The 72,089-nt window shown below is 35.8% G+C and overlaps 5 protein-coding genes across 5 annotated transcripts in view; all 5 read left to right on the top strand.

Moving 5' to 3' along the window:
• Positions 1-21,884: 21,884 nt before the first annotated feature.
• On the top strand, positions 21,885-22,814 carry LOC129503080 (olfactory receptor 4A47-like). The gene has a single exon (XM_055315011.1). The coding sequence runs from the start codon at positions 21,885-21,887 to the stop codon at positions 22,812-22,814; it is 930 nt and encodes a 309-aa protein (XP_055170986.1).
• An 11,465-nt stretch (positions 22,815-34,279) lies between these two features.
• On the top strand, positions 34,280-35,203 carry LOC129503048 (olfactory receptor 4A15-like). Its single transcript, XM_055314933.1, has one exon. The coding sequence runs from the start codon at positions 34,286-34,288 to the stop codon at positions 35,201-35,203; it is 918 nt and encodes a 305-aa protein (XP_055170908.1). The 5' UTR covers positions 34,280-34,285.
• Positions 35,204-48,226: 13,023 nt separating this feature from the next.
• Positions 48,227-49,177, top strand: LOC129503151 (olfactory receptor 4A5-like). The gene has a single exon (XM_055315127.1). It carries the CDS (start codon positions 48,230-48,232, stop codon positions 49,175-49,177), a length of 948 nt encoding a protein of 315 aa, XP_055171102.1. The 5' UTR covers positions 48,227-48,229.
• Positions 49,178-62,162: 12,985 nt separating this feature from the next.
• LOC129503150 (olfactory receptor 4A15-like) lies at positions 62,163-63,125 on the top strand. Its single transcript, XM_055315126.1, has one exon. The coding sequence runs from the start codon at positions 62,172-62,174 to the stop codon at positions 63,123-63,125; it is 954 nt and encodes a 317-aa protein (XP_055171101.1). The 5' UTR covers positions 62,163-62,171.
• Positions 63,126-72,043: 8,918 nt separating this feature from the next.
• The window catches only part of LOC129503053 (olfactory receptor 4C46-like), a 936-nt gene continuing 890 nt past the window's right edge, over positions 72,044-72,089 (top strand). Inside the window, exon 1 of the mRNA XM_055314944.1 lies at positions 72,044-72,089. This exon is cut by the window's right edge and continues 890 nt beyond it. Coding sequence (XP_055170919.1) covers positions 72,047-72,089 — 43 coding nt within the window. The 5' untranslated portion in view covers positions 72,044-72,046.

Below are 72,089 nucleotides of genomic sequence, written 5' to 3'. Positions count from 1 at the left end.
GCCTTGCTGGATAAAGTATTCTTGGTTGCATGTTCTTCTCATTTAGGACCCTGAATATATCCTGCCAGCCCTTTCTGGCCTGCCACGTCTCTGTGGAGAGGTCTGCTGTTAACCTAATATTCCTCCCCATGAAATTCAGGGACTTTTTGTCTCTTGCTGCTTTAAGGATCTTCTCTTTATCTTTGGAATTTGCAAGCTTCACTATTAAATGTCGAGGTGTTGAACGGTTTTTATTGATTTTAGGGGGGGATCTCTCTATTTCCTGGATCTGAATGCCTGTTTCCCTTCCCAGATTGGGAAAGTTTTCAGCTATGGATTTGTTCAAATACATATTCTGGCCCTCTGTCCCTTTCGGCGCCCTCGGGAACCCCAATTAAACATAGGTTTCTCTTCCTCAGGCTGTCATTTATTTCCCTTAATCTGTCTCATGGTCTTTTAATTGTTTGTCTCTTTTTTCCTCAGTTTCCCTCTTTGTCATCAACTTGTCTTCTAGTCACTCACTTGTTCTTCCACCTCGTTAACCCTCGTCGTTAGGACTTCTAGTTTGGATTGCATCTCATTCAATTGATTTTTAATTTCTGCCTGATTGGATCTAAATTCTGCAGTCATGATGTCTCTTGAGTCCTTTATGCTTTTTTCTAGAGCCACCAGTAGCTGTATAATAGTGCTTCTGAATTGGCTTTCTGACATTGAATTGTAATCCAGATTTTGTAACTCTGTGGGAGAGAGAACTGTTTCTGATTCTTTCTTTTGAGGTGAAGTTTTCCTTCTAGTCATTTTGCTCAGTGAAGAGTGGCCAAAAACAAGTTGTATTGGGAAAAGGAGAAAAAGAGGAGATATAGAAGGACAGAAAAGAGAAAAAGAAAAAAGAACAAAGGAAGAAAAAAGAAAAAGAGAAGAAAAAGAGAAAGAAAAAGAAAGAAAGGGGAAAAAAGGGGTGGGAGATCAGAAATCAAAATCAGAAAGCAAAAAGCAAAAACAAAAACAAACAAACAAACAAAAAAAAAAACACGGGGGAGTATCTTCTGTTTCTCTATACTCTAAGTCCCTTGACTTCCCCTGGAACTTGTCCTTCTAGCTGACCTTCTGGGGGAGGGGCCTTTGTGCTGATTTTCAGGTGTTAGCACTTGGGGGAGCTGCTCTGCCCCTTCCTGGTACAGGGCTCAGTGAGTAATGTTTATCCTGTTTATCTGGTGAGGCCACCTGTGAGGCTCAGTGGGGTTGTTTACCCTGTGACCCCAGTGGCGGGGCTAGCTCTGGAGCCCTAGAGTCAGCTCCCACAGTAACTACAGAGCTCTCAGCCTGCAGGGCCTGGAGGCTCCGGGGTCGGGGCCGCTGATCTGCTCAGCTCGGGGCAGGAGCGTCCTTGCTGTCCTCTGCCCTCCCGGCCTCTGCCTGTCCCGGGGGGAGGCCGGATCCTGGGCTGTGTCCCGGCGCCCTGTGCTCCGGGGCCTGCGCTGTTGGATTCGCGCTCCCGGTGGCGCAGCCCCCTGCGGAGCCGCCGCCCGAGCCCCTCCGAGCTGCTCCGGGTCCCGCCGTGCGCGCTGCAGCCCTTAGGGAGCTCGGCGCACTCTCCCGGGGCGCAGGTGTCTGTTAGTGTCCCAGGGAGCCCGAGGGCATCCCCGTCCTCCTGGGTCCTGCTCCAACTCCCTGCGAGCCCCTTTCCGCCCGGGAAGGTTGGTGCAGCTCCTGCTCCTCCGGGACGGGGCTCTCCTGTCCTGGGGACACTCGCCCCGGCCTCAGCCCGGCTCCTCGCGGGGCCCCTCCCCCTCGGAGGCCTTTTGTTTCTTTATTTCTTTTTCCCCGTCTTCCTACCTTGATAGAAGCGCGAACTCTTCTCACTGTAGCGTTCCAGCTGTTCTCTCTTTAAATCTCAGGCCGAATTTGTAGATTTTCAGGATGATTTGAAGGTTATCTAGGTAATTTGGTGGGGACAGGTGATTTGGGGACCCTACTCTTCTGCCATCTTGCCCCTCCTCCAAAAGTACTGATTTTAAAAACTAATAACTTAAAACTGCCACACACGCACGCACACACACACACACACAAAATGGTCCACAAAACATTCTCCTTTCCTTCTGAAGGTTTTACGATGCATTGTTATCATTAACCAGTCTTTTACCATTATACTAAAATGGCCAATTGACACAAACAGTTCTGAGACTGTTCTTCCACCACTGATTAAGACTGGGGTGGCAGGTATTGGGGATAATATTCATTTAGCCTTCTGAGCTTTCTGGGCAGACTTGATGACTTTGCCAGCTCCAGCAGCCTTCTTGTCCACTGCTTTGATGACACCCACAGCAACCGTCTGTCTCATGTCATGAACAGCAAAACGGCCCAGAGGAGGATAGTCAGAGAAGCTCTCAACACACATAGGTTTGCCAGGAACCATATCAGCAATGGCAGCATCCCCAGATTTCAAGAACTTGGGACCATCTTCCAGCTTTTACCAGAACGACGATCTATCTTTTCCTTCAGCTCAGCAAACTTGCAAGCAATGGGAGCTGTGTGACAATCCAGCACATGTGCATATCCAGCACTGATTTGGCCTGGATGGTTCAGGATAATCACCTGAGCTGTGAAGCCAGCTGCTTCCATTGGTGGGTCATTTTTGCTGTCACCAGCCACGTTGCCACGACGAACATCTTTGACAGATACGTTCTTGACATTGAAGCCCACATTGTCTCCAGGAAGAGCCTCACTCAAAGCTTCATGGTACATTTCAACAGACTTTACTTCAGTTGTAACATTGACTGGAACAAAGGTGACCACCATGCCAGGCTTAAGAACACCAGTCTCCACTCGACTCACTGGGACAGTACCAATACCACCAATTTTGTAGACGTCTTGGAGAGGCAGATGCAAGGGCTTATCAGTTGGATGAGTTGGTGGCAGAATGCAATCCAGTGCTTCAAGCAGTGTGGTCCCGCTGGCATTCCATCTTTATGGGTGACTTTCCATCCCTTGAACCAAGGCATGTTAGCACTTGGCTCCAGCATGTTGTCACCGTTCCAACCAGAAATTGGCACAAATGCTACTGTGTGACAAAGTAGATTTTAAACCGACGTCTATAAGAAGAGATGATGAACGGCACTATATCCTAATAAAGAGGTCTATCCAACAAGAATACCTAACAATTATACACATTTATGCCCCCATCTCAGGAGACTCAAATATATAAATCAACTAATAACAAGAGAAAGAAGCTCATGGATAGCAATACAATAGTAATAGGGGACTTAACACTCCACTTAGAGCAATGTACAGATAATCTAAGCAGAAAATCAACAAGAGGGGATCCCTGGGTGGCTCAGTGGTTTGGCGCCTGCCTTTGGCCAGGGGCGCAGTCCTGGGGTCCCGGGATCGAGTCCCACGTCCAGCTCCCGACATGGAGCCTGCTTCTCCCTCCTCCTGTGTCTCTGCTTCTCTCTCTCTCTCTTTGTCTATCATAAATAAATAAATAAATCTAAAAAAAAAAAGAAAATCAATAAGAAAACAATGACTTTGAATGACACACTGGACCAGATAGATTTAACAGATATGTTCAGAACATTTCATCCTAAAGCACCAGACTACACATTTCTTTTTTTTTATTAGAGTTCAACTTGACAACATATAGTATAACACCCAGCGCTCATCCCATCAAGTGCCCCCCTCAGTGCCTATCACCAAGTTACCCCATCCCCCTGCTCACCTCCCCTTCCAATGCCTCTTGTTCATATCATAGTTAGGAGTCTCTCATATTCTGTCACATTCTCTGATATTTCCCACTCATTTTCTCTCCTTTCCCCTATAATTCCTTTCACTATTTTTTATATCCCAGTATGAGTGAAACCATATAATGATTGTCCTTCTCCGATTGACTTACTTCACTCAGCATAACACTCTCCAGTTCCATCCATGTTGAAGCAAATGGTGGGTATTCATCGTTTCTAATGGCTGAGGAATATTCCATTGCATACATATACCACATCTTCTTTATCCATTCATCTCTCGATGGACACTGAGACTCCTTCCACAGTTTGGCTATTGTGGACATTGCTGCTATAAACATTGGAGTGCAGGTGTCTCAGTCTTTCACTGCATCTGTATCTTTGGGGTAAATCCCCAGCAATGCAATTGCTGGGTCATAAGGTAGTTCTATTTTTAACTCTTTGAGGACCGCCACACAGTTTTCCAGAGTGGCTACACCAGTTCCCATCCCACCAATAGTGGAAGAGGGTTCCCCTTTCTCTACATCCTTTCCAACATTTGTGGTGTCCTGTCTTGTTAATTTTCTCCCTTCTCACTGGCGTGAGGTGGTACATCATTGTGGTTTTGATTTTTTTAAATTTATTTTTTATTGGTGTTCAATTTGCCAACATATAGAGTAACACCCAGTGCTCATCCCATCAAGTGCCTCCCTCAGTGCCCATCACCCAGTCACCTCCACCCCCCGCCGACCTCCCTTTCTACCACCCCTTGTTCCTTTCCCAGAGTTAGGAGTCTTTCATGTTCTGTCTCCCTTTCTGATATTTCCCACTCATTTTTTCTCCTTTCCCCTTTATTCTCTTTCACTATTTTTTATATTCCCCAAATGAATGAGACCATATAATGTCTGTCCTTCTCTGATTGACTTATTTCACTCAGCATAATACCCTCCAGTTCCATCCACGTCGAAGCAAATGGTGGGTATTCGTCATTTCTAATGGCTGAGTAATATTCCATTGCATACATATGCCACATCTTCTTTATCCATTCACCTTTCGATGGACACCGAGGCTCCTTCCACAGTTTGGCTTTTGTGGACATTGCTGCTAGAAACATCGGGGTGCAGGTGTCCCGGCATTTCATTGCATCTGTATCTTTGGGATAAATCCCTAATAGTGCAATTGCTGGGTCGTAGGGCAGGTCTATTTCTAACTCCTTGAGGAACCTCCACACAGTTTTCCAGAGTGGCTGCACCAGTTCACATTCCCACCAACAGTGCAAGAGGGTTCCCCTTTCTCCACATCCTCTCCAACATTTGTGGGTTCCTGTCTTGTTATTTTTCCCCATTTTCACTGGTGTGAGGTGGTATCTCATTGTGGTTTTGATTTGTATTTCCCTGATGGCAAGTGATGCAGAGCATTTTCTCATGTGCTTGTTGGCCATGTCTATGTCTTCCTCTGTGAGATTTCTGTTCATGTCTTTTGCCCATTTCATGACTGGATTGTTTGTTTCTTTGCTATTGAGTTTAATAAGTTCTTTATAGATCGTGGATACTAGCCCTTTATCTGATACGCCATTTCAAATATCTTCTCCCATTCTGTAGGTTGTCTTTTAGTTTTGTTGACTGTTTCTTTTGCTGTGCAGAAGCTTTTTATCTTGATGAAGTCCCAATAATTCATTTTTTCTTTTGTTTCCCTTGCCTTCATAGATGTATCTTGCAAGAAGTTGCTGTGGCCAAGTTCAGAAAGGGTGTTGCCTGTGTTCTCCTCTAGGATTTTGATGGAATCTTGTCTCACATTTAGATCTTTCACCCATTTTGAGTTTATCTTTGTGTATGGTGTAAGAGAATGGTCTAGTTTCATTCTTCTGCACGTGGCTGTCAAATTTTCCCAGCACCATTTATCAAAGAGACTGTCCTTTTTCCAATGGAGATAGTCTTTCCTGGTTTGTCGAATATGAGTTAACCATAGAGTTGAGGCCCATTGCCTGGGTTCTCTATTCTGTTTCATTGATCTATGTGTCTGTTTTTGTGCCAGCACCTCATTGTCTTGATGATCACAGGTTTGTAGCACAACTTGAAATCTGGCAGTGTGATGCTACCTGCTCTGTTTTTCTTTTTCAGTATTCCCCTGGAAATTCGGTGTCTTTTCTAATTCCACACAAATCTTAAAATTATTTATTCTAACTCTCTGAAAAAGTTCATGGTATTTTGATAGGGATTGCATTGAATGTGTAAATTGCCCTGGGTAGCATAGACATTTTCACAATATTAATTCTTCCAATCCATGAGCATGGAATGTTTTTCCACCTCTTTGTGTCTTCCTCAATTTCTTTCAGAAGTGTCCTGTAGTTTTTAGGGTATAGATCCATTACTACTTCGGTTAGCTTTATTCCTAGGTATCTTATGCTTTTGGGTGCAATTATAAGTGGATTGACTCCTTAATTTCTCTTTATTCAGTATCATTGTTAGTGGATAGAAATGTCATTGATTTTTGGCATTGATTTTGTATCCTGCCATACTTCTGAATTGCTGTATGAGTTCTAGCAATCTTGGGGTGGAGTCTTTTGGGTTTTCTATGTAGAGTATCATGTCATCTGCGAAGAGGGAGATTTTGACTTTTTCTTTGGCAATTTGAATGCATTTTATTTCTTTTTGTTGCCTGATTGCTGAGGCTATGATTTCTAGTACTATGTTGAATATTAGTGGTGAGAGTGGACAACGCTGTTGTGTTCCTGATCTTAGGGGAAAGGCTCCCAGTGGTTCCCTATTGAGAATGATATTTGCTGTGGGCTTTTCGTAGTTGGCTTTTAAGACGGTGAGGAACGCTCCCTCTATTCCTACACTCTGAGGAGTTTTGATCAGGAATGGATGCTGTATTTTGTCAAATGCTTTCTCTGCATCCCTTGAGAGGATAATATGTTTTTTTTCTCTTGTTTTGATCTATCACGTTGATTGTTTTATGGGTGTTCAACCAGCCTTGACTCCCGGGGATAAACCCACTTGGTCATGGTGAATAATCTTAATGTACTGTTGGATCCTATTGGCTAGTATCTTGTTGAGAATTTTTGCATCCATGTTCATCAGGGATATTGGTATATAATTCTCCTTTTTGGTGGGGTCTTTGGTTTTGGAATTAAGGTGATGCTGGCCTCATAGAATGAATTTGGAAGTATTCCATCCCTTTCTATCTTTCGGAACAGCTTTAGTAGAATACGTATTTTTTCTTCTTTAAATGTTTGATAGAATTCCCCTGGGAAGCCATCTGGCCCTGGACTTCTGTGTCTTGAGAGGTTTTTGATGACTGCTTCAATTTCCTCCTTGGTTATCGGCCTGTTCAGGTTTTCTATTTCTTCCTGTTCCAGTTTTTGTAATTTGTAGTTTTCCAGAAATGAGTCCATTTCTTCTATATCGCCTAATTTATTGGCGTAGAGTTGCTCATAACACGTTTTAAAAATCGTTTGTATTTCCTTGATATTGGTGGTGATCTCTTCATTTTCATTCATGATTTTATTAATTTGAGTCTTTTCTAGTTACTGTTTAATAGGGCTGGGTAATGGTTTATCTATCTTATTAATTTTTTCAAAGAACCAACTCCTGGTTTTGTTGATCTCTTCTATAGTTCTTCTGGTCTCTGTTTCATTGAGTTCTGCTCGAATCTTTATTAACTCTCTTCTTCTGCTTGGTGTGGGTTTTATTTGTTGTTCTTTCTCCAGTTCCTTTAAGTGCAAGGTTAGCCTGTGCTTTTGAGTTTTTTTCCAATTTTTTGAGGGATGCTTGTATTGCGATATATTTCCTTCTTAGGACTGCTTTTGCTGTATCCCAAAGATTTTGAATGGTTGTATCTTCATTTTCATTAGTTTTCATGATCTTTTGAATTCTTCCCTAATTGCCTGTTTGGCCCATTCATCTTTTAGCAGGATGCTCCTTAACCTCCACGTGTTTGTTTTTTTTCCAAATTTCTTCTTGTGATTGGGTTCCAGTTTCAAAGCATTATGTTCTGAAAATATGCAGGGGACAATCCCAATCTTTTGGTATTGGTTGAGACCTGATTTGTGACCCAGTATGTGGTCTATTCTGGGGAAAGTTCCATGTGCACTTGAGAAGGATGTGTATTCAGTTGTGTTTGGATGTAAAGTTCTGTAAATATCTGTGAAATCCATCTGGTCCAGTGTATCATTTAAAGCTCTTGTTTCTTTGGAGATGTTGTGTTTAGAATATCTGTCTTTTGCAGAAAGTGCTGTGTTTAAGTCTCCTACTATTTGTATTATTATCTAAGCATGTCTTACGTTTGGTTATTAATTGATTGATATACTTGCAGCCCACATTAGGGGCATATATATTCATGATTGTTAGGTCCTCTTGTTGGATAGACCCTTTAAATATGTATGATACAGTGTCCCTCTTCGTCTCTTACTACAGTCTCTCGGATAAACTTTAATTTACCTGATATGAGGATTGCTACTTCTGCTTTCTTTTAAGGACCACTTGAATGGTAAATGGTTTTCCAATCTTTCATTTTCAGGGTGTAGGTGTCCTTAGGTCTCAAATGAGTCTCTTGTAGATAGTCTCAAATGGGTCTTACTTCCTTATCCAGTATGAAACCTTTTATCTTTTGATGGGATCATTTAGCCATTCATGTTCAGAGTTACTATTGAAAGATATGAATTTTGTGTCATAATAATACCTACTCATCCCTGTTTTTTTGGAGTATTTCTTTGGGCTTCCTATTTCTTTTCCAGAGTCCCCCTTCTTATTTCTTGCAGAGCGGGTTTGGTGGTCACATATGCTTTCAGTTTCTGCCTCTCTTGGAAACTCCTTATCTTTCCTTCTATCCTGAATGATAGCCTTGCTGGATAAAGTATTCTTGGCTGCATGTTCTTCTCATTTAGGACCCTGAATATATCCTGCCCACCCTTTTTGGCCTGCCAGGTCTCTGTCAAGAGGTCTGCTGTTAATCCAATATTTCTCCTCATATAAGTTAGGGATTCCTTGTCTCTTGGAGCTTTAAGGGTTTTCTCTTTATCTTTGGAATTTGCAAGTTTCACTATTAAATGTCGAGGGTTTAAGTGGTTTTTGTTGATTTTAGGGGGGTCATCTTTCTATCTCCCGGATCTGAATGCCTCTTTCCCTCCCCAAATTAGGGAAGTTCTCAGCTATTATTTGTTCAAATATGCTTTCTGGTCTTCTGTTCCTGTCGGTCTTTTATGGAACCCCAATTATACATAGATTTTTCCTTCTGAGGCTATCATTTATTTCCCTTAACCTTTCCTCGTGGTTTTTTAATTGTCTCTTTTTTCCTCAGCTTCCTTTCTTGCCATCAATTTTTCTTCTATGTTGCTCAGTCTTTCTTCCACCTCATTAACCCTCATCATTAGGACCTCCAGTTTGGATTGCATATCATTTAATTGATTTCTAATTTTGGCCTGATTAGATCTAAATTCTGCAGTCATGAAGTCTCTTAAATCCTTCATGCTTTTTTCTAGAGTCAACAGTAGCTTTATAATTGTGCTTCTGAAATGGTTTTCTGACATCGAATTGTAATCCAAATTCTGTAACTCTGTGGCAGAGAGTACTGTTTCTGGTTCTTTCTTTTGTGGTGAGTTGTTCCTTCTAGTAATTTTGCTCAGTGGAGAGTGAGCCAGCTGCATCAAGAATATCAATGAGGAACCAAGTAAATTTCATCCTAAATGATTCTGACAAGTTCCGAGACCAGAATTTGAAAACAAAGATCAGAATGAAATAAAACGAAAGGACCACTAAAGTGAAAAACAAATTAAAAAAAAGTAGAAAAAAATTGCCAAGAATCCTGAAGAAAAAAGAAAAGAGAAAAAAAGAAGAGAAAAAAAGCAAAAGTAAAGCAGAAAAAGGAAAGAAAAGAAGGAGAAGAAAAAAGCGGGGGAGTGTGAGATGGTGGTGGTGAAAAAGAGTAGTGGAGGGAGAATGTAGTCTACCTCAGGGGTTTAGAGGGTGATCCTCTTGGTTCTGCATATATTAAGTTCTCTATGTTAGAAGATGCTCAGTCCCAAATTTATATAAACCAGAAATACTTGTAGAAAGCCCCAACATTGACCACCAAAGCATAAATGAGATAAAAGAAGGGGGCAGAATGGGAATGTGGAATCTCACAGAATGAACCAGCATGGTATACCACTTGGTTCTTTGTTTATGCTGGTCATGTTTTAGAAGGTATTAACTTCCACTATTATAGAACAAAATGAGGCAGAGAATACAAAAAATAGAAAACTACAACAATAAAAACACATCTTGTATATCTTTCAAAATTAAGTTGAGTATGTTGAAGGGAATCTAGAAGTGGTAAATATATCTAAGACCTGTAATTGTAGAAATATGAAAGTCAAAAAAGGAAGAAACTTAAAAGTGAAGAGGTAGTAAAATATTGTAGTTAAAGTTGGAAAAGAAAAAAAATTGGATATTTACAGTCTGATATAAAAATGATTTGTACTGGAAAAAGGAAAAACAAATAGGAGGGGTACCCTCTATTTCTATATACTTTAAATCCCTCAACTTCCCCTGGAGCTTTCCAGGGCTGCTCACTCATGAATTTGCTCTTCCTCTGTTCTTCCAGCATCAGAGAACCCCCTTCTGGGGGAAGGTCCTGCTGTGCTGATTCTCAGGTGTGTGCACCTGGGGAGCTGCCCCGCCCCCCACTGGGTGCTGGGCTCAGTGGGAGCTGTTTACCCCGTGAGGTCCCTGTTCCCTGGCAGACCCCCTCCCAGGCACAGGGTGACACCTGGAGGAACAGCCACACTGGCGGTGGCCAGGTCTCCAGCTCTGGAGTCAGCTCCTGTAGTAACTACCGCAGCTCCCAGTCCTCACTGGCCTAGGTGCTCCCTGGGGAGTGGGGGTGGAAGCGCTGACCTGAACAACTTGGGTGCACCTGGTGGCAGGGGAGTCCTCGCTGTCCTGTGCCCTTCCCATCTCTGCCCGTCCCAGGTGGAGCGCAGGATCCTGGGCTTTGTCCCCTGGCGCCCTGGGATCTGGGGCCCGTGCTGCCAGAATTGCGCTCCCAGGGCCATGACTCCCGAAGGCAGAAGGGAGCAGTCCCCTCTGCTCCAAGCCACACCTGAGTTTCTCCCGAGGCCCCACGGGGCCTGCTCCAGCCGTTTACCAAGATCAGCCCATAGTTTGTGGCATGCTCTCCCCTGGGGCACACTTCCTCTCTTAGTGACTCTGGGAGACTGGAGGCGTCTCTGTCCCTCCTGCGATCCTGCCCTATTTCCCTGCTAAACGCCTTTCCATCCAGGAAGAATATGGGGTGGATTTTTTAAAGTTCCTGCTTCTTGGGGGCTGGGCTTTCCTATTCCCGAGGCTTTAGCCACCCAGCCTTAGCCTGGCTCCTCGCGGGGCCCCTCCCCCACTTGATTCTTTTTTATTTTATTTTTTCCCCACCTTCCTTCCTTGCTAGAAGTGAAAACCCTTCTCTCTAGTATTCTGGCTATTTTCTCTTTAAATCTCAGGTCAGATTTATAGGTTTTCAGGATGGTTTGAAAGTTATCTAGGTAAGTTGGTGGGGCCAGATGAGTTGAGGACCCCTACTTCTCTATCATCTTGTCCCACCTCTCTACACATTTCTTTTTGAGTGTACATGGGACATTCTCCAAAGTAGATCACATACTGGGTCACAAATCAGGCCTCAACAGGCACAAAATTATTGAGATCATATGATGCATACTTTCTAATCACAACCCTATGAAACTTGAAGTCAACCACAAGAAAAGATTTGGAAAGACCACAAATACCTGGAGATTAACATACACCCTATTAAAAGAATGAATCAGCTAACCAAGATATTAAAGATGAAATAAAAAATAAATAGAAACAAATGAAAGTAAAAGCATGTTTTAAACCTTTGGGATGCAGCAAAGGCTGTCATAGGAGGGAAGTATATAGCAATACAGTCCTACCCCAAGAGGGAAGAAATATCTTAAATACACAACCAAACATTACACCTAAGGGAAATAAAATACAAACAGTAAATAAAGCCTAAATCCAGCAGAAGTAGGGAAATAAGAACGTGTATAGAAATAATAAATGTTACAGAAACAACAACAACAACAAAATCATTAAAACAGGAGAATGAAACTAGGAGATGGTTCTTTGAAAGAATGAATTAAGATTGGTAAGCCCCTAACCAGACTTATCAAAACAAAAGACAGTGGATAGTCTTTCCTCCTTTGTCGAATATTAGTTGACCATAAAGTTGAGGGTCCACTTCTGGATTCTGGATTCTGTTCCATTTATCTATGTGTCTGTTTTTGTGCCAGTACCACACTGTCTTGATGACCAAAGCTTTGTAGTACAACCTGAAATCTGGCATTGTGATGCCCCCAGCTATGGTTTTCTTTTTTAAAATTCCCCTGGCTATTCGGGCTCTTTTCTGATTCCACACAAATCTTAAAATAATTTGTTCCAACTCTCTGAAGAAAGTCCATGGTATTTTGACAGGGATTGCATTAAACATGTAAATTGCCCTGGGTAACATTGACATATTCACAATATTAATTCTGCCAATCCATGAGCATGGAATATTTTTCCATCTCTTTGTGTCTTCCTCAATTTCTTTCAGAAGTGTCCTGTAGTTTTTAGGGTATAGATCCTTTACCTCTTAGGTTAGGTTTATTCGTAGGTATCTTATGCTTTTGGGTGCAATTGTAAATTGACTATCCACGGGAAAAAAGTCAGTCTCTTCAATAAATGGTGCTGGGAAAACTGGACATCCACATGCAGAAGAATGAAACTAGGCCACTCTCTTGCACTATACACAAAGATAAACTCAAAATGGATGAAAGATCTAAATGTGAGACAAGATTCCATCAAAATCCTAGAGGAGAACACAGGCAACACCCTTTTTGAACTTGGCCACGGTAACTTCTTCCAAGATACATCCATGAAGGCCAGAGAAACAAAAGCAAAAATGAACTATTGGGACTTCATCAAGATAAAAAGCTTTTGCACAGCAAAAGATACAGTCAACAAAACTAAAAGACAACCTACAGAATGGGAGAAGATATTTGCAAATGACATATCAGATAAAGGGTTAGTTTCCAAGATCTATAAAGAACTTATTAAACTCAACAGCAAAGAAACAAACAATCCAATCATGCAATGGGCAAAAGACATGAACAGAAATCTCACAGAGGAAGAGATAGACATGGCCAACTAGCACATGAGAAAATGCTCCGCATCACTGGACATCAGGGAAATACAAATCAAAACCACAATGAGATACCACCTCACACCAGTGAGAATGGGGAAAATTAAGAAGACGGGAAATAACAAATGTTCGAGAGGATGTGGAGAAAGGGGAACCCTCTTGTACTGTTGGTGCGAATGTGAACTGGTGCAGCCACTCTGGAAAACTGTGTGGAGGTTCCTCAAAGAGCTAAAAATAGATCTTCCCTATGACCCAGCAATTGCACTGCTGAAGATTTACCCCAAAGATACAGATGCAATGAAATGCTGGGACACCTGCACCCCGATGTTTCTAGCATCAATGTCCACAAAAGCCAAACTGTGGAAGGAGCCTCGGTGTCCATCGAAAGGTGAATGGATAAAGAATATGTGGTTTAAGTATACAATGGAGTATTACTCAGCCATTAGAAATGACAAATACTCACCATTTGCTTCGACGTGGATGGAACTGGAGGGTATTATGCTGAGTGAAATAAGTCAATCAGAGAAGGACAGACATTATATGGTCTCATTCATTTGGGGAATATAAAAAATAGTGAAAGGGAATAAAGGGGAAAGGAGAAAAAAAGAGTGGGAAATATCAGAAAGGGAGACAGAACATGAGAGACTCCTAACTCTGGGAAAAGAACTAGGGGTGGTGGAAGGGGAGGTGGGCCGGGGTTGGGGGTGACTGGGTGACGGGCACTGAGGGGGCCACTTGATGGGATGAGCGTTGGGTGTTATTCCATATGTTGGCAAATTGAACACCAATAAAAAATAAATTTATAAATAAAAAAATAAAAATAAAAATAAGAACAAAACATAACAAAACAAAAACAGAAAAAAAAAATGAAACAAAAGACCAAAGACCCAAATAAATAAAATCATGCATGAAATGCAGGGATCACAACCAACACATAAATACAAACAATTATAAGAGAGTATCATGAAAAATTATATGCCAACCAATTTTGGAATCTGGAAGAAATGGAAAAATTCCTAGAAACATGGCAAGTAGGAAAACTGAAACAGGAAGAAATAGATAATTTGAACAGACCCATACATAGCCAAAGAAGTTGAATCAGTAATAAAACATCTCCCAATAAACAAGAGTCCAGGGCCAGATGGCTGCTCAGGGGAATTCCACCAAACATTTAAAGAAGAGTTAATATCCATTCTCTTAAACTGTTTCAAAAAGTAGAAATGAAATGAAAACTTCCAAGCTCATTCTATGGAGGCCAGCATTGCCTTGAATCGAAACCCAGAAAAAGACCCCACCGAAAAAGGGGAATTACAGCCAATATGCCTCATGAACATGGATGCAAAAATTCTCAACAAGATACTATCAAATTGAATACAACAATACATTATTAGAATTATTCACCATGATCAAGTGGGGTTTATTCCTGGCCTGTAAGGGTGGTTTGACATTCACAAATCAATCAACATAATTTACTACTTTAATAAAAGAAAAATGAGAACCATATGATCTCTCAATAGATTCATAAAAAAGCATTTGACAAAATAAAGCATCTGTTCTTAATATAAACCCTCAATGACATAGGGATAGGGGAACATATTTCAACATCATAAAGGCGATATACGAAAGACCCACAGCTAATATCATCCTCAATGGGGAAAAACTGCGAATTTTTCCTCCACATTCAGGAACAAGACAGGGATTCCACTCTCATTATTACTATTTAATGCAGTACTGGAAGTCTTAGCCTCAGAAATAGACAACAAAAAGACTAAAAGACATCCAAAGCCTTCCAACAGGAAGAAGTGATACTTTCACTGTTCACAAATAGCATGATACTCTGTCTTGAAAACCTGAAAGACTCCACCAAAAAATTGCTAGAACTGTTACGTGAATCAATGTGTAGAAATATGTTTCATTTCTATACATCAGTAATGAAGCAGCAGAGAGAGAAATCAAGGAATTGATCTTATTTACAATTGCACCAAAAACTAAAAGATACTTAGGAATAGGCTCAAGCAAAGGTGTGATTTTATATATATATATATATATATATATATATATATATATATATATATATATATATTTGTAAATATAGAACACTGATGAAAGACATTGAAGATGACAGATGAAATGGAAAGACATTCCATGCTCATGGATTGGAAGAATAAATTTGTTAAAATATCTGTAATACCCATAGCAATCTACACATTTGATGCAGTCTCTATGATAATACCACCAACAGTTTTCCCAGAGTTAGTAGAAACAATCCTAAAATTTGTATGGAACCCCCAAAGACCCCAAATAGACAAAGCAATCTTGAAAAAGAAAAGCAGACCTGGAGGCATCACAATTCTGGACTTCAAGATTTATTACAAAGCTATTGTCATCAGGACAGTATGATACTGTCACCATATTCAAAAATAAATTCAAAATGGATGAAAGACCTAAATTTGAGACAAGAAATCATCAAAATCCTAGAGGAGAACAGGCAGCAACCTCTTTGACATTAGCCATAGTAGCCTGTTACTACACACATCACCAGAGGCAAGGGAAACAAAAGCAAAAATGAATTATTGGTCTTCATCAAGGTAACAAGCTTTTACACAGAAAAGGAAACAGTTAACAAAACTAAAAGGTAGCCTACACAATGGGATAAGATATTTTATATTTTATATTTTATATGACATATCTGATAAAGGATTAGTATCCAAAATCTATAAAGAACTTATCAAACTAACACTCCAAAGTCAAATAATCCAGGGAGGAAATGGGTAGAAGGCATGAATAGACCTTTTTCCAAAGAAGACATCCAGATGGCTAACAGACACATGAAAAGATTCTCTACCTCCTTCATCATCAGGGAAATACATATCAAAATCACAATGAGATACTATCTGACTCTAGTCAGAATGGCTAAGATTAATAAGTCAGGAAATAACAGGTGTTGTTGAGGATTCAGAGAAAAGGGAACCCTGTTACACTGTTGGGAATGCAAACTGGTGCAGCCACTATGGAAAATTTCCAATATGTTTGGATGTACTATAGTATGGAAGTCTTCAAAAAGGTAAAAATAGAAATTTCCTAAGACCCAGCAATTGAAATACTAGCTATTTATCTAAATGATACAAAAATACTGTTATGAAGGGACACATGCACCCTGATGTTTGTAGCAGCCTAGTCAATAATAGCCAAATTATGGAAGTTTCTCAAATGTTCATTGAATGATGAATGGATGAATTGTTTTATATATATATAAATATATATACACACACACACACACAATGGAATATTAATTATCAAAATGAATGAAACCTTGCCATTTGCAATGACGTGGATAATGCTCAAGTGTATTATGCTAAATGAAACAAGTCAGTCTGAGAATAATAAATACCATATGATTTCACTCATACGTATAATTTAAGAAACAAAACAGATGAACATAGGGAAAGGAGGGAAAATTGAGGGAGGCAAACCAGAAGAGCCTTTTAACTATAGAGAACAAATTGAGGGTTGATGGAATGGTGTGGGTAGGTGTGTGAGGGATGGGCTAAGTGGATGATGAGTTTTAAGGAGGGTACTTTCATGAGCAATAGGTGTTATATGTGAGTCATGAATCATCAAATTCTACTCCTGAAACCAACATTTACAGTATATGTTAACTCACTGGAATTGAAATAAAAACTTGAAAGAAATGAAAATAAATAAAAATATCTCATTGGCACAAAAATAACTAAAACAAAATTTAGTTTTGTAAATATTTGTAATTATCCGTGGAAGGATGTTGCTCATACTTTTCTAAGTTTTTTGTTTTCAGATACTAATGTAAAAGGTGTTTAACTTTTTGTAATTTTTCAATTGTTATGAATACTAGTACATAAAAATGCAATTGAATATTTCTTTGGACCTTGTGTCCTGAAATCTTGCTAAATTCAATTAGCATTTCTGGTAATCTCTTTAGATTCTTTAGAGATTTCTATGATACATTCTTGTTGTTTACAAAAAAAGGATAGTTCATTTCTTGGAGAGATATAGGAGTACTTTGCTTTTCAAGTTATTTTACCCATTTTATGTAAGGTATCATTTTATTACAATGTTTTTCAAAAGAACCACTTGATATCCTTTTAAAGTATGAAATATCAGTTGATTTTATCTATTTTCTAATTACTAATATTGTTAATTTTCTCTTGATCACTCTTTCTAGAAATTTATCAGTTATAGTAAAATAATATTAACTTTTGGCTGTAGTAATTTACTCTATTTTATGTTTTCTATTGGTTTGATTTTTGACATGTTTATTAAATCCTTTGTTTTACTTTGGCCTTACTTTAATTATCTTTGTCTAGCTTAAGATAATGCTTAGGTGTTTTTAGAGTTTTTATTTATTTTATTTTTTTAATAGATTTTATTTATTTATTCATGAGAGACAATGAGAGAGAGTCAGAGACACAGGCAGAGGGAGAAGCAGGCTCCATGCAGGTAGCCCCATGCAGGACTCGATCCAGGGAATCCAGGATCATGCCCTGAGTGGAAGGCAGATGCTCAACGGATGAGCCACCCAGGCATCTCTAGGGTTTTATTTTTAACAAAAGTATAAACCCATGCATACATTTAGATAAGCTGAAAACAAGTAATTCTTTGTGTAGTTTAGCACATAAAAAAAGATCTTCAGCTGGTTCACTCAGGTATTGAATGATTCTATGATCCTTATGACCTAGAAAATGCAACGTACAAACACATGCAGATGAAGATGCTCAGTGGAGCCCATCCTGAGCAATGGGAAAACGATGAGTGGAAGCCCTCAGAGATTTGATGTAGAAGCAGGCTCTTGCTGGAAAATAATTTGTTTCCTGTAGAAACAGTTACTCAATTTACACTGGACTGAAATTAAGGGATTGAATTAATGAACTGAAAATCATTATGATGTCAGTTGACATAGGTTCAGGCCTTGGTCAACGGCATCCACTCCAACACAGAACTACATAACTGTGACTTGTTATCTTTTTATGAATTGCAACTTCAACCTCAGTAACTTCCCTCATCCTAAGGCCTCTGCCTCTGAGCCTCAGGGCCTCTTGTGTAGGGATGCTAACAGATAGAGATAGGACCTTCTTTGCTGAGGACATGATTGGATAAGTGAACCTGAGACTGGTTCTTCTTTCACTTTGGCTTAAATAGGATTCGTCTTACTTAAATATTTTCTGATGTGAAATTCACAATTTATTTATTTATTTTTCTGTTTAAATTAGAAAACCAAATACGGCTGTTTGCTACTCTTTCTTGGCAAAAATCTAGTCTTTTTTCTCTAGGGATTGTTCTAGGGGAGAACACTGTCCAGAAGAGGTTACTTTATTTGAATTTGTTCCAAATATTCTAATAAACTAATGTGTAGTGGCCTTACATTCTCTTTCATTGAATACAGTAATGATGTGGAAAGTCATAGGCTGTGTCTGCACATATAAAAGGAAGGATTATTTTCCTTATACAATGGCCCAAGAGATTTCTGAGAATTCAAATATCTGCACAGGCTGGAGTTTCTCTTCATCACCTAGATGCTTTCTTGTATATTTACCTTTGCATATATATCCTTAGTTGCTTGTCCAAACATGTGGGAAGAACCAATTCTCTGGAATGAAGCTGGGAGAAGGTGGAAACATGCATTCTATTAGGGAAGAAGTGACTTTAGGAATACGTTTTGAATGACTGAACAGGTAAATAGTTCTCCTACTACCTGAGAGATTGCTCAGTCACTTATTTTTCCCAGAAGTTAAATTCCAACTTTTGTCTTATTAGAGACAGACTCATGTCCAGGGACATGAATGCTATCCTAACGATTTAAGTAAAGGATTTTTTGGTTGCCTAACTGTACTGGCCAAGAAGAGATATATTCAAATAACTAATTTTAGATTTAAAAAATTAGGACAAAGAACAGTTTTGGCCAAGTTAATTTCTACTAACTAGGCTGGTTTTTACATAGTCAAGTAAAGAGGGCTATACTTACTTTATACAATTGTCCTCGTATTTTCTGTGGGACTCTATCAGAAATAAAGTCCATATGAGAAGGATCTCTGATATGATTTTCCCCCATTTTCTTAATTGTTGTGTCCTCACTCATAGCATGGTTCCTGGCATTAAATAGGTGCCCTACTATAAAACCATAATTAACAACTGAAGTTATTATATCTACATTGGTAAATAAATATTTAACACATCTATTCACACTTTAAAGCAGATAAGAAGATGAGTGTTAAAAGAAATGAATGAAAAACTTGCTATGAATGGTGGGGAAATACATGATAAAAGAATCTTCACTGGAAAAAAATTCCCTGTTACTTATTGTATTCTTGACTGGCAATCATCTCCTAATTGTTCTAAAGCTATTTTTTCCCTTACATGTTACATCATTTAGACCTTAATTATGTGATTTGGTTTCATAGTACTTTTACATATAGATATTTAACCAAATTTTTGTGGACAATCCCAGTGAATTTAATTAAGCAAGAATCAGTCTTGAACACTTAAAAATTCTGACTTAATGACATACAGTATTTAGAAGGCATGAAATGTCTTGTGATCTTGTTCCAATATTGGGAAGAAGATGATATCTTCTTAAGACCTGAAGAATTTTTAGGAGGCCTTTACTAGGATGAAAGCAACGCCCCCACCCAAATCATGAGAATGTCTCTCTCAAAGTCTAATTGACTGGTGTGGTCATACCAACATGATAGAATGAGAAGGACTAACCAAGTGAATGTTATTTTTCTATTTTGAAGTAAGTAGGAAAGAAGTTCCTTGAACATAATCTCTCCAGGAAATGGCTGGCTGCTGTCTTCTTATATAAAATTGGGTTGCTTATCTTTCAGATAAATTATCCTAAGGTACTAAAGCTATATTTTCAGTGTAGACCATATAATTCATTTTACATAATCTATAGTGCAATTTCTTTTTTAATTAATTAATTGATTAATTAATTAAGATAGACACATAGAGAGAGGCAGAGACATAAGTAGAGGTATAAACAGGCTCCTCACAGGGAGCCCAGTGTGGGACTTGGTCCCAGAACCCTGGACCATGCTCTGAGGTGAAGGCAGATGCTCAACCACTGAGCCACCCAGGCATCTCTACAGTGCAATTTCTGAGGCAATTTGTGAATAATCAGAAGACCACATGAAAAAAATGTCCTGATAACTATGAAATAAATATACCCTCAGCAGCATTTTTGCTTTCTCCTGTCATACTGTATGAAAGAAAAACTTCAGTCCCAGGAATGAATAAAAAGTCTTCCTTCAGCTTGTGGACAAACTGTCACAAGGTAAGACTAACAGTAAATGTTGGGAACCAGGCTTCAGAGTTGTGTGACTTTTTTATGTAAAAAGTCAAATTACTTTGAAATAAAGCAGATTCCATTCCAATGTAATAACTTAAAAATGGGTGGCCTTGGGAAAATGAATATTATGTTCTGAGTCTCAGTTTGTTCAATTATGAAATGGGATTACAGTTCTTCTTATTGTAAATATGAAATGTGATTCATATGTTGTGAGTGTGTGATTTGAATCCACCAAATGTGTTGTGAACATTGGGGTGATTAGATCAGAATCAGATTTTATAAACAGATCATTTGGGCTGCCTCAGGAGAACAGATTGATGGAGGCCAGAATGAAAGGGGAGAGATGTGGCAGGAAGTTGGTGTAGTGGGCTGGAGAAGTGGTGGTGGGAGGGCAATGATCACATTTGTGATATATTTTATTTTTTATTTTTTTAAAAAGATTTTATTTATTTATTCATGAGAGACACAGAGAGAGACAGAGAGAGGCAGAGACACAGGCAGAGGGAGAAGCAGGCTCCATGCAGGGAGCCTGACTTGGGACTCGATCCCAGGTTTCCAGGATCATGCTCTGGGCTGAAGGCAGCACTAAACTGCTGAGCCACCCAGGCTTCCCTGTGATATATTTTAAAGGCGTTTAATAAGATTTGTTAAAATGTATCCATATGTGATACAAGAGCAAGAAAGGTCTGTGGGCACAGTGATATTTGTCTGAGCAGTGACATGGAAGGTGGTACCATTGAGCCAGATAGAAAACACCTGTGTTTATTCCTGTAAGGTGAAACTATAGTTTTATAAGTCCTGTATTAATATCCAAATGGAGATGTCCAGAGTTAGAGATGTTGCATATGAAAGTTTAAAAATTGAGAGAGGGACGCCTGGGTGGCTCAGCAGTTAAGCATCTGCTTTGGCTCAGGGCGTGATCCCGGGGTCCTGGATAGAGGGATAGAGTCCCACATTGGGCACTTGCAGAGAGCTTGCTTCTCCCTCTTCCTGTGTCTCTGCCTCTCTCTCTCTCAGGCTCTCATGAATAAATAAGGAAAATCTTTTAAAAAATAAAGTAAAAATAAAAATTAAGAGAGAGACACAACATTGAAATGCTTCCACATTACTTGGTCAGGAAAAGGCGGCATATTCAACCACAGATCCTAAGAAAGAGGTCCCAGTGAGGAATGAGACAATCCAGGACAGTGAGCCTCCATTCCTAATTTGACCCACTAAATTTGAATATGTCAGTTTCCTTAAATGGGTCTCAAGTACTTCACTTTTGAGACATTAAAAACTGTGCACCTTTTCACGGAATTCCTTTGCCCTCTTTTCTTCTCTTTCCACTTTTTCTCTAAAACTCAGGAAAAGTATTGCTACCTCTGGGAAATCTTCTCTGACTGGTGTTTATTTGACATATTCCTTCTCCTCACCTTCACATTGTAAAACTGTTTTTATAATGGCACTTATTACACTGGTGATTATTATGTATGCTATCACTGAGTGTAGTAAACCATGGCTTTTTTTTTAAACCATGGCTTATTCAACTTAGAATCATATCTATGAAATGTTTCACACAAACAGGTACTCCTGTCGCATTTTTAATTGAACTAATAAAAGCGCAATTTTATAATACATTTAAAGGTTTCCCCCCTTGTTTTGTAGATCACCTGCTTCTAATATAAGATGTCAACACCTATCCAGACCAAATGGAACCAAGAAACAATGTAACTTACTTTGTCCTCCTGGGCCTCACACAGGATCCTAAGGAACAGAAGGTCCTTTTTATTATGTTCTTGCTCTTCTATATTTTGACTGTGGTGGGCAACCTGCTCATTGTGGTGACTGTAACTGTCAGTAAGACCCTGGGCTCACCTATGTACTTTTTTCTTGCTAACTTATCTTTAATGGATGTCATTTATTCCTCTTGCATTTCCCCTAGATTGATTTCAGAGTTTTTCTTTCAAAAAAGTACTATATCCTTCCAATCCTGTATGACTCAGCTCTTTATAGATCACCTTTTTGGTGGATCAGAGGTCTTTCTTCTGTTGGTGATGGCCTATGACCGCTATGTGGCCATCTGTAAGCCTTTGCATTATTTGGTTATCATGAGGCAATGGGTATGTGTTGTGCTGCTTGTGGTATCCTGGGTTGGAGGATTTCTGCATTCAGCAATTCAAGTGAGCACTATTTATGGGCTCCCATTCTGTGGCCCCAATGTCATTGATCATTTTTTCTGTGATATGTACCCCTTACTGAAACTGGTCTGTACTGAAACGTATGTTGCTGGCCTCTTAGTTGCTGCCAATGGAGGGGTGATATGCTCTATTGTGTTTGTGCTCTTGCTCATTTCTTATGGTGTCATCTTGCATTCTCTAAAGAACCTTAGTCCAGAGGGGAGGCGGAAAGCCCTCCAGACCTGTGGTTCCCATATCACTGTAGTGGTCTTCTTCTTTGTTCCATGTATTTTCATGTATGCAAGACCTGCTAAGACCTTCCCCATTGACAAATCATTGACTGTGTTTTATACGGTCATAACCCCCATGCTAAACCCACTGATCTATACCCTGAGAAATTCTGAGATGATAAATGCTATGAAGAAGCTCTGGAGGAGAAATGTCATATCAAGTAGTCAATAAATGCATCAATCATCAAGATAGTAATTTAGCATTAGGGCCAATCTCTTCAAATGTTAAGGTCCTTTTTGTGTAAATGCATTTGCAGTAGGAGTCAAATAATATGCAATGAAGCAGTCAATGAAAGTTTTAAAGTTACAAAAATATTATTTATATTTTATTTTTCATTTAGGTAAAATTAATATATAGTGTTATAGTAGTTTCAGATGCACAGTGTAATCATTTAACCATACTATATATACATAGTAGCCATGATGATAAGTGTAGTCTTAATCTTCATATGTAATGGTAATCAATCAAATTTTTATAGTTACACTAACTTCTAATTAATTACTATATTGACTTTTATTACTTATATTCTCCTTCTTATTGTTATATTTGAGTTCCTGTTTTTTTTAAACATGTAGTGTTTTATTAGCTTCCTATGTGCAATATAGTGATTCAACAATTCTATTTATAGTTGTTGCTCACAACAACAAGTGCACTACTTAATCTCCATTATATATTAACCCACCCCCCTTCTCCTCTTGTAACCATCAGTTTGTTCTCTATGTTTAAGAGTTTCTTATTTGATGCCTCTCTCTTTATTCCCTTTGCTGGTTTATTATTTTTTTCTTATATTCCACATAAGTGAAGTCATATGGTATTTGTCTTTCTCTGACTTATCTTGCTTAGCACTATACTCTTTAGCTCCATCCATATCATGGCAAATGGCAAGATTTCCCTAGTTCTGATGACTGAGCCATATTTCATTATATGTATATTATATATCATATATATTATATATATTCATTATATTATATATAGCATTATATATTATATATAGCAATATATTATATATATTTCTTTATCCATTCATTAATTGATGGACACTTGGGCTGCTTCCAAACTTTGGTTTTGTAAATAATGCTGCTACAAACATAGAGATGCATGTATCCTTTTAAATTAGTGTTTTTGTATTCTTTGGGTAAATATCTAGTACTGCAATTGTTAGATTATTAGCTAGTTCTATTTTTAACTCTTTGAGGCACCTCTACACTGTTTTCCAGAGTGGATGGACCAATTAGCATTCCCAGCAACAGTACACAAGTGTTCCTAATTCTGCACATCCTTGCTAAGGCCTGTTGTTTCTTCTGTTGTTGATTTAGCCATTGTGACAATGAAGTGATATGTCATTCTAGCTTTATTTGCATTTCCCTGATGGTAAATAATGACGAACATCTTTTCATGCTGGCTGGCTGTGTGTCTTCTTTGGAGAAATGTGCATTGATGTCATCTACCCATTTTTTTATTTGGATTATTGACGTTTTAGGTGTTGAATTTTATAAATTCTTTATATATCTTGGATACAAGCCCTATAGATTACCATGTTTCATCTTTAATCTTTTTATTGCACTAGTTAACATGCTGAATGCTATGTAGACTACCATCTTTATTCTATTTTGTTTGCATTACATAAGAAATTTTTAGTGAGGTATTCTACTTTTTTAATAAAATGAAAGCGTAGTAGACTGTAATAAATATTAAAAATAGAATCTATACAAATTGAAAATAGTGTAGAATAAACATCCATCCCTCACCAGAATCCCAGGTCTTCCATATGCAATTATTATATTGAGATTGTTAGTTTCTAAGATTGTTTAGTGATTTTTGCTAATAAAATATATGTGTTGTATTTATGTCTCTGTGTGTAACTTTAGCATGCACCACTCAGCTTCCTGATGATTTTTCCATACAAATCTGCATAGATGTAACTCATTCTCAGGTTCCTCATATTGCTTAAAGCTTCTTTATGAAGATAAAGTAAAATTTATGTTTCCAATCCTTGTCATTTTTTCTCCAATGTTTTTGGGATCCATGACTCTGCAATGAAATCTTTTTGAAATTTTGTTAAGTTTTTAAAGAGGAATTGTTGGATCAAAATTTTTTTATGTATTTAAATGTTGATGTTTGTAGTTATTTCCCAGTTACTATCCACAAGCTTGGGTCTAACTACACTAAACCCTCAGTCTAGAAAATACCTGTTTGTGCACATTCTTAACAGTCTGTGCTTGATAAATATTTATATTATTGGATAATCAAATAAAGAAACTGTGTTTCAGAAAAAAGAAACTGTGTTTCATTTGTTTACATTAATAGAAATTTAGTAAATATATTTAATATGGGTATTCACACTTAAAATGATTTCTTTTCTTTTTTTGGTGAAATTTTCTATTAATGTGTTTTACTTGTTTTAGCAGACTACTATTTTCCATTGTGATTATTATGATTTAATAAAACACTAAGGTAATTATTCCTTTTACCATTTGAGGGCAAATACTATTTCTCCAGCTTATGATTTATTTTTGATATTTTACAGTGTGCAGGATATCTTTAAGTCTTTAAGTTTTCACCTTTATAAGCATTGCTATTACTCTATTATTCCTTAAAGTCTTTGGGCTTATATTACATTCTGTTTTTCATTTATGATATTTGTAATTTTGTGTTCTCTTTTTTTTTCTAGATCAATCTGGCTGGAAGTTTATTAGGTTTCTTGAGTTTTTTCAAAGAATCAGCTCTTCATTTCATTTGTGGTTTCTCTGTCCTTTTTCTGTTCTCGTTTCTATTGATTTGTATTCTACTTTCATTCTTATCCTTTGCTTGAAATTAATTTGTTTCCCTCCCCAAAGTTTTTAGGTATGTACTTAGGTAACTGATTTGTGATGTTCCTTCTTTTGTAAAGAATACATCTAAATAATTTACATGTGTTGACTGTGTAATAGCAACTTATGTGGAAGGATGGTTTTAGCTGCATTCCACAAAATTTGAAATGATTTTTTCAGGTTTTAATTATTTAAAATATATTTTGAATTTCACTTGGGACTTCTTCTTTGGCCCTTGGGTATTTATCTGTTTAATTTCTAAATATATTATTATTTTCCCTAATAGGTTTTTTATTCTAGCTCAATTCCATTAATATCTAAAAATATTTTATGCATGACTTGAATACTTTTACATTTATTAAAGTTTGTTTTTATCTATTTATTTATTATAAAATATTTTTAATGGTCCAGAACATAGTTGATCTTGGCAAAGTTTTGTGTTCACGTATGAGAGCATATATTGTTTTTGTCATTTAAGTTTCAAAATACTCAGGAGATTTTAGAGAATCTTTTTGGTGCTGATTTTGAATTTAATTTCTTTTTTTGCTAAGGAATATGGTATGCATGATGAAAATTCATAAGAATCCTTTTTTATCTTAATATATTTCATCTTCTGAATGTTGAATATTACATATGTATTTGAAGAGAATGTGTATTATGCTGTTTTGTCATGAATTCCAATGTGGTTAATAGTGCTTTTCATTGCTATTCATCTCCTTTCTCATTTTCTGTGTTCTTGATAAATTGACTCCCTTATCATTATGTTATGGTCCTCTTTATTCCTGCTAATGTATAGTTTCCTTTAGTCTGCTTTATCAATATATCTACTCCTGTTTAGTTGTGATCAGGGTTTGCATGGTATATCGTTGTCCATCCTTTCACTTTGCTATAGCTATGAATTTACATTTAAAATAATATTTTCAGACAGCAAGCATACAGTAGTGTTTTGTTTTCTTAACCAATACGAACAATCTTTGTCTTTTATTTGTTGTGTTTAGACCATTTATATTCAATAGAATTGTTGACATCATTTTCTCAGAGTGGTCTCTTTCCTGTTGATAGTTCATATCACCATATTAAAAAAATCTGGACCTTGCATTTGTTTGATATTTTCTTAGGTCATTTTATTTTGTAGTATTAATCTCTCCTCACTTTATTTGAATGATGTAACCTCCTTTTAATCCTAGAATTCATTTGATGGCTATTTTACAGCTATTGCTTTGCTAGGGATACTGGGTCACATGTCTAGGATATTCACAAGTTTGAAATTGTTTCAGTCGAAATGCTAGTACTGTTTAAATTGTTCCTCACTTTTGGTATTTCTGATGAGCATACCTGGAACTAAAGGCTTGAATGGTTTCAGGTTTTGCTTTTTGTAACAAAAGCTTTTATAGGTGATGAATACTTCCTATTACATCACAGCAGAAGGTACATATTGATGATAAGCTTGAATTGTAGGTTCAGATTCTGTCAGCCTTGCTTCTCCATGATAAAGTTCTTCACTAACCTTAAACCAATAGTTTCAGTAAGGACTGGGTGTATTGCTTACATTCAGTATATCTTTAGGAGTTTTCAAATGGTGTTATTCTAATTCTAATATTTCTTCTTTTATTAGCCAGTATTTTTCTTTAAAAAGGAAGATTGCTCATTTTTAAAATCTTTCCCTAAAAGAAAGTGCATACAAGAAAGGTAAGATGCATTCTTAATTCTTTCCCTTATTTAGAAGATTTTGGAGTAATTATTTGGTGCCCTAGTAGTTTCTAGCGGTAACTGAAGTCTTTAGTATTTCATCTATTGGATATATTTTAATTCACTGTACTCATTTAAACTTTTTTTGCACAACAATTCACCTTAGTCTAGTGAGAACCCTTTCAGATATATCCTCTGTCCTTTTGACCAGACTCTTCCAGTGTTTAAGAATTTCCTTGCTTTCTGACACTATAAGATGTTCAAGCCTCATCTTTTGCATTGTCTCCAATGTGCTTGGAATTAAAGTTTTTGTCAAGAGCCCTGATTCCCTTTAGTTATGAATGATTTAATAACTGGAACATCTGTTTCCATATTGGCATTTGATTTTCTTGTTCAAGACCGTTTCAGTGGATAGAACTAGAAATTATAATAAAATTTGACTTTTCATAATGATATTACTCACAGTTTTTATTTACCATATTGGATTTCCAGTTATCCAAATCTTAATTCATGAATCTATTTCAGTATTACTTATTTGTTTCATACTGTATTATACCTATATAATTTTAAAGTAACAATGATAACATTATTACTAAAACATGATTCCTAGTCAATACTGCTTAATTCATTTGTAGTTCTTTTGCCTTTGGAATATATTCCAGTACAGATTTACAGTGAGATAATTGTGTTTTAAATTCACTTCAATTATCCATTTGTGATGTTGTTATGTCACCAATTTTATATAAGTTATACTCAATAGTTAGTCTTCAAATGTTAGGAATTTTTTTTTTCTCTTACTGGTCTTTTCCAGCAGTTATTGTGATGTTTACCCTATTTTTTTCCTTAAATCTATTAATGTGATTATTTACATTACAGGATTTTATTTGTATAGGATCATTATTGTAGCATTTCTTCATTTATTTTCATAAATTAAAATGGTCTAAAATTGTATTTTTTTGTATAATATTTCTAGGATTTGATATCAGTTTATAAAGGAAGCCTCACTAGACCATCCTTTAATAATCCCTACCCTGAGCCATTTCTTATCTCTCTGTCAGACTTACCATTTACTTTCATACTTAATGATGGCACTTTTGACCAACTGACACACTATACATTTCACTTTTAAAATTTTATTTCATTATCTATTTTCCTGCTAGGATGTAATTTCATTGCTGGATCCTTAGCAGTTAGATTAGTGCTGGATACAGTAAATAATTGAATGAATGCCTTATGGAGAAACTTAGGAATTAGACTTTTAAAAATAATGTATTTTCTTAGTTTAAAAAGCACTGGGGTGGTATTTTATTTCAAATTTTTTGAGGACCACTTACACTTAACATTTATTGTCTATCATGTTTTGGGAATTTTTGTAAGCACATTATGTGTGTTTATTCAGTTGAGCCTCAAATGACACTCTGAGATTCATACTCTACTTGGACCCATTTTATAGTTGTATAGAGGTTCATGGGGTTAAGTAGCTTCTCCACAGCCACCAACCTGAGAGTGTCAATGGCAGAATCAATTCCTGAACTCTAGCCAGCGTTGTTAACAACAGTTGTATGGGTGGTCTTTGGTGGAATTCTCCAGTGAAGGTATCACGGGCTGGTGTTTCCTTGGTGGTGAGTTTTTCTTCCACTTTATTGATTTCTCTCAAAGACATCAATCCATTGATTTTTCTTTCTCTGGCATTGGTAGTTTGGGTAAATTTTATTTCATTAGATAATTGTCCATTTCATCCAGATTCTCAACTTTATTTTGTATAAATGGAATAAATAGTGTCCAATGATTCATTTTTTGCTGTGCTTGGAGTTATATTTTTCTTTATAATTTTTAAATTTAAAAACATGGTAGGTTTGACATAATTTCATCCCTGTTTATCCCAAAATCTGAATAAGAAGTTTGTAGTGGGTCTAGGATTTTTCAAATTTAGACCACCCAAGTTTCATCTTTCTCTGGTTTCAATTGTTGTTTGCCCCCAAAGAGTCAAATGGTCTTTTGAACAGAGTAGAAATAGGACAGGCAGTTGTTTGTACCATGAACTTTGTGAGTGTCAGCACTTCTGGTGGACATGTTGGCCGGAGAAGAGACAGGAGCCCTGCAGGCATTCACAATGATCCCCTTTCCTCACCTCCCTAGTGGAAGCAGACACATTATGCTGAAAGTTGGGAGAATGCATCCTATAATTTTGCCTTTTTTGCCTTAAAGATTATATTTATTTATTTACTTATTTATTTAGAGAGCAGAAGTATGGGGAGGGAAAGAGGGAGAGGGAGAGGGAGAGAATCCCAAGCAGGCTCCACATTGAGCACAGAGCCTGAGTGAGGCATTGATCCCATGACCTTGAGATCATGACCTGAGCTGAAATCAAGAGTTGGTCGCCATACCAGCTGTGCCACCCTGATGCCCTGATTCTGTTTTTGGCTAGCATTCATGCCTTTTCTTCACTTCCTATTCTTGGAGCGCAAGAGTCAGAGGTAGCTTTGTACATTATTATCCTCACTTTATATTGTATTACTGTTATGACATAAAGAAGAGGAAAATTCTGATTTTAAAACCACCCTGGAATTAGTATTTTTTAGCACTTCATTATTAAGCATGATATCAATTTTATGTTTATGACTTCTGTGTTCATAATATAACATTACATTTTTGTAAAGTGTGGTAGAATTAATTATGCTTAAGACTCTATAAATATGATCTACATTTTTTCATTGACCTATTTTCATGCAATACAGATAAATTTAAAAATATATAATTATCATTGTACTCATTCAGCACAAGAAGAAGCCCCAGGGTCTAAGTTTACCCTTCTGTCTAAAGCATCAAACAAACCAGAGAAATATATGAAAAACTGGTTTTCAAGACTAGACATCAGAAAGAGTTGATAGTGATCACTGGGAAATGGGAAACAAAGAATTGGATCCTTAATATTATCCCAGCTTTGCATTCAAAAGTTTCTGTAAAGTGGCACAGAGATATCTAGGAAGATCCTGGCAGACCCCCTGAACTGAAGACATGGACTGAGAGTCCTATAGCAAACCATCCAAGGGAGCTAGAATTCGGAGGGTGGTGTCAAATACACACACGCACACACGCGCGCGCACACACACACACACACAGAGAGAGAGAGAGAGAGAGAGAGAAAAAGAGAGGAAAGGGATAGAGAGAGAAGAGAAGGCTGGGGAGGGGAGGAAGGGAAGGAGAGAGAGAAGAGGTGAGCAAGTAAGGGGAAAGGAGAGGGGAGTGTTGTGTAGGGAGAAAAGAGAAGTAGGGGGAGAGAGAGGGGAAAAGAGGGAGGAGGAGGAATGGGAAGAAGGAGAAGGGGTAAGGGGGAAAGAGAGGGAAGGAGAGGGAAAGAGAAGCACAGGGAGGGAGAGAGGGGGAGAGCATAGGTGGAGTGTGAGAATATATAAGGCAGAATATGAGAGAGAACTTGTGAGATTGAGTGGGAATATCCAAGACAATGAGAGGAGAGAGAAAGAGAGACAGAGACACACACACACACACACACACACACACACAGACACACAGAGACAGAGAGAGAATCAGCATGCTAGAGAGCTGCTATTTGTTCATCAAATTTGGGAACAGTATGTGCATGTGAGGAAGCCACCAGAGGCTGGGTGGAGATTTACCTGGATTCATTAGGGAAGAGTGCCAGGTGCTTTCTGGGCCAGGCACCGTGCTTTCCCTCCCAGCTGGATCACCTGGTGTAGGTTCTGATTCACAGGGCAGGGCACTGGCTGTGTACTTTGGAAGATCTTGCCTCAGTAGTGGGATGTAATTAGCTCCATACTGAGCACTGTTCCAAAACTGACTTATAAAGCATAACAGTAAGAATAAAGAAAAACCCCAAAGGAAAACATCCAAGAGAAACTAATATTGTATTCAGAATTCTGTGTCTCTGCTACCGTGAGAGACTGGTCTGATGATTGTTACTGTGATGGTCTTGTTCATCTGGCATAATCATTATGCTGGGTGCATAAAAGGAGTCAGGAAGTATTTTAATTCCCCCCCCCTGGAATGTGCTTATGTAGGATTGGTACTATGTTTGATTAACTGTGAAATAGTATCATTGTTAAAGTAATGTGGGAGTAGAATTTTGTTTAGAAACAAAGAATTATAAAGAATTCATTTACTTAAAATTATTAGATTATTCGATGTTTTAATTATTTTCTGCATCTCTTTAGAAAATTGGATCTTTCAGAGAGAGAGAGAGAGAGAGAGATCCTCTTTTTAAATGGGCAAGTATACCGTCATCAATTCATTTACTATATTCTTTTATTATCTTCTTTAGGTCATTAGATAGCATTGATGACCCTCTTTTCATTTTTAATTCTATCATTCTTTCTCTTATTTTTTTGCAAGGAACATTAATTTTATGAATCTTTCAATAGAATCTTTCAAATCCACAATCTTGTGGATTTATGTATTTTCTCTATTTTCCATTAAGTTCTATTTCAATGACTTCTGTCTTTTATTTACTACTTTTCTTCTATATTCTCTGGGTTTATTTTGCATTTATATTTTTAGCTTCTAGAATGGAATGTTAATTTACTAACTATAATCTTTTGTGTCCTAATACTTGCAGTTAAAACTAGAAATTTCATTCTAAACATGCCTTTAAGTAATTGAGAAATGCTGTTATATTTTTGTTGAATTCCATTGCATATGTTCTGTATGATTTACACACTTTGAAATGCATTCTCACTTGTTTTCTGGCCCAGTTCAGGGTCTATTTTGGCGAATGTTCTCTGAACACTCTGAAATAAGTGGAATCCTCCCACAGAGTTTTCTCCCTTCCCGCTCTCATACTAACACAGGTTCTATCAACTTGCCTATGTGCCTCTATGTCACAAACTCAAAACTCTTCCCTTTAGGGAACAGCTTACTTTACCTACATTTGAGACAAGGTTTGTTCTGAAATTTGTTTCATGATCTTCTAGAAGTCAGTTCAGATGTCTGTGGGCGGACGTCACTTAAACCTCACTGAAACAGCTTTGGATATTTTGAAATTCATGCTTTAAAGAAGATAGTTTTTTTTAACATATTTTATTCCTATCCACATTGGACATTTCTCTTTTGGTGATTCAATCTTATGTTGTCCTTTGGGGATTCCATATCCTTGCCTAACCCCTCAACCCCCCAGAGGACATGTTTCTGCAAGTCCTGTTGTACAAAGTGATTATCCTGGTGGCATCTCTGGAGATGTAGGTCTACCATCAAAATTATGATGAAGGTCCCAATGAATTTAATTAGGGAAGAATCACTCTTGGAAATGCACCTGTTGAATGACTCAAGAAATATATGTTGTATCTCACATGCAGACAAAGTGTTTACAGACCTTTGTCTTGACTTCAGAGAGTATTTGGATCAATGTTCACATGATGGGCTTTTTCAGGAATTGAAAGGATGGACTCAGAAGATGGTGAAATCTGTATGTGAAATTATTCTCCATCATTCAGGGCATCCAAAGTTTAATTATGCTTAGTGAATACAGACCAGAATAATTGACTGAGAATTGACTGTTGTAAAGTCTATTTCACTATTTGACTTATACTGACATTAAAAACAAACCATACAATCTTTATTTATTCAAACATCCACAATTTTCTCTCCCACAAGGTTGACTTTTTTAAAAATAAAAATGCTGGTTTAACATTTGTTATTAGAACACATTCTGCCAACATGAAGATTTTGAATCTCTTTAAGATTTAGATTTGTTTAAGTTAAGGACCTTTGCATTCATTTTGAAAAATGAATTTGAAAAACCTGAACAATTTAAAAGGAAACTTTTTTTTCAAAGACTGAAACAAGTGAGACTTTCTGTAAGCATGGAAAGAATTGTTCACATGAAAACGATTCAAGATTTTGTGATGGTGCCTGTGTTTTCTTGCTATGTGTGCATGCAGAGAGATGGCATCAGTGTGCAAAAGAGAAAGGAGAAGGGACTACAACCCAGAGCTTGTATTGAATGCTTGTCTCAGTATTCAGGTACTTCAGGAAGTGAAATTAGATGTAAGATTCCAAAGTAGGCTCTACATTTTACCTTTTGGTGGTGTGGGAATTCACAGTCTTTTAAAAGTTCTGCTGTGTGGTTCTGAGAATCAGCCATGTTCAGGATTCTTTATGGTAACCAGAATATATGAGAATTAGGTCAGTTCTGTAGTATTCTTTTTGGCTATTTTCATATTTAAAGACCCAGAATAAATTTACTTTCTCTAATGTCAAGTTTTTAGAAACTAGTTTCTGGTTTAGGGATATTTTAATGGGCAGATACTACTATCTCTAATGATGGTTTCAATTGATACGTTCTCTGGGCATTGTTTGCTGATCTGTGAAAATTTTAAGGATGGCATATCGTCCACAGAATTTGAATGAGTGATTTTGAAGAATCCAAATTCACACTTTCATAATGAGACTGTTACTTCATTTCCTATGTTTCTGTCCACAGGTGAGTTTCAGCATCATAGCATATGTGTGGTGGTCATCCTTTAGTTGCTTGTTTATATGATTCACTCATGTTGTCATTGGTTTGGTTGTCTTTTATTTAATTGCTTAGATATCTGTGTCTATCTTGATATTAACTCTGTGTATGTCCTCTAAAATGTAAATATTTTCTTCCATCTAATCTATTGATGATATGGTATCTTTTTTGACTCCTTAAGATATTCCAATATTGTAAAATATATGAATTTCATTTATTAGATAAGAGAATTCTATAAGTTGGAATGTCATCTCTTTTATTACCTGGGAAGTAAATATAAGTCTTGCTTTAATTTTTCATTAAAACAATGCATTTAAAATTTTTTATAAGAATAATTTGCTTTATGTACAATTTTACTAGCTTCCGGGTGGAAAGCTGGTTGTGGCATCCCATTTATTTGTTAATGTGTCCTTTTCTCAGCACGTCTTTAATAACTTTTCTCTCCCTTAACCTGCAAGATTGGTGAGGGTAGGGAACATGTTTTAATCAAGTCTTGTATTGTAATTTCTCAAAGTCCCGGACATAAGAAATGACAATGCCTATGTGTTGAATGAATAAACAGATTGTGTTAAGATTTCAGGAAGTTACCAGGAATAGTTATATTTACAGCTAATTTTGTCTGAACTCTGAAATAAGGACATGCAAAAGAACATATGGAACACAGGAACAATGTGACTGAGTTTGTCCTCTTGGGGCTCACCCAGAGCATCCAAGGTCAGAAAATATTATTTGTTGTGTTCTTGCTCATCTACATCGTGACAATGGTGGGCAACCTACTCATTGTGGTAACTGTGGTGGTCAGCCCAAGCCTGGATGCCCCTATGTACTTCTTTCTTGGTTACTTATCATTTATGGATGCTGTGTATTCTACTACAGTTACTCCGAATATGATTATAGACTTACTCTATGAGAAGAAAACCATTTCCTTCCAAGCTTGCATGTCCCAGCTCTTTATAGGGCACTTATTTGGTGGTGCTGAGATTTTACTCCTGGTGGTCATGGCCTATGACCGCTACGTGGCTATCTGCAAACCCTTGCATTATTTGACAATCATGAATCAGCGAGTGTGTGTTCTGTTGCTGTTGTTGGCTTGGTTTGGAGGGTTTTTGCATGCTGTGGTTAAACTTTTCTCCATTTACAACCTTCCCTTCTGTGGTCCCAATGTCATCGACCACTTCATCTGTGACATGTACCCATTACTAAAACTTGCCTGCACTGACACTTATGTTATTGGCCTCACCGTGGTTGCCAATGACGGGACAATCTGTGTGGTTATCTTTATGGTCCTACTCATCTCCTACGGAGTCATTCTGTACACCATGAAGGCTCTTAGTCAGGAAGGGAGACGCAAAGCCTTATCCACCTGTGGGTCCCATATTACAGTGGTGGTCCTCTTCTTTGTCCCCTGCATTTTTATGTATGTGAGACCTCCTTTTACCTTACCTATTGATAAATTCTTGACTGTGTTTTACACAGTTATCACCCCTATGTTAAACCCCCTAATCTATACTCTGAGAAATGGAGAGATGAAAAATGCCATGAAAAAGTTGTGGACCAGAAGAAGAAAATGAAGCAGAAGAGAAATGTGTTGCCTTTTTTCAATTAAGAGTTGCTCCTTCTAGGAAAGGATTATTTTATTTGTAGTAGATTTCCCCTCAGGTTTAATAAACTTGTACATGATGGAAAGCATGATGTAAGTAATTCCAATTATCAAAATAGACTTCTAAGATTTTCATAAATTCTTAGGTAAATAGATGTTTAGCTTTTGGGTATGAAATGTCTACTTTGAAATTATAAACTTAGTTTCTACATGAAGAATTATGCTATAGGTAATCCTGTACTTCTGTGACATGTACCCATTACTAAAACTTGCCTGCACTGACACATGTTATTGGCCTCACCGTGGACAATTTTCACATGGAAAATGGAAGGAGTGGACTATTTTCACACATTTCCTCTTACATAATGTTTTTTCAAAGTTAATTGTTTTAATCATATATTTCAGAGAAATAATTTTAAAAATTTCACACAAACACTTGGTTCACTCCTTCCATACAAGACAGTCCATACTAATATTTGAAGTATATATCTTATTTTTGTATCTGCAAGATATTTAAGTTTATAATTTTGTTCATATTGCTTAGCACATGATGTTGAAGAGGAATGCTGCTTCTAAGTTATATTGTTAATCATAAGGAAACTAAGTGTAGAAAAATCTGAATAAAAGATGTAGGTATAATAAGTAAGATTTACTTATTTTTCGGAGTGGGGAATCCTATTTTCTCATCAAGTGAAACGGCTTTATTAGGTATTATATTTGTATTGAGATGATCTGTTAATCTCTCCTGATAGTTTAGGATATCTGATAATTTCTCTAACATTTTCCAGTATCCTTATCTCTTCTTTTGCTTAAAGGGTTTCATGCCTCCTTTAGGGGCCTAGGCCCTTCCTTTCACCTATAGAGTTACTTTAATACATAATTTATGAACTTTACATATGCAATACAAAACTGGAAACCAGATATTTTGGAAGCTATCATTGGTAAGAAACATGCTGATAATATGGCATGCCTTTCTTACCTCTGGTGTTAACAGAATGCAGGTTATTAGGTAATAAAGAGGTAATAACATATATTGATTTATTTAACTGATACTTCTTTCATAAACCTCTCTGAATGTGGCTTGAAGAAAATCTCTAATATGAAATCTAATCTAATATGAATAGAAATAGAAATCTAAATAGAAGTAGAAATCTAATATGAAATAATAGAAGAAAATCTTCTATATAATAGAAGTCCCTAATATGGTATGAAGCAGGCAGTCAAAGAAATTCATGGTTCTGCCTTCTTTATTTAGCCTGAAATCATGAGGTGCCCAAGGTATGGGGAATGGAGCCTTTTCACTGGTAAGTCACAGTGTATGAGAAATTTTATATTCCGATTTTCTCAAAAGAGATTTATTTATTTATTTATTTATTTATTTATTTATTTATTTGTGTGTGTGAGAGAGAGAGAGAGAGAGAGAGAGAGAGAGAGATAGCACAAACAGGCAGAGAAAGAGGGAGAAGCAGAGAGCCAGATGTGGGACTTGATCCTAGGACCTTGAGATCATGACCTGAGCTGAAGGCAGACATTTTACCGACTGAGCCACCCAGGCATCCCATACCCTGATTTTTATCCTAGTTATTATTACATGGAGATTTCTTTTGTCATCTCAAAGTCTTCCCAAACACAACACTATTCATTAAATAATAGTAAACATTTTATTTTACCTGAAGTTATATAATTAAGTCATCAGATGTTGCTATAGATGTTTTGTGTTCTCAAAATTCATGAGTTAAGTTCCATATGACATGTGGTATTTGGAGGTGGGATGTTCGGGATATTATTAGGTGATGAGGTCCTATGAATGGGACTAGTGCTTCTTTAAAAAGGGAACCCACGGAATTCACTTGCCTTTTCTGCCATGTGAGGACACAGTGAAAGGACAGTTATCTGTTAACAAAGAAGTATGCTTTCACCAGAGGTGGAATCTGCCAGTGTTGTGATCTTGGACTTCACAGACCCTAGAACTGTGAGAAATAAATGTTGTTGAAGCCACTCAGTCTATGTTATTCTGTTATAGCAGCCCAAGTGGATTTAGACATTTAGTAAATTTCCAAATTTATACAGTTTTCAAGCTCTGAGATAAAAATCCTGGTTAATCCTGTTCATTGGTCGTAAGTTCCCTTACATTAGGGGATGTTATCTTTTAATATTCATTTACTTATTGATTTCTTCTATCACAGCATTCTTGGAAAATTTTATTTACTTTCAGTGAATTTATAAATTTTAACATCTTTTTAAAAAATAAAAATAACTCTCAAAAAAGTTCTCTTTTTAAAACAATCTAGGATTTACCTTGGTTTGTAATGAAAACATATATAAACCTGTTTTCCTCAAACAGGAAAACTGACCTGCCAAGGTTATTATTAATTTTGGTAATAATTTAAATTTTTTCTAACTTAATATGTTACATTTTATGCAACTAGTATGTTTGATTTGAGGCCCATTTCCCCTCCGCTTCTCTTGGTGTCTCCTCTTACTTCTTTTCCTTTGGTGTATTTCCCTACTACTAACATTCTATGTTAGTTATCAAGGATTTTAGTGTGCATTATGCCTCATAGGGATAATCTCCCTTAATCACTCAGCCTTTTCAAGTTTCTTGTGATTTCTAAATATTTATTTTCCTGATAAGCTTTGGGACTATTTTGTGAAGTTTGAAATCTTCCCATAAAATTATATTTAGAACTTTATAACTTGCCACATTGATTTTTAGGAAAATGGCATGTTTTCATATCTTGTTTTTCCATCCAGAATGAGACATGTATTGTGAATGCTTGATCAATGTCTCAGTAAAATTTTTTAATTATCTCCATAGAATGAACATAAATCTTGCCTTTTGGCTTTGTTAATTAAAAATGAGCTTGGCTTATTTATATTTGATTCACATTTTCAATTAGCTGACCAGAAAGGGCTCAGTATCTTTTGCTAGCATGATTCTTAAAGGCATGGACGTATGTTTGTATGCGAATGTACATAGGCTTGCATTTGACAATACACAAATATGTATTCAACCACAGAGATCTATATCTGACCTCATGTAGCTCTGTATTACCACATATAGGTACATATTCAATGATCTGTAGGTCTGTATCCAACTTCACATAAGTGTCTAATGGGAAGACACAGCGGTCTGTATCTGACAACACATGGGAGAGTATCTGACTACCCATATGAATGCACATGTGTATGTATGTGTACTTGATATGATCACACACAGGCCTGTATCTGTCTAGACACAGGGCTATATCTTGCCATACCCAGGTCTGTATCTGCCTGCATGTGAATTTTGGGAGGACTTGACTGAACAATTCTTCTGTCCCATGTGGCATTATGAGGTCCCTCTCTGGTATTCAGCTAATTGCTGGGCTATTAGGAAGTGTGTAAGATGACTTTAGTCATATGAATGGTGCCTTGTTAGGAGAGACTAGAATGACTAGTCTCTTCTGGCTCCTTCTCCTTCTCCAAGTGAGTTTGTCAGACTTGCAAAATGGCAGTTCAGGACTTCCAGAGGGAAGACACAAAACAATTATGCCAGTTAAGATGTCATCCCATCCTGATATGAACTTGAAATTCAGGATCTCAAGTTAAAATCCAGACAGCTATTGTACCAAAAGACTTGACTGAACAATTCTTCTGTCCTATGTGGCAGGAAGGACATGAAGTCCTTCTCTGGTATTCAGCTAACTGCTGGGCTTTCAGGGAGTGTTTAAGATGACTTTCTTTGTGTGAGCTGTGCCTTGGCAGGGATATCTAGAAGACTGAGATCTTTAGGCTCTTTCTTCTTCTCCATGTATCCTGTATCCATGTATCTCCCCATTGAGTTTATCAGACTTGTAAAATGGTAGTTCAGGACTTTCAGAGGGAGGACAGAGAAGGGATTGGGTCAGTTAAGATCTCTGACATGAGCTTGAAGTTCAGGTTCTCAAGTTCTAAATCCAGATTACTTCTGAACTAAATGAAAAACATACCGACAGAATGGGAGAAAATATTTGCAAGTCATATACCTCATAAAGGTTATTATCCAACATGTATGAGGAACTTATGCAACTAAATAGCACAAAACAAAACAAAATAAAACCAAAAAGATGGCCAAAAAATTGGCAAAGCACCTGAAAAGAAATTTTCCAAAGAAGACATAAAAATGGCCAATAGGAACATGGAAGGATGTTCAACATTACTAAGTCATCAGGGATATGCAAATCAAAGCCACAATGAAATATCACCTCATACCTGTTAGGATGGTAGGGTTTTAAAAAAATTAATAGATAACGAGCTGGAGAGGATGTAGATAAAAGGGACACCTAGTTCATTGTTGTTGGGTGTATAAATTTCTTTAGCCACTATGGAAAGCAGTATGGAGATTCCTCAATAAATAAAATAAAAGTACCATATGATCCATAATTGCCACTTCTGTGGGTATATCCTAAAATATGAAATCAGAATCTAGAGGAGATATCTGCACTCCCATGTTTATGGCAGTATTATTCACAATAGCCGATACATGGAAACAACCTAAGCATCCATCAGTGGATGAACAGAAAAAGAAAGTGGAATATGTATACACAAGAGAATATTATTCAACTATTAAAAAAATGATGACCCTGCCAATTGCAACACCATGAGAGACTTTGAGGGCATATGCTAAGTGAAATAAGTCAGGCAGAGAAAAACAAATAATCTATGATCTCATGTGTGGAATTAAAAAAACTTAACTTACAGAAGTCAAGACAATGTGGTTGCCAGGGCCTAGAGGGTTGGGGAGGTGGAGAGATTTAGTCAAAAGGTACAGATTCTAGTTATAAGATGAATAAGTTTTGGGGAGTTAATATACAGCACAATACAGTAGTTAACAATAATGTATTACATAGAAATAATTGCTGAGAGAGTGAATCTTAAATATTCTTACTCCACGTAAAAATTCTAATTGTGAGGTGATATATGTGTTAACTAACCTTATTGTGGGAATAATTTAGCCATATATGGATGTATCAGATCACCATGTTGTACACCTTAAACTTAATACATTACATATCTATTGTATATTATTAAATCAGGGAAAACAAATAAACAAATAAATAGAATTATATGTTATGAAATGAGAAAAGAAATTCTGTATACTAGAAACATGCTGTTTCTTCTATATGCCCTATATACAATTAGGAGGTGTACAACATAACCAAGTAGATACTCCTATCCACAAGGAGGACCATGGTGCTTACTTTTGTGCAAATCTCTTAAAAATTTTGTGAGCTTTTTCTACATTTTCATTGAAGTTTATATGAGGGCCACACCCACAAATATTTTGAGACAGGTTCCTCTCAGGTTGGGCTGGAAGTTGGTGTGCACTGGGATAACACCCTTAAGTCTTAGACATATTTTTTTTTCTAGTTAAGAGACTTTATGAGACACACCTTAAATTTCCCTGGAGTCTTCTACTACTTTGAGATGATATTTATTTTGGTGTCATTTCTTTCTTTGAGAGCTTTTTGCTCTTTGGAGAGTGTGGGATGAGAACCAGTTTTATAATTAAACCCAGCAGGTTTTGTCTCCCTTCATGTTTCTCCTGAATTCTGCTTGAGAACTTGTTACTCTTTTAACTCATTTCTCTTTATCCATCTTTTAACATATCATGCCCTGCTGAGGAAACAGCTGGCATTTCAGTATTCTATTTGGAAATCTCAGTTGAATACATTCAAGGTGGGATAACTTCCATTTTCCACACTCCTATAGGTGAGAGATAGCCAAACTTTTCAAGGGCTTGGTAACATGAATCACTTTTTCTTCAGCCTCCAAGGACAATTTCTCCTGTCTTTTAAAGTTTTAATTACAGATGCCTTGACACCCTTCCAGCTCCCATCCTCTTACAAAAATGTAAAGCCAACACCACATGCTTTACATTTTTTGTTATGGGAACACCACACTTTCAGGTTCCATTTTTTTGGCCTGGTAACCTTTTTCTACATGGCATATGACTCCAAAATTTTGTGACTTAAAACAGCAGCTATTTTAATTTACCTCAAAATTTTGTCAATCAGCAATTCAGGCGGAGGTTGGCTGGGTATTTTTTTTCTGCTTCATGTGGCTAGAACTGAAGTCACTCTGGATTCAACTGGTAACTGAGGGACTGCAGGATCCAGGGCAGCTCCATTCATGTTCAAAGTATCTTGGAAATGGTGACTGAAAGGAACCCAAGGGGTCCCTGTCCCTCTCCCACTAGATGGAGGACCACAAGCAGGATAGTCAGACTTTTTACATTGTGCTCATGGATCTTAGTTGTAGAAAGTGGAAGGAATCAGGATGATTACAGGTTATCTCCAAAACCAGCACAATATCACTTTTACCATCTTCTATTGCTCAAAGCAGGCATATTGCATGCCCAGGTTTGAGGTGGTGGAGAACTAGGTGATGACGTTTAGTGGGAAGTGAACACTTGATGGCAAAGTTATATTGCAGAGCAGCATGTGGGATGGAAGATATTGTATCTATTTTCGGGAAATATAACTGTCCACATCTCTTAAAGTGTATGCTAGAGTTTTATGTATATTGAATTGAATCTGTAGATCATTTTGGAGTGCATAGCATATTAACAGTATTTTATTTTCTGGTTCCGGAGCACAAGGTATCACTTTATTGGGGTGTTTAAAAATTGTGTTTTGTTAATATTTATAATTTTTATTTTAATTCATATTTTTAGAAAGCGTCTCTACTTTTTAAAAAAGATTTTATTTATTTATTCTGACAGATACACAGAGAGAGGCAGAGACATAGACAGAGGGCTCCTTGCAAGGAGCTTGATGCAGGACTTGATTCCCAGATCCCAGGATCATGCCCTGAGTCAAAGGCAGATGTTCAACCACTAATCCACCCAGGCATCGCAATATTTGTAATTTTTAGTGGAGGAATGTTGTGTTTCCCGAAGTGTTTTTGTTTTTCAGATACTAATGTAAAGGGTGATTAACATTTTGTAATTTTTCAATTGTTATGGATATGTAGAAATGTAATTGAATATTTTATTTGGAACTTGTGTCCTAAAAACTCACTAAATTCACTTATTATTTCTAGTAACCTGTGTGGATTCCTTAGAGTTTTCTATGACACAATCATGTTGTTTACAAAAAAGAGGCAGTTCATTTCTCAGAAAGATATGAGTATTTAACTTTTCTATATATCTTTGAGTCTTTTTCAGAAAGTTGTGTTTTTTCCTTTATTTTTCCCACTTTATCTAAGGTAACAAATTTATTGCAATGATGTTTTTCTTAAGAACCATTTATTGTCCTTTTAAAATCTGAAGCATATCTTGATTTTATCTGCTTTTAAATTTCTGATATTGGTAATTTTCTCTTGATTACTTTTGCTAGAAATTTATCAGTTGTATTATAAAAGTGCCAACTTCTGGTCCTTTTAGTTTATTTTATGCTTTCTATTATATTGATTTTCGATCTTCATTACCTCCTCTTTTTTTCTTTATTTTGTCTTTAATTTAGTCCTCGTTTTGTAATTTCTTAAGTTAAAAGCTTAGCTGCCTTTAAAGCTTTATTTTTAACATAAATATGTATTTTAATGGCTCTTTATGTATGATCCTTATCATCTAGAAGACACAATTTACAGCTAAACATATGTAGAGATCAAGATGCTCAATGGAGCCCATCATAACCTATTGAAAAATGAGTGAGTTGAAGCCCTTAGATATTTGATATAGAAGCAGGCTTTTGTTGGAAAATAATTTGTTTCTTATAGAAACAGTTACTCAGTTGACACTGGACTGAAATTAAGGGATTGAATTAATGCACTGAAAATCATTATGATGTCAGTTGACATAGGTTCAGGCCTTGGTCAACGGCATCCATTCCAACACAGAATTAAATAACTGTGACTCCTTCTCTTTTTATGAATTGCAACTTTGACCTCAGTAACTTCCCTCATCCTAAGGCCTTCTCCCTCTGAGCCCCAGGGCCTCTTGATTAGAGATGCTAACAGGTAGAGATAGGACCTCCTTTGTTGCAGACATGATTGGATAAGTAAATCTGAGACTGGTTTTCCTTTCACTTTGGTATAGATAAGACTTGCCTTACTTAAATGTTCTCCTAAATGAAATTCACAATTTATTATTTGTTTGATATATATATTTTTTCTGTTCAAATTAGAGGCTTTTCACACGTTTGACTGTCTGCTAGTCTTTCTTGGCAAGAACCTAGCTTTTTTCCTCTAGGGATTTATCTGGGAAGAAAACTATCCAGAAGGGGTAACTTTATTTGAATTTATTCCAAATATTCTCATAAACTAATGTGTAATGTCCTTACATTCTCTTTCATTGAATACAGTAATGATGTGGAAAGCCATAGGCTGTGCCTGCATATATAAATGGAAAGATTATTTTCCTGATAACAATGGCCCAAGAGATTTCTGAGGATTCAAATATCTGCCCAGGCTGGAGTTCCTCTTCATCGCCTAGATGTTTCTCTGGTGTGCTTTCCTGTTCATATATATCCCTCATAAGTATGTGGAAGGCCCTAATTCTTTGGTATGAAACTGGGGAAAGGTAGAAAAATGCTTTCCATTATGGAAGCAGCCTTAGAGATACATTATGAATAACTGAAGAGATAAAAGAGTTTAGTCATTGGTCTTCCAGGAAGCAAATTTCAGAATTTGTTTTGTTAGGCACAGAGACATGTTAATGTTCATATATATGAATAAAATACTTTTTGGTTGCCTCGCCATAACTGCCTAATAAGAGATTCATTCAAGTAACTAATTTAAGGTTATTTTTAAAAATTTGAGTGTTTTTATATTGGTAAATAAAGGCTTGATCAAGCTAATTTCTACTAGTTAGGCCAATTTTTACATAGTTTTCCCAACATTAGCAGCTTTGTCTTTCTCTGAAGACATTTTCCCCATGAGAATGTTCAACTATCTTTGTACAGTTAATATTTGTGTTGTTTTAAGTGTCTTTGTATTTTAGGCATCCACATGGATAGTTCTACACTCATCTGAAAGACTGAGATGATGGGGAGCCTGCATGGAAATGTGGAAAGTGTGACCATTTGGAACTATTTCTAGGTGGACTGATCAGCCACACATTATTATATGTTCTGTGGTAACACATAGATATGTGAAGTATCTATTGCTACCCACAGTGGTAGAAGCACTATTTTTAACGTCCAGAGAAAAGACCCAAGAAGTAAGTCTTTAAAACAACCAAGGTATATTCAGTAAACATTCATGTTATTTATTTAAATATAGCTAATGCTTAAATATGATATATTTTCATTGGACGAGGTCTGAATTAAGCTGGCAAAAATGAATCTAGCCAGTGTATATAAAATGTGTTTGGTTTTAGTATTATAGCCTGACATGTTTATTGTCCATTTTGCAAATAACAAAGGGGAATATTAAATGCTTTTTAAAAGGTTTTGTTTATTTATTGAGAGAGAGAGAAAACAGGAGAGTGTGTAAGCAGGGGGAAGAGTAGAGGCAGAGAACCTCAAGCAGACTTTATTTTAGTTTAAAATGAACTAATGGATTGATAAGCAACTTTGGCTCATGGGCTATTACTACAGTTACATAGTATTTATATTATGCCAATATTTATAATTACTGTTAGACATTAAATTAGAAAATTTAAAATCACATATCATATCAAGTGTGTTAGAATATAAAAGAATAAAAGCTTATATTAGTTTGGAAGCTTGATGTAGGCTGTTATGTGTGAATCTTAAAATTATCATAGAAACCGTGTTTGTGCATATTTCTGAAAAAACTCATGCTAAGGGGGGTAAATTTTGGTCACTAAGATATAAAACTGTAATTGTATAGTACTGTAGTATTTTTGTTACTGTGGGATCTTAATTTATTTTTTTAATAGAGCCATGTTAACTTAGTGGTTTCAGTTATTAAAGCCTTGTAACATGCTGTCAGTTTTTATAGTATAAAGTCTTTGATGACTTAAACTGTGGAGAATAGTTTATATACTTAATTTCTACATGTGAATAATTTAACTGGCTAATAGATTTATCCTAGTAAAATCCAACACTAGGATTGATAAGATACTTTTTCCTTCAGAAAGTAAGGATTAAAAAATAATAACTGGATATAGACTGCCTTATATCCTTATGTTCTTCAACTGGTGTGGCTTTGTCAATCTAGAGCTTCAACAGTGATAGAACTCCTGAACCAAACGGAATAGTCATGTGAATGAGGCATGTGGACTATTCATCATACCTGGCTTCTAAGGAAAGCTCAGTCTTCTTCTGCACTTATCCTTACCCCCTGCAAAAACTATGGGAATGGAATCAACTTGTCTATATTTGGGACTTAGTAATTCTGTAATTCTCCTGAACACTGAATAACCCAAAAGTTTGGGTTTGTATCTGTAGCTGTACAAGTTTATTCTCATTTAATTTTGTCCTTACTGTTAGATGTAGGGTTTCTGAGGAATCAGGGCTTTTATTCTTTTGGAATTTTCTTTTTTACTGAGATGTGCTCTGTGTTTAATTGTTATTCCTCAAATGCCTCCTCAGTGACCACTGGAAGGCTCACAGGATTTGGCTTCTAGCGCTCTCTCACTAAAGGAGATCTTTCTGAATATGATTTTTCTTTTTTTTAATGTTTTTTCTTAATATTTATTTATTTATGATAGTCACACACACACAGAGAGAGAGAGAGAGAGAGAGAGAGGCAGAAGGAGAAGCAGGCCCCATGCACCGGGAGCCTGATGTGGGATTCGATCCCAGGTCTCCAGGATTGCGCCCTGGGCCAAAGGCAGGCGCTAAACCGCTGCACCACCCAGGGATCCCCTGAATACGATTTTTCAAAGAAAACTAACATCACTTAATTATCACATTAATATTTTTTTTTACCTGTGGATATTCATTTCTTAAACATAATTTCTCCTTCCTGATTTGATACTTTTTTTCTTTCATTTTCTACCTGTCCCCCCCCCCCCAGCTTTCTGCTTGCATCTCGACAAGATACATTTCCTCATAGGTAAATATTACTACTCATATGTAATAAAATAGGCATACAACCTTATTCTATGCACAAAAAGGGGTTCATGAGTTATAGGTACAATATTCTTTTATCCAGAACTTTATCTATAATTCTTGTCAAAATGACAAAGATCCAGATGATTTGTTCTGATGCAATTTAACAGTGAAACATTCAAGAACATTAATAATACTGTATTTGTTGCGCTTTTACCTAGTGCCAGGCATATTCTAGGTGCTTTATTTATTAATAAAACAACAGGCTTAGGAGGTAGAAACTATTATTATCCTCATTCCAAAATTCATGAAACTGAGTCCCAGAGAGTTTAAGTTGCCCAAGGTCGTCTAAATGGTAAGTGTTGGAGCTGGGATTCCAACACAGACAGTCCAGCTCCAGAGTCCACTTTTATTCACTACCATGTTATGCTCTCTCCAAGGATGTTTTGGGTCTTAAATGGGTACACTGAATGAGAAACTTGTAGTCATTATTTGGTCTTTACAATGATCAAATCCCATTTACCACTGGCTAGTATTTTTCAGGGAATAGTGGTTAAGCTTGGAAATTTTTATTTAATTATAAAAATATGAAAAAAAAAGAGAAAAATGTCAGCAGAATAGAAGAGACGAGGCTGCATGAAAAGTATTGCAGAGAGTTGGACTGGAAAGGATTCTGCGATCACCTAGTTCAATCATTTTATTTTCCAGCGAACAGACTGAGACAGGATGTAATTATAGTTAGAAGATGACTCAAGCCCATGCCTTCTCACCCTGGCTTAGAGTTTTCCCCTGAGTGTGCTGCTTTTTACAACCTGGGCACTGAAGTTCTATTTTTTTTTTCTTAAGATTTTATTTATTTGAAAGAGATAGAACACAAGCAGGGGGATGGGCAAAGGGAGAGGGAGAAACAGACTCCCTGCTGAGCACTGAGCTCTGAGGCCAGGCTGGATCCAAGGACCCTGAGATTATGACCTGAGCTAAAGTCAGATGCTTCCCGGAGCCACCCAGGCACCCGAAAGTTCTATTTTTGAGCACTCTCGGTATCCAAGAAGCACTATAAATAAAACCATGCCCTATCTTCCCCTACTTCTTTTTTCAGGGAATGTTTTTCTTGTCTCACTATGTCATTTACCCCAAGGGTTTTGAAAAAAAAAAAAAAACAAGTTAATGTAACAATTTGTGAAAATTGCAAGTCAGTTCAGTTCTATTCAAATATATTTGCTGAAAATCTAGATAGTGTGTGTGGGTTTTTTTTTAATAGTGTATATGTGTTAAGAGTTGTGGGATAGGCAAAGATTAAAGGGTGAGAAATCTCAACTCTTAAAAAGCTAATAGAGAATCAGACCAAATCACTCCCGTGATAGAGAGTGATATGCTAAATAATTTTGTAGTTGTTTGGTACAGCTCAGTCTAGTCATTATGTCAAAGTCTAGTCTGCACAACTAACAGTGAAATATCATAGTATTAAGTGAATTATTCCAGAAAAGCTGCTATTTTTGGTGCTAGATAAATCACAGTGCAAATGTACTTACTCACTGCAAATATTACCACTTCAAAGGACTGACTCTATGCTGATTTGTGTAGAGTTTATTGCCACCACCAGAAAGTAAGTTTCTGGAGAGCAGGAATCTTTTCCTTGTTTGTGGCTGCTGACTTCTGTGCCAAGAGCTGACATATTTTAAATAAGGCTATAATAAATATATGACTAGATTTAGGCTTTTGATTGCTCTTTTCTATAAATGATCCACTAAGACTTAGAGAAAGAAATTCTTACTTGTAGGCCAACAAAATCACCTGACAGAAATAGAATTGTCAAGGGAAAGTGTAATGGGCTTTTTGGAAGAAGAACTCAATAGGTATCACTAAATGTTTATTACATGTAAACTGCTGTAGAAAAAGATATAATGATGAAGACGTATTCTTAACAATGGACATATTTATGGTCATGTTCATGATTTCATTACAGGTCCTGTTCTCAGCTCTCAACCTTGAAACAGGCCTTATAGAAAGAGTACATGGGAAATAATAATAATGTGACAGAATTTGTCCTCCTTGGCCTCACTCAGGATCCTGAGGGGCAGAAAGCATTATTTGTCATGATTTTACTCATCTACATTGTGACAATGGTGGGCAACCTACTCATTGTAGTGACTGTTTTTGGCAGCCCCTCTCTGGGCTCCCCCATGTACTTTTTCCTTGCCTATCTGTCACTTATGGATGCTGTTTATTCCACTGTCATTTCACCTAAATTGATTATAGACTTACTCTGTGACAAAAAGACAATTTCCTTCCCAGCTTGCATGGGTCAGCTCTTTCTAGAACACTTCTTTGGGGGTTCTGAGGTCTTCCTTCTGGTCATGATGGCCTATGATCGCTATGTGGCCATCTGTAGGCCACTGCATTACTTGACTGTTATGAATCGACAGGTTTGCATCCTGCTGATAGTGGTGGCCTGGATTGGAGGTCTTGTGCACTCTATGGTTCAGCTTCTCTTTGTGTACAGCCTCCCATTTTGTGGCCCCAATGTCATTGATCACTTTATCTGTGACATGTACCCATTATTAGAACTTGCCTGCACTGACACCTACTTAATAGGCCTCACTGTGATTGCCAACGGTGGAGCAATCTGTATGGTCATCTTTATCCTTCTACTCATCTCCTATGGAGTCATTCTAAATTCTCTTAAAAGTCACAGTCCAGAAGGGAGGCGCAAAGCCCTGTCTACCTGCAGTTCCCACACCACAGTGGTTGTCCTTTTTTTTGTTCCCTGCATTTTCATGTATGTTAGACCTGTTTCTAACTTGCCTATTGATAAGTCTGTAACTCTGGTTTATACAGTTATCACTCCCATGTTAAATCCTTTAATATATACCTTGAGAAATTCAGAGATGAAAAATGCTATGGAAAAATTCTGGTGTAAAAATTTAACAAAAGGTAGAATAAGAATGTGTCACCTAAACTGAATACACTTATTTTAATTCTAAAGCAAGAAAAAAGGTAGTAAATTCTAACAATGGATTTAGCCAATTCAATGGATTCTCTAGAGATATTTATTTTTATTTTATACAAAGTCATCAAAAAATAGAATAAATTATCTTTTGAAGTAAGAATCAATCTGATAGGTAAATGGATGGATAAAAGGCACAGGTATTTTTCCAATTATAAGTAAAAATAAAATTAATTTCACTTTGTAGCCGTATTTTTCTTGGCTCATATCAAAATGGGTATTTAGAAATGAATTTTTAAGTTTAAAATGTGAAAAGCAATTACCTTTGAAAATTTACTCTCACCCAAATTAATGAGAAAACAATTTGGCTAATACTTAGAATAAGTTACTGGGGCCAAAAGAGTGGTTTCTATATTTTAATGTTCATTATTCTATCAGTGTGGCAACCTTCTGTACCTGCATTGTGCATCCTGCCTTTAAAATTATTTCCATTCCTCAGGTCAGTGCTTATGCTTCTGTAGTTCAAGACATTTATTTATATGGAGGATGATATAGTGTTTGGTTAGACACTATCAGCGAGCAATTTTGTTAAATGGGATGTTGGATGTTTTCACATGTTGGGATGAAACTGTGTGGGATAGTTGATGATAAAAACAGATTCTAGTTCTCGATCTGAGCACAGAAAACCATACTCAGCCAAATTATAAACATATTTTTATCCTTTCCCTCATTAGTTATTAGGTACATTTTTGCAATTCTTCAAAGAATAGATAGAACTGTTTATTTTGTTTTCATGATACTGAAGATATGGGTAAAGAAAGACGGGATGAGCACTGGGTGTTATTCTATATGTTGGCAAATTGAACACCAATAAAAAATAAATTTATAAAAAAAAAGAAATGCATTATTTTGCATAACAATGTTTCCCAAAAGTTGTATTCAACTTAAATACTTTGTACTTATAGACTTAGCAATGTTTTCTCTGGTCTAAACAAAATTTGTTTTTCACAGTTATGCAAAAAATACCGATAACAGGTTTTTCTGTCTGCAGTCCATCCTGGAACACTGTAAACTAGGAAGAAGGGGCAGCTGAGGTGGCTCAGTGGTTTAGCACTGTCTTCAGCCCAGGGTGTGATCCTGGAGCCCCGGATTGAGTCCCACATCCGGCTTCCTGCGTGGAGCCTGGTTCTCCTTCTGCCTGTGTCTCTACCTCTCTCTGTGTGTCTCTCATGAATAAATAAATAAAATCTTAAAAAAAACTAGGAAGAAAATCGAACTGCTTTCATTGTAACATGGAGTATCATCTATGATTTATAAGAATTTTCTAACTAAAAAAACTCTAGAACTTTTATTTTAAAATTGTATTAAGCATTTTTTTCATGCATATTGATAATATATGCAATTAACTTTTAAATATTGTAGTCTCTTAGAAGAGCTAGAAAAAAAGACAAAAACAAAACCTAAGACCAGTAGAAGGGAAGGAATAATAAAGATTAGAGTAGAATAATAAAGATTAGAGTAGAAATATAGTGTGATTTAGTCTTTTTAGATTTGTAATATATATTATGTCTCTGTTTATGAGATTTAACCAGGGGGTTCTTCAGTATGTACTTGAAGAAAATGTGTATTCTATTTTTCTTGGATGGAATGTGATATCTATATGTATATATCTAAAAGATAATATATATCTTTTAGAACCATGTATTCTGAAGTATGCTTCAAGCAAAAATGTTATTGTTGAAAAAAGAACTTAACTGAGGGTACTCATTTAAAATAAAGATTGTCAGAGAAAAGGTGTTTGGGGAGAATGGGTGAAGTAGGTGAAGGGGATTAAGAGTACATTTATCATGATGAGCACTGAGTAATAACATTTAGAATTGTTGAATCAGTATATAATACAGTGAAACTAATATAACACTATATGTTAACTATAAAAATAAAAAACAGTAATATATCTATATATATCCTGAGCTCATTCTTTGAAAAGATCAACAAAATTGATAAGCCTCTAGCCAGACTCATTAAACAGAAGATTCAAATATAATCAGAAATGAAAGACCAAAAAAAAAAAAAAGAAATGAAAAAAGAAATGAAAGAGCATAAATAGCAACCAACATGATAGAAAAACACAGGATTATAAGAGAATATTATGAAAAATTATATGCCAACAAATTGGACAATCTAGAAGAAATAGTTACATTCCTAGAAACAAATAACCTTCCATAATTGAATCAGGAAGAAACAGAAAATTTGAACAGGCAAATTACCAGCCGTGAAATTCAATCTGTAATCAAAAAAATCCCAACAAATTCCAGAACCAGATGATTTAATAGGTGAGTTCTACCAAACATTTATTATTATTTTTTTACCAAATATTAAAAGAAGAATTAATACCTATTCTTCTCAAATTATTCCAAATGATAGAAGAAGAAGGAAAACTTCTAAATTCATTCTCTGAGGCTAGCATTACCCCCATACTAAAACCAGATAAAGACACCACACACAAAAAAGAGAACTACAGGCAAACTTGGCTGATGAACATAGATGCCAAAATTCTTAACAAAATATTAGCAAACTGAATCAAACAATACATTAAAAAAATAATTCACCATGATCATTTGGGATTTATTTCTGCGTTACAAGAGTGGTTCAATATTTACAAATCAATTAATGTGATATGTTACATCAACAGAAGAAAAGATAACCATATAATGATTTCAGTAGAAGCGGAAAGAACATTTGACAAAGTATAATATCCATCTATGGTAAAAGCCCTCAAGAAGGAGGTTTAGAGGGAACATACCTTTAACATAGTGAAGGCCATATATAGAAAACCCATAGTTAACATCATACTCAAACTGAGAGCTTTTTCCCTAAAATCAGAAACAAAATAAGGATGTCCACATTCACCACTTTTATTCAACATATACTGGAAATCTTAGCCACAGCAACTGGACAAGGAAAAGAAATAAAAGGCATATAATTTGGAAAGGAAGAAGTAAAACTTTCATTATTAGTAGATGACATGGTATTATATATAGGAAATTCTCAGGAATTTCCACCAAAAGCTTCTAGAACTGAAAAATGAATTCAGTAAGGTCACAGGATACAAAATCATTTTACATAAATATGTTGTATTTTATATACTAATAATGAAATAGCAGAGAGAGAAATTAAGAAAACAATTACATATACAATTACACCAATAATAATAAAGTACATAGGAAAAAACTTAACCAAAAAGATGAAAGACCTGTATTCTGAAAACTATAAAACATTGATAAAAGAAATTCAAGATGACACAAAGAAATGGAAAGACATTCTATGCTTATGCATTCTGAGAACAAATATTGTTAAAATGTCAATACTACCCAAAACAATCTACAGATTTAATGCAATCCCTATCAAAATACCAACATTTTTTTCATAGCAATGGAGCAAAGAATCCCAAATTTGTAGAGAACCACAAAAGACCTCAAATAGCCAAAGCAATTTTGAAAAACAAAAACAAAACTGGAGGTATCATGATCCTTGAATTTAAGATATACTACAAAGCTGTTGCAATGGAAACAGTATAGTATTGGGACAAAAATAGACATACACATCAGTAGAATAGAGAGCCTGGAAATAAACCCATGATTATGTGGTCAATTAATCTTTGACAAAGAAGGGAAGAATATACAATAAGAAAAAGTCTCTTCAACAAATTGTATTGGGAAAACTAGATAGCTACATGCAAAAGTATGACACTGGACCACTTTTTTACACCATACACAAAATAAACTCATCAAAGTAGATTAAAGACCTAGATGTGAGTACTGAAAAGACAAATACCATATGATTTCATTCATATGTGGAATTTATGGAGAAATCAACAAAAGGAGACAAACAAAAAGACAGACTCTCAGAAGTAGAGACCAAACTGATAGTTACCAGCACGGATGTGCATGTGTGGATGAGTGAAGTAGGTGAAGGGGATTAAGAATACACTTACCATAGTGAGCTGAGTAATGTATAGAATTGTTGAATCACTATATTGTACACCAGAAACCTGTAGAATATGGTATATGAATTTTATTGGAATTTTTAAAAAGCTCTTGGTATTTTGTGTTGAAATTTCATTGATGTCACTGACAACTGAATCTTCATGTTCTGAATATAACAACTCTGCACTCATTTAGGTTTTAACGCTCTTAAAATTTGGAAAAATTTTATAAAATTTTAATATCTCTTTTGATAAATTTATTTATGTTTTTATTGCTTTTTCCCACATACCTACTGAAAATAGATTTTATAAATATTTGTAATTTTTATAATATAAGCCAAATTATATCTCACTGCAAGTCAACAATTTACATTCATTTTGTTAGCAGCACTGTATTTTACCATTGGCGAAGTGCCTCTTCATGTACTTTAATTTATTTGGCATATTCACAATGTCTTATTGACTTAAAAGCAATTTTTCATAATGCAAAACTTAAAAGTTTTTCCTAGTGTTTTGGTAGTGTGAGTGGTTGTACTTTTTCTTTCAGTGTCGTCAATCGCTTTCATCAGAATTGCTGCATTTTTATTTCAAGCTCATATAACAATCCATAAATATTTTCTTCTAGTTTATTTATATTTACAGCTTTGAGTATAAATAAGCTTGCATGTGTGGGAGTTTTAGAGAAAAAAAGAAAATGCATGTGTGTGTGTGTATGCTCATATATCTTAAGAATTTAAATCTACTTTTCAAATGGATTTTTGTTGCCTTAAATCCAGCATTTTCAATATGTTAAAAAAGTCCAATGTATTTCCCTAATCTGATATGTCATGCTTATTATATATCCAAATATCTATGTATCTCCTTTGGTTGGCTGGTTATTTGTAAGCCAATATCTTTTATTTTAGGTCATGTGAGTAGATTTTGATGTCTGATAAGAAGCCTATCACCCAATACTCTTATTAAAAACAACATTTTCTGTTTTGAACAATTATTACCCACATAAGTATTAGATCAAGTTCAGAGGTCTTAGAAAGAAACCTATTCAGGTTTTGTTTGACAATATATTCAATGTCTAACTAATTTGGAAAAGCTCTACTATCTTCTTTTTTTTGAAAGATTTTATTTATTTATTCATGAGACACACAGAGAGAGGCAGAGACACAGGCAGAGGGAGAAGCAGGCTCCATGCAGGGAGCCTGAGTGGGACTTGACATGGGACTTGATCCTGGGTCTCCAGGACCACACTCTAAGTGGAAGGCAGGCACTAAACCGTTGAGCCATCCAGGGATCCCCAAGCCCTGCTATCTTGATCACATTGAATCATTCTATCTGGGAACATGAAAAAAAATCTCTGTTTTTATTTAGGTCTTAAGTTATCTATATTTTTCTCATATGGATCTTCCTTTTTTTTTCTAGTTGATTTCCATATATTTTGTGATTTGGGTTACATTAATGAGAGATACCCTTTCTACATTATATTTTCTAAATAATTATGACTACTATTTACTAAAAGTATTTATCAGTTTAATCTTGAATTCAGCCACTTTACTGATTTATCTCATTTAAAATGATAGATTTCAGTTAGTTCTGGATTTGCTACATACATAATGCTAATATTTTAATGATTTTTCTTTCTAATACTTTGCATCATATTATATTATTGTAATAACATAGGAAAAATGGGATAACTGAATAAAGGAAATCTTGACTCATTCTTAGGTTCAATAGGAATGCTTGTGGTATTTCTAGTTAAAAATTTCTTCATTAGAGGCATCTGGGTGGCTCAGATGGTTTAGCATCTGCCTTCAGTTTGAGTCATGATCTCAGGATCCTGGAATTGAGCCCCATTTTAGGGCTCCCTGCTCCCCACTCAGTGGAGTCTTCTCTTTTTCTGCCTCTCCTCCTGCTTATGCTCTTTGTCTATCTCTCAAATAAATAAATAAAATATTAAAACAACATAAAAATATCTTCATTAAAGAGAGGTGGTGACTCCATGCCCTCTTCATTTCTCTCTTTCTCTCTTTTTTTTTTCTTTTAGGAGCCAGATATTGAAGAATAGAACATTCAAAAGGAACCACTTATCCTAAGGAAGTTGGAGACTTCACCATGCACGGTCAGGGGAAGGAACAGGCTCAGGAAAGACCCCAAAACCCTTAAGTTTGCACCTTAGGCTGCTTCTTAGCACAGAGATAATCTACAACAGTAAGAAAAAAAAAAAACATAATAACAAAACCAAACCAAACCAAAAAGAAACCCCCCAACAGCAAACCTGGGAAAGGGAGGAGAATCTGATCTCCAGAATTACTACATTATTAGATTCAAATGTCTAATTTTCAGCATAAAATCTGGAAACATAGAAAAAAACCAGGAAAGTACGGCTCATTCAAAGGAAAAAAATAAACCAATAGAAATTGTCCCTAAAATCTCTGATGACTGGACGGGACTTGAACACATTGTCTTAGAGATGCTCAAAGAAGTAAAGGACATATGACAAAGCCAAGAAAAGGAAGATAAAGGAAAGGTCAAGGTCACGAATAAAATGGAAATATCAATAAAGAGATAGAAAACTTCCATATCAATAAACCTCAATAAGGAAATAATATGTTTTTCAGATGATGTACACAGAAATTCAGATTAAAAGACCTGACATTGTTATGTAAAAGATATCTGAATATCAAGTGTCAAATAGTTCTGGATTTAGTTTTTTTTTCTTATATTACTTTGCAATAGTCTCTTTCAAATCAGATGTCCTGATCACCTGTTTCTGTATTTCTTTTTTTTTTTTTCTGTCTGTATTTCTTTTTAAGATAGATTCTCCTCTTTTGGGCAAAACTTCTGGGTTTGATTTTTGTATGTGGGTGTTATCTCCTCCGAATTAAATGAAAGCTTTTAGTGTCTTGATTACCAATAATATTGTGCCATTGTGCATGTCTTTTATATGCAGAGACTTAGGCTTTTTACTTCACTACAGTGCCCTCTCCAACTTGAGAATTTCAGATATATGCTGATTAATTGAAAATAAATAATTCTGTTTCAAGCAACATTATATCTTTGCTATTAATAAATGACGTGCTCCCTGCTGTTAGATTGCTGTTTTTTTCCATTTAATTCTCTTGAAGTGATTGGCCAGGAGAAGCCTCTGAAAACGTGGATCATGTGGAAGGCTTCCATTCTCGAGAGTATGAATCCTCAGTGAGTTTAATTTTGAACAAACAGCCTTGGAGACACACTATTTTAACAACTCAGTGAAGTAATTTGTTCATTCTTGATTTAGTGCTCCATCATATATTTCCTTACCTGGGAGATTTCTCCTTGGGGATTAATGTTGTTGTCAATATATTAAAAAGAAAGCCATTACATTATTGGTCATGGATCAGATTAAAACAGTCGTGTAAATGCTTTCAGAAATATCCCAAACAATCCAAAATATCCATTTCTTTGATTATCCAGATCTCTGCATTATGAACTAAAAATGCTATTAAAGGTTTATTCAATTAATTTGGTTAGTTAAATATAATAATGAAATTTTACATTTGATTTTTGGTACATAATGTCAATGATGGCTTTCAGATTCAATGATTCATCAGTCATATCAGCTGTATATTCTTGAAGTGAGCTCTGGATAATTCCATAATCCAAACTGTTAAATGTTTATGAAAGTTGAAGATGGTCATGCTTTGTGCAGGCAAAAGGGGAAAAATTGTTATGTGACAAAGCATTTCTGGCTGCAGTAACAAAGTGTGTCCTGATATATTTTCTGCAGTCACACTGGGGTTGATGCTGAGTTATCTTCATCCAATTAAGCCGTCATCTTCCAGAACCAGAGATAGAATTGCAGAAGTGTGGATTTGGAACAAATGACCAAAGAGGAAACAGAAAACCCAGGTAACATACTCAGAAAAACTCTTCATATGTTCTCATTCATTTGGGGAATATAAATAATAGTGAAAGGGAATATAAGGGAAGGGAGAAGAAATGTGTGGGAAATATCAGAAAGGGAGACAGAACATAAAGACTCCTAACTCTGGGAAACAAACTAGGGGTGGTGGAAGGGGAGGAGGGCGGGGGGTGGGGGTGAATGGGTGATGGGCACTGAGGGGGGCACTTGACGGGATGAGCACTGGGTGTTATTCTGTATATTGGCAAATTGAACACCAATAAAAAATAAATTTATTATTAAAAAAAAAACCTCTTCACTGTCATAGGAATAGGACAAAATAAACATAATAATCCGTCTTTCTTAAGGAACAGGTTTACCATTTGATCTAAAATATCTTATGCCAGATGGTACAGAAATAAGATAGTAAGTACATGCATTTTCTCTATTGTATAAAATATTATTAGAATAATTACAGTAGCAGTAATTTCTCCAATACTATTTTAGATTTACTTAATTATATACTGAGAAAAAGAAAACACAGCATAACATTACAGTACAACCTGATATATATATGGTCTTCAAAATAACTTTTTAAGATTGCTTTATATAATTTAAAGAATCCAACAATTATTTATTTTATATCAATATATTGGAAATAATAGTAAGGATTACTATAGCTCTTTATAAATTGTTACCTTATACTAGTATCTTTAAATGTTCTGACTCTGTGTAGACATTTTATTTTGTTGTTACTTTCATTAACGTAATGTATACATAGTACTTTATTGCGTATTCATTACCACTATCCATCTCCAGAGCTTTTATCATCATCCCAAACTGAAACTTTGCATCCATTAAACAATAACTCCTCATTTCCTTGGCCCCTTGTAAACACTGTTATACTTTCTGTCTCTGTGAATATGACTATTTACTTATGACTATATTTACCTTATAAAAGGGAGACTATAAGATATTTTCCCTTTTATGTCTGGCTAATTCACCTAGCATAGTGTCTTCAGGCTTTATACATGTTGTAGCATGTATCAGAATTTCTTTCCTTTCTGGGGATCCCTGGGTGGCTCAGCGGTCCTTTCTAAGGCTAAATAATATTCCATTGTTTCTACGTTTTGGTTATTGTGAATAATGCTCCTATGAATGCTGGTGTAGAAATGACAGTTTGAATCTTTGCTTCCTATTGTGTGTATTTACCTCTCAAAACAGTTTGATATTTAAATTAATAAGTCTTTATTACAAAGGAAAACCCAAAACGAATGTGGAAAGTTGAGGTGAGAGAAATTTAGCTACTTGTTAGATTCATTGACCTGTATTTATACTTTATTAGAAAGTGAATTTTAGTGTCTGTGGAAATGGAAATCATGAATTTTATTAGATATGAGGTCTATAAAATGCCAGTATCTATTTCTGCCTATGGGTTAATTATATGGATATTTTCTCATTTTTAGGGTCTTAAAAATATTGTGATTAACATGGACACATTGTGTTATGCGTCCAGTTGACTTCTTATTTATAAAATGAGAACGCCGTTGATTAAATTTAGATTTAATGATACATTGCAAAGAGGAGAATGAGATATAGAGGAACACAGACAGAGCACTTGTACACAGTGATGCAAATGGTAAAGAAAGGGGAGTTCTGTAATTGTATATGATAATGACCCAGTCAATCCATCCATCCCTGAGAGAATGCTCCTTTGCATTATGAGAGAAGACAGTGGACTTTGGGAAAGCTCATGTAAAACTAATTATAGAGATGTGGCACTAAAGTGACATGGGAAAACAAATAATGGTAAATAACATCTTGAATTTATTTAGCACTTATTACTTGTTAGTTTTTGGAGAGTTTTATTTGCATTATCATATTTAATCTTTAAAACTACTCTATGTGCTAGATGCCATTATGTTTCATTATGCAGATGATGTGAGTAATTTGCCCAAGGTCACACAGTTGGTAAGTATAGATTCTGAGTCTTAGATGCCAAACCAGAATGGAGAACCTGAGTTCTGATAAAGTACACTGTGGACATCCAGGGACACCCCTGAAAAATTATGAAACAAAACAAAACAAAACTCACAAAGACTATATATGGGACAGCTAATCAACTCTCTCTGATTGTTGTTATTCTGTGTTCGTTCCCAAAGTCTCTTTAACCACATTCACGTTTTAGAGGTAGCATTTTTCCTTTACTATGAAGTAACTGACTTAGGAAAATGTGATAATTCTTTAAAATGTATCTTTTTAGATTAAAAAAATTTAAAAAAGGTTTTATGTGTTTATTTGAGAGAGAGAAAGAGAGCAAGTGCAGGTGCCTGTAAGCACCTCTGCAGGAGAGAGGAGGCACAGGGGTGGGGGTAAGCAAGATGGAGGGGGAGAAGGAGAAGAAGAGGTAGAAGGAGAGGGGGAAGCAATCTGCTCATTTAGCAGGAAGTCAGGCAGAAGGCTTGATTCTAGGACCCTGGGATGGTAAGCTGAGCCAGAGGTGGATGTTTCACTGACTGAGCCATCCAGGTGCCCATATATGTATCTTTGTTTATAATTGGATGATCAGATTAGGTGTTTATTAAGACCTCAAAATTTTTGCTGCATCATTTTTATGGTCACTACTCGATCATTAAAAGAAATGCTTGCTTATGTGGGGAACAGATTTTACTATAGACTGCTAAATAGAAACATATTCAGATATGTATTGTGATCATATTTTTCAAAAAGATCTGGACTAGATTCAAAATTTCAGAGTCCATAATTTCCAGTATTTTGCTGATTTGAAAGTCTTTCCCAGTATCTTACACTTTGCATACCATAGACATGGGCTATTTTTCTGCTTTATGTTGAGTTTCACATAGTGTAGGTCTTAATTTATGTTAGTTCTCATTGTGGGATAGTTATAGATTTAACTTTTTGGAGCATTACTCAATGATTTATTTGTTCTTATTGATTGTGTTAAGAAATTTGAAGTATCTCATGAATGTTGGAAGCAGATATATTTATTTTTAATAAAATACTGCATTGGTAAAGTATAGAATTTTGTATCATTTTGAGTCAAATCACTAGTTTTCAATAGCCTAAAATAATAATTATGTTCATAAGCACATTTTAATAGTCAAATATTTATCAAACCTTAAAATGCATAAGGTACATATATCGATCCTGGTGATATGTGTACCTTTATTAAAAAGATGTGTTTACTCTCTGGGCAGATCTAATAGATGATGGGAAAACACAGCTAGGGAAAACACAGCTATTAACAAATGAGTGCTACAGGACAAGGGGTTGGATTCTCCTAATGGAAGTTACCTCTTGAATGCTCAAACAATCCCTATGAATTGTGAGTATTTGCCATTATAAATGCAGACACAGCTTTATAACTGTGAGTGAAGATATTTATGTATGCAATGAACTGCTGGAAGCTCCGAAGATGGAACTCCTTTAAGTAGCTAGTCTCTCCTGATATCTTAAAGTTCAGAATTTGGTTTTCTGGAAGTATAAAACTTCTGAAGGGGGAGTCCTGTATTGAGGCTGGATCACCCTGCAGTCTAACTCCGGATTCAAAGTTCAGGAAATCTGAAACTCCTCTACTTCCAATTTAGTTCCCCCAAACCAAACTTGATCAATTTCAAAGCTTATGTCACTCAGTTCATTTATGGTTTTCACTGGTTCCTATCTGCCTTTTCTGTTTTCTCTCTTCTATGTTTATATTCTCCCTCTGATTTTGAGTACAAATTAGCATGTCTAGAAGCATAAAGAATAAATGATCTCATTTCCTTCACAAATGATAGTCTACAAATATAGATGTTATAATGGAGCACATTTAAAATAATTCTGCCAAAACAAAATTGCACCCATTACATGTACAGTTGGCATTGAATGGTATCTGGTAGTCTTCAGGGATAATTTATTTTCCTTAGGTAAGAAGGAATGTCTTGTATTCCACATAGACTCAGATAATCAAGAACTTAACAGTATGAACAAAATATCTGGTCTAGTCGATTCATCACTTTAATAATCAAATAACCTTTAACACATGCTAATTCACCCTGAGTATTGTAAAGCTGGTCTACCACCAAGTATTAGCATATTCTTTAAGATACAGTTTTTAATGACCAGAATTCAGAAACTCAAACATCTGAGAAGATTATAACCTTTCCAATTAAGAACATGCATTTTCCCAAGATGATTGAGCAAAATCAATTGATGTTTTGAGATTTTTAGTATAGAATTCTTGCTATGATATCATGATTCTGCCTAAAATCTTTATGATTGCATTCTAAATTGAGCTATGGTTAGCAATAATCAATTCTAAACAGTTTTGGAAAGTAGGGAAAATGTCTATGTAGTACCTATTTACTTAGATTTGTACTATTCATTTTTCTACCCAATAATCTAGCTTGTAATAAATTTCAGTTCAGTTTGTATGCTTATGTGTGTGTATTTTCAAACAAAATGTTGCTTACGTTGTACTTTCTTGAGTGGGAAGAATTTAATATACCGATCTCAATTGGTTTCTTACATGCTTAAAATTCAGCTGAATTAAATAAAGTTAATAAGCCTTTAAGGGGCATTCATGGTATGTCTGGTTCTCTCACTTCTGCAGGTGACTTATTTTTCAATATTTGGAGCTCATAGTGAAGCAACTCAGAAAGACAGTTATCTAAATTCAAATTATCACTTTATGCTCCATGAACTAGGTATTATTATGTAAATAAGGTTATTAGAGATGAGATTATTTCCATGGTGGATCTCAGAAGGCCAAGAAAGCATTCAAGATAAAAATAAATGACATATAACATGCAGACTGCAGTAATTGTGAACAGAATTCTGGAGAAAGACCTTCTTTGTTGTTTGGTAGGTCATGTCACAGATATGCCCACTTGCATGTACCTCCCACATAGAAAATTGGTTTCCTCATTGTAGTTGATGCAAGAAATTTGTGGAAATGAAAGCAAAAACTGTGAGTGGTGATTCTAAACTCTCATATTCTAGAAAGTCACCCTGTGTGAGGCTCTGTGGGGCAAACATTGTTGAGTCAGGTAGCCATTTTTGACATAAAGCTTGTGATCCTCTCAAATTCATTATGGCTCTTTTGTTTGCAGCTTCTGACACCAGAGTTCAATGCCTTCCAAAGAACATATGGGAAATAGAAACAATGTGACAGAGTTTGTCCTCCTGGGGCTCACACAGGACCTGGAGGGGCAAAAATTTCTGTTTATCCCATTCTTACTCATCTACATTGTGACAATAGTGGGTAATTTGCTTATCATGGTGACCATTATGACCAGCCAGTCTCTGGGTTCTCCCATGTACTTCTTTCTGGCTTATTTGTCATTTATAGATGCTACTTATTCTACTGTCATTGCTCCCAAGATGATTGCAGACTTGCTCTATGAGAAGAAGACTATTTCCTTCCAGGCTTGTATGACTCAAGTCTTTCTAGATCACTTATTTGCTGGTGCTGAAGTCATTCTTCTGGTGGTGATGGCCTATGACCGATATGTGGCCATCTGTAAACCACTTCATTATCTAATCATCATGAATCGGAGGACATGTGTTCTTATGCTGCTAGGGGCCTGGACTGGAGGCTTCCTGCACTCATTGGTTCAATTTCTTTTTATTTATCAACTCCCTTTCTGTGGCCCCAATGTCATTGACAACTTCGTGTGTGATATGTATCCCTTATTGAAACTTGCTTGCACCAATACCTACCTCATTGGAATTTCTATGATAGCTAATGGAGGAGCCATTTGCACTGCCATTTTCTTCATTCTTCTAGTTTCCTATGGGATCATATTATACTCCCTTAAGACTCATAGTTTAGATGGGAAACTCAAAGCCTTCTACACCTGTGCATCCCATATAACGGTGGTTATTTTATTCTTTGTTCCCTGTATCTTCCTGTATGCAAGACCTAATACTACCTTTCCCATCGATAAATTCATGACTGTGTTTTTAACATTCATAACTCCCATGCTGAACCCCTTAATCTATACTCTGAGGAATGCAGAAATAAAAAATGCCATGTGGAAACTTTGGAGTAAAAATGTGACCTTAGTTGGTAGAGAGTTGTATTGCTCATGCAAAATATGATATTACTCTTTTACAGAATCAGGACTATTTTCACTATCAGTGATTGTATCTCAAAAATTATCTCCTTGGGTTAGTTAAACCTATTTATTCTGAAACAGCTATATAAATCAATCTTTATTGAATTGGAGTATGTTATAACCCTTACAAAGCAAGAGAATTGTGTGAGTTTAATCCCTGACATATGTAATCATGTTGTGTTAAGATTCTTCAATGGGCATCAATTTTTGGTTTTATTTCAAGTTTTTGTTTGTGGGGTATGGTACCTCCATGGAACATAAAAATATAGAACTTATTCTCTTTTAGTCCAAGAGAGTGAAATTTTAAAATTAAAAATTCACATTGTTAAAAAAAGCTTTAACTAACAATAAAAATAAATATCTTGGTCAAATTAATTAATTTGAAATTTCACTGTACATATTCGTAGTTGAGGATAGATCTATGAGAAGTTAACTTTATTAGCTTTATACTGTGATGGTAGCATATGTTGATTTGTATATTCGAGTTAAGTTTTAGACAGAAAAATTAAATTATTCAACCCATTGTGTACATCTATATCAAATGGCCTCTTCTGGTAATTGAAATACATATTTAAGTCACTCATGTCAGAGTGGAACCCATGGTCTGCCTACATTAAATTAATTCTATTCTCTGGGTATACTTTTTTAAAAATTGCAATAAATGTTAAACCTTTTGGGAATGTGCTTTGTTTTACATATGAATGTCTTTCTCATTCTCTGTAAACTGTGTTCTTGACTTAAGTGAGAACTCAAAGGTACCATTTCTGTTTACAATTGCTCTACAGAAGTTTTGGAGGTTGATTACTATATTATGAAGATCGTTTTTCAAGGCCCTGGCATTACAAATTACCTTGTTGAGAGGTCAACCCATAACATGGATTGGACATGAAATTGGTATTTTTTGCCCTCATTCTTCTTTCAATTTATAATTGGATCCAGTTAGTGTACTTAGCAATATTAATGCTTCCATTTATTTAACATGTATTGAATAAATGCCAGACATGAATTTTCATTTATTCTTCAATGAAGAAATAAAATGTAACCTAGGTATTTTAATCAGAAAGGAATCCAATATAGTGGATTAAATGCTTCAAGATTACCAGTAGTAAAGGAACTGACACCTGGATACTCGTGTGAACTCTGTTGGGATCAAGGATTCACCACCTAAGCTGTGATGCAGAGATGAGGAAGCCTGATTCAGGATGAAAGATCTGTGCATATACTTCTTAAGTTCTTTCCTTGTCCTGATTATATATATATATAATATATATATATATATATAATATATATATATATTTAAGTTTTAAAGTTTTGCTTCTTACATTTACATCTTTGACCCATATAGGATATACATTTTCAGATATGGTGTGAGGTAGAAATATAGTTTCCTTTTTATTCTAAGAATAAATTTTCCCCGCACATTTATTGAATAACCCTTGAATTTCCCACAATGCTGCAACACCTCCACCTTCATACATAAAAAATCCATATATCTATTCTTCTATTTCTTAGCTTTATATATTGTTCAATTAGTTGATCCGTGAACAGTAATACAGTACCTAGATTACTGCAATTTTTCAGATACTATTGTAACAAAAAAGTCACCCCAAAATGTAGTGGCTGAAAATACCAACAATCACTTTATTGCTTCAGATGGTTTCAGTGAGTCATGAATTTGGGAGCAGTTCAGAGAGGTACTTCTGTTCAGGGTCTCTCCTGAGATTGCAGGCAGAAATTGGCTGAGCCTGAGGTCATCTGAGAAGTTTCTACACTCACATGTCTTGTACCTAGGCCTGCAAGTCTTGAACAGTGGGGACTAGAACAACTGGTATTCCTTGAGATCGTAATATGAGGCCCTAATATGATAGGAGATCGTATGATAGGATGTGTCCTTGTAAAGAGAGGAAGGAACATTAGAGTTCACTCCCTCAAATGTGTGCACAGAAGAGAAGCCATATGAGGACAGTGGGAGAAGGTGGACCATCTACAAGCCCAGAAAAGAGACCTCACTAGAAACCAACCCTGTTGCGACGTAGATCTTGGACTTCCAGCCTCCAAGACTTGGGAAAATCAATGTCTGTTTAAGCCTCCCAATCTGTAGTATTTTGTTATGACAGTAGAAACAGATTCATGATGATGATGATGATAAATAATCTAGATTTGGTGAATAAAGCCTTGAATTGAATTACCATAATTCAATTCAGGAAGATTGTAGCTTCTCATCCAATCACCAGATATGAATAATTTCTAAAACTAGCACTTTTTAAATGAGTGAATCATCACAAATCCTTGAATAAATACTCTATGATGCCACCAAAAATAAGGGGTGTGTATCTTTCTCTAAGGCATCTGAGACCATTTGCCAGGGTAACTGTGCTCTGGAAAAAGAAAAATACACAAATATTTCTGGAGATACTGGAAATATGTTGCAAACCAATGCTCATTCCTGGGTAACAGAATGCCACTGTGGTCTAGTGGTCAGAAAGCAGATGGAAAGTGAAAGAATATTGGCTCAAAGCTATCATAGTGGGCCAGTTCTGCATCCATTATTAGACTATAGACTACATGTATTCTCTATAAGTACATTTCCATTTTGGATCATTAATCACTGGAGTATAGTTTTATGGAATGAAGGACTGAGTAGAACTATTTAGAACTGATTTTCTTCTTCAAAATAGTAAGCAAAAAGCAGTAAGCATATCCTTGGACTACCAAAGAGATTCAATGGACATAGGGAGTGAGACTTAACTACATTCCCATTTAATTTACTTGTTTGGCTTGGGAATAAAATGGAAAGACATTCTAAATCTGTGTGGAAAATGGAAGCTTAAATAAATTAGGCAAGCCAAAAATGTCTTTTGTTTGAATTACTCTCAACAAATGAGAATATCAGCTATCCCATGTAGGTAAAAGATAAGTAGGTTGAGCTATAAGAAGTCTAAATTTTTATCCTTAATTTGTCACTATCTGAATGTGTAATTTGGGAATATTTCTTTCCATCCCTGGATCTCAGTTTCTTCACATGGAAAATAAAAAGTATGGATTAGGTACTTTTCAATAATTAATTCAATCCCCAATGCCTAAGATTACTGACTGACCAAATTCTAGCCCCTCTGTGCTTGAATTTTCAGAAAACTCTCAGAATATAATATGAAATCCAAGATTAGTGTTCTTCTTATAGTTACACACAGAAAACACTTTCTAGGGACTTTTGATTGTGGAGAGCTCTAAAATTAGGCAGAGAACATTGTGGAACTGAAATAGTAGAAACTCGTTTTGATTCTACCACTTACTAGTTACACCATCCTGGAAAAGTAAAAGAAATCATTCTAAGCCTCAGTTTTTCTATCTATGAGTTGGGAATAATGTATTCATTCTTTAGAGTTATTCTGAGATTGAATATGAGAGATTATAAACAACGTACTTGATACCTTCTTTAGATAGTGAATGTAGAGCAAATTAGAAATGGAAAGGGACAGTAATATGTTATTAACTGACTTGACAAAGTAAATAGGTAACAGTAATTCCAAATTCTCCTAAGAGAATTCTTAAAGGAAGAAGTTGATATATTTCAAATTCCCAAGTGTTTTTTTGAATCTATTTGTTAATGTCTCCACAACTTAGAATGAAAATCAGTCTTCTTAAAGCCTTTGTTGAAAGATGGTTGTTAATGAAGGATCATACTACCTATCTTAGTAAGTTTTCACATAGGAGGTAATGTGGGGCTAACGTAAAAATCAGGACTTGAGGCCAGATGAACTTGAATTATATCTTTAGGTCTGTTCCTCATTAACTATATATCTTAGGGTACGAGGTTTTCCTTTTCCATGTCTCAATTTTCCTTTCTGTAAAAGGAGGAGCATTTCCACCACATATAACTCTTTCTAAAAAAATATTAAATGAGATAATTTACATTTTTTCCATAATGCCTAGCACATATGAAAGCACATATGAAGTCAATACCAATTTTTGATTATTACTTATAATAATAATGGCCAACCTTCACACAAAACTTTATAATTACCAAATAATTCACATGCCTTAAGAGAAAAGTAAGCTTAATTTCCTTAGTCCTTAATCATCTCAGAACTTTAATATTTCTGAGACCACAAAAATAAAAATAGAGATGAGAAAAAGCTATTGGGACATTCAAAATAGTAATAAAATTTCTTTTAAAAGTGTCTTCTCTAAAATTAGAATGACACATAATCATGATTAAAAAATATAAAATACAAATAGGTAAAAAAAGAAAAAAATCTTAGTTTCAGCATTACAATAAACCTATAAAGTAAGACTGTTTTTGCTCTATTTACTTTCTGCATTTTTTCATGAATAATTTTAAATAATTGTACCTATACCTTTATAGGTATAGGTACAATTTATACCTATACTCTTTCTAATAAGAGTATAACATTTAACAATATGGTAACTGAGCGTATTTCTTTGAGTTGAAAGATTTTGGAGAAATGTTTCTTTAATTCCTGAAGGCAAAACTGGGTACCTTATTTAAATGCACTGAAATGACTTTTAGCTTTTATTCATTGATTGTGTAGTAGACCTTTCCTGTTTTGATTCCTATGTAGTTTGGTTCTTAATGAGGGAGAGCACTGCTGGGAGAGGCACTTTTGGTTGTTATATATGTGTTATTTATTGCATGAGAGAGGCTAGTGAAAACCTCATGGTTACTGGTTGAAGATGTGGCTTCTGCTATCACATTTGAAAGCAATCAAAGCAAAAGATTTCTCTCTCCAAGAGTTGAGATGATTTTATTTGATAAAATATAGTAAATAACTGGAACCTCATTGTTTCCAAAATTTTAATCTCTACACAAGAAATAATACTCCTTTGCTTCATGAAGTGATAGAAAATAAACAGTTCTTTCAAGATTAGATATTTAGAATTCTATTCCCTACTTTAAGTATTCACTTAATCTTTAGTGCAAAATCTTGAAGTGCCTAACTCTGTGTACTAGTCACAATGACACGATCCAATGCTCCATCTTCCTGGGTATTCACATTTGGTTATATGGCCTGTTTACATTGAAATGCAGTTCTCTGACCCTTTGAACGTTTTCTCTCTTTTTCATTAGAATGTTGGTTGTCCATATCATAGATGAGGAGGTCTTTCAGAGCAGGCTCATATCTTTGTATCTCTCCTTGTAGACCCCCTTCAAGCCACATATTAGGGGCTTAACGTGAATCAATGAAAATTTGGGTAGTAATTTTTAGATGCTAATGTTTAGGTGCTAATGTTTAGATGATTTAATTGCAAGAGTAAGCCAGGCACCCAAACATCCATGTTTGTGAGAGATAAAACATTGGAGTTTTAAAAGATTGGATTCTATCTTTGGCCCACACAGATTTACACAGAAAAAAAAATTCCTTCCTTAATTTAACTCAGCTATGGTGATAATATCTGTTATAGATCTTTATTTTTTCAGCTTAGGGGCTGTAAAAAGGAGGCTGGTTCGAGTCTTACAATATAGCCATCCTAGTTTCCATATTATCACTTGCAGTATTGATAAGCATAGGTAAGTCTCTTCACATTTCCTGGCCCTCTTGGTACTTATTCTTTTACTGGATTATTCTCACCAGTCCTTTTTCAGAAGGGACTGAAGCAGTACTTTCTGGGATTCTAAGGGGAGAAATATTATTTGCTCTTTGATTATATACCATTATAGGTTAAAAGATAACTCTAGAAAAACAAAATCTGGAGGCATGAAAAGGGGATGAGGAGCAGGGGACAAGTAGAGATCTTTTTTTTGGGGGGGGGAGGGAGAGTGCTGAGATAAAAGGTAGGAAAGAATGAGTTCAAAGGGGAGAGTATCTGTGAATGACAACACTTGCAAGAAATCTATTTCTTTTTGTTGGAATTTGACATTCACTTTCAAACTGTAATTGTGTAACAAACACTGCCTTTAACGCCAAGACTAATAAATCTAATGCATAAGGAGTGTGTGTGTTTGTGTGTGTGTGTGTGTGTGAAATAGCTTATAAGCAGTCACTTTGGTAAAGAAGAGAGAAAGATTCATGCTATGTAGTTAAAAACTATGCAAATAATAGACAAATATTCACATTCTTTTTTTAAATAATTCATTGCTTTGGAAGGTATAGATACAACCTCATAGAAAGAACACTATATTAATAGTCATAGTCAAATGTCACCTTTTGTATCTACTTGGTGTCAGTGACTGACCTAGTAGTGCCTCTGCTCTCACAGATATCCTTTAAGCTGTGTATCTTCATTTAATAGTAAACAGTGAAGAGTTCTAGAGGTTAAATGAATTTTATACAATTATCTTTGCTCTTTATTTCAGTGTAAAGCCAGAGTCCCAGCCTACTGACTTACATTGAACAGCTTCCTTACCCTTTCTAATTTTTCATTATTTCATTTGTTAAATAAAGATGATAGCAGCATCTGACCTCACTGTTGATATAAAGATTAAATATGTCTGGCACTTGAAACACACAAGCAAATGTTAGCTGTGTTAGTGGTGATGTCTAGACATGACATTGTCTCAGTATTTGACAACACTATCTTTAGATGATGTCCAAAACACTTTGGAGTAATTTTTATTTACTCTTTTCTCTCTTTAAATCTATCTTAAATTCCTCATCAAATTCTATTGTATCTACCTTTATCCCTTTATAATACATCCACCTCTACTACTACCATCCCAGTCCAAATCACCATCACAATTTGGTTGGATTATTTCAATAACCTTCTAACTAGTCTTCTTCTATACTTGCTCATTTTTTTTAAAGGTTTTATTTATTTGCTCATGAGAGACACAGAGAGAGAAGCAGAGACATAGCCAGGGGGAGAAGCAGGCTCCGCGCAGGGAGCCTGGTGTGGGACTCAATCCCAGGACCCCAGAATCGACCTGAGCCAAAGGCAGACGCTCAACCACTGGGCCACCCAGGTGCCCCTAAAAGGAATACATAGGGTAAGAGAGGGAAAACTGAATGGGAAGTCATCAGAGAGGGAGAAATATCATGAGAGACTCTTAAGTATAGAAAACAGTGGGTTGTTGGAGGAGAGGTGGGGGGGGGGAATGGGGTAATTGGGTGATGGGCATTAAGAAGGGCTTGTAATGTGATGAGCACTGGGTGTTATACACAACTGATAAATTATTAAACATTACATCTGAAATTACTTATATGTTGGCTAACTGAATTTAAATAAAAAATGAAATAAAGTTCATTTTTGACAAAAATATTGTGTAAAACAGAAATGTAACATAAAGATTACTAGACATCTTCAGTGGAAGGTTATGTGTTATCTATGGCACTCTCTGGGATTATATGATTCTATGGGATTTATGTCTTTTATGGCCTTGAGCTATTTTACAACTCTTTAAATGTATAAAACTGATAATAGCACTACAACTCTGGTCCATAAAAATGCAAATGTTGTTTGGTGGAAGGTTGATTAATTTCCCTGACCATTACAGATAAAGTCAGTTTTGCATTTAATTTGTAAATCAATTATACATCCCTGATTGAATAATGTAAGGGTGGTATTTTGGATTTCCCTTTAGGCTGATTATAATCCTACCAGTTTCCTCATTAATTACAGAAGCTTTATAAATAAAATAAATTTATATAAAGGGTAAGCTATTTCCTCATTTATTTTTATTTTTATTTTTTGAAAAAGAAAGAACATAAATTTTCTGCATCCACTGGAGTCCTGAAACAACATTCTTAAAATGAGAGCTTTTTTTTTTAAGATTTTATTTATTTATTCATGAGAGACACACAGAGAGAGGCAGAGACATAGGTAGAGGGAGAAGCAGACTCCCTGTGAGGAGCCTGATGCCAGACTGGATCCTAGGACCCTGGGATCACGACCTGAGCTACCCAGGTACCCCTAAAATGAGAGATTAAAAAGAGTTTAATTATGTTTACTTACCAATTTATAGGTTGGGTTAAGGGAACCCAATAAGGGATGATAATGCCATTACCACAGTTGGACCTGAGAGAGCAAGGGGAAAGATTGATCACAGGAACCCAGAAGATCCAACTCCAAGAGCTCCGCTAGTTAGTCACCCAGTGATTGACAAACCACAAGAGGGAACCAGGATGATAACTATCCTGAGATCCATTTCTTCTCACCTGCCTTCTTACATTCAGCTGGTACCACCTATTGGCCAGAAGGCAAGAAATCTGGCTGAAGTGGACAAGGGAAAACAGCGCCCAGGGTGGACACCTTGAGTGTAGATCTAAAGGGGTAGAAGGAATATGTCTAGTCATGTTCCATTTTTTCCCCTTAGTAAGAGAGTAAACACTTTAATTTTTGGAATTAGCTGGAAAAAAGAAAACACAGGAGAAGTAAGGAGTCTTCCAACTTATTTATTCATTTAATACTTACTGAACACCATTATGAGTCAGACACTGAACCAAGTGCTGGGGATAAAGTGGAGAACAAGACAGAGACAGGTTTGACTCTGGCTACTTATTTAAAGGACTTTTAAATGGAAAAGAGCATGAACTAGACTTAATCTGTGTATCAACCATGTGTGAAACTAAACCAACAGTTGTACAAATAGTTTTTTTTAAAATGAAGAGTTTTAAACATTTCTTACTGGCTGAGAAGCAATCAGATTTATTATACGTTGAGCTCCCTGTGTCTGGATGTCCTCTAGCAAAGGGTCCGTAACCATTTGTTGAATGAGATTTTTTTTGCATCCTTGTAAGAAATGAATTAGCTTAAAAAATTCACTCTTTTTATAAAATAGAAAAAGCATGTTTCTTCCCTTTGGCACCCCATGAAAAAAATAGCTTATACTATTAAAAAGCTTTGGGCTTATCTAAAAACCCAAAATATAAAGTTCTTATCACCTTGCTCTTGAAAATTGTCTTTACAGGTTAATTCCCCATTCTTGTATTCATCATCAGCATTGAAATGAAAGAAGACAGGATGAATGTAACTGTATTCATTCTAATGG

Source organism: Nyctereutes procyonoides, unplaced genomic scaffold, assembly GCF_905146905.1.
Source record: "Nyctereutes procyonoides isolate TBG_1078 unplaced genomic scaffold, NYPRO_anot_genome, whole genome shotgun sequence".
Taxonomy (NCBI): Eukaryota; Metazoa; Chordata; class Mammalia; order Carnivora; family Canidae; genus Nyctereutes; species Nyctereutes procyonoides.
The sequence above is the reverse complement of the archived record's forward strand: the minus strand, read 5'-3'. Positions and strand labels throughout refer to the sequence as shown.

What these genes read in the sequence shown, in the direction of transcription:
- LOC129503080 (XM_055315011.1), top strand. Translation starts at nt 21,885, where the DNA reads ATGGAACCAAGAAACAATGTAACTTACTTTGTCCTCCTGGGCCTCACA.
- LOC129503048 (XM_055314933.1), top strand. Translation starts at nt 34,286, where the DNA reads ATGGAACACAGGAACAATGTGACTGAGTTTGTCCTCTTGGGGCTCACC.
- LOC129503151 (XM_055315127.1), top strand. Translation starts at nt 48,230, where the DNA reads ATGGGAAATAATAATAATGTGACAGAATTTGTCCTCCTTGGCCTCACT.
- LOC129503150 (XM_055315126.1), top strand. Translation starts at nt 62,172, where the DNA reads ATGGGAAATAGAAACAATGTGACAGAGTTTGTCCTCCTGGGGCTCACA.